Below are 72089 nucleotides of genomic sequence, written 5' to 3'. Positions count from 1 at the left end.
TCCTCATATGAGAAAGAACTAAAAAACGTTAATACAAGAATTTCTCATCTAGATAGTAGCTTAACTCAAACTCGAGTCACAAATTCTAACCTAACTGATCAATTAAGCAGGGTGGCGTCGAAGAGTGAGGAGTGGAGAATGTGGATCGAGTTAAAAGAGTCGGAATTAGTTAAAGTTAAAGACGAAAACATTTATTTGCAAAGAGACAATTTAAAATTGTTAAAACAGCGGAATGTTTTTTGTTTAATTGCTAAACGTTTGTATTCTAATATTACTCAGCTTCACTTGGATTGTGAAATAGGCCAAAAGATCCATCGCATGATTTTGCCCTTCCTAGAGTTTAAGGAGGATGAAATCGATGCCGAAGCCTACAATTGTGAGAGTGTGATATCGTCTGATGATGTCAATCTGACCTACATGTATGGACTGGACAAAATTGAGTCCTTCATTAAATCCAAGGACCACAAGGACATGCTTAAAAACCTTTTGGATGAAAATGACAGACTTAAACTGAGAACCGAAACCATGCAAAAATTTGACTCTTTAAACGCCAACGTAAGCTCAGAAAACAAAATTGATGTTGAAAATGCATCTGAGCTTAACGAGGACGAAAACATGAGTGAAATTTCTGTAGAGGACACGGTTGACTGCTCAGAATTTATTAAAAACGAACCTGAAAACCACAAGAATCTTATTTCTGAAAATTCAGTGGAGTTCGCTCGATTGTCCCATCAAAAGTCCCCGATATTAGTTGAGAAAGCAGTTGTGTATCAAAAGGTCAGGACCACTCCGAATCAAGTATACAAGGTGACAGGAGTTACCGAACATCAAATAGTTGAACTCGCAGCTATTGTAAACGAAGACAATGCTGATGGCTGCGATGAGTACTTCTGGGAAGCTCCAATAGATAATGCAAACGAAACCATTGGTTTATCTGAAAGAACTTCCTGGAAGAGCAAATGAAGATACATACCTGAACCCTTGAATAAGCCGGATAATTTCGATGAGCCAAGCACCAGTGGTACAAAAGATATTCCTCAGGAGGATGATCGTTCGGCAAAAGAACACGCTACCTCTACTCCCTCAGCTCAAAGTGGAACTTCTACCGACATTCCCTCTGCTCCTTCGGCTCAAAGTAAAACTCCTGCAGTTCAAAAGGAACCAGCCAAGGAGACACCGAAAACGAAAGCGAATGTTCATCATCAACCTAAACAGATGAGGAATAGGAAGAGAGAAAGGAACAATAGATACAGGAAGAACCTTTCTGAAAGGAAACAATTCTGGCATTCCCAGAATGCATATTTCTCACACCAAGACAAGAATCTGAAGTATGAAAACAATCCTGTAGGAAAGCTTGAAAGTCACAACAACCGAAAGCCAAGGTTCGGTTCACGAGAAAATATCAACCGAAGGCAAAGGTTCAGTTCTGAAGTCAAAAGAAAACAAGACTCTAAGGTCGGTCCCCCCAACGATCAAAAGCAAAAGGGTCACCTAGAGTCTCCAGCCAGGAAATCCCCTCAATCCAAACCCTCTCATTCTAATTCTTCTCGTTCTTCTAATTCTTCTACTTCCACCGATTCATCTCCATCTTGCTCTAAAGCTAATTCCGCTTGTTCTCAGAAATCTCATTCGTCAGTTGAACAAAAAGGAAAGTAGAAGGTCAATGAATCCAAACCAGAGTCCAAACCGAACACACCCAATCCTAACAAAATAAAAGTTTTTACCATTAAAAAGAAAGATGAAACAACTCTTATAAAACGAACATATCTAGTTGACATCTCTCTTACTGTTCCAGTTCCCATGAAAAGCTCACATGGACCCAAGAAACTTTGGGTTCCTAAATCTGCCTAATTTTTGCAGGTTATAAGTGACGAGCAGTTCGACGAAGAATGGTACATCGATAGTGGCTGCTCACGTCACATGACAGGGAGGAAAGAGGAGCTTAGGGAATACAGATCTCTTGCAAATGGTGGCAACGTCAAGTTTGGAAATAATTCTTTCGGCACCATAAAGGGATACAGGATGATAACAAATGGGGACTTTACTATAAGGAAGGTGGCTTATGTGGAAGGACTCCAACACAACCTCATTAGTGTATCTCAGCTTGTTGGAGGTACAGGTCTCAAAGTCTCATTCGATGATGAAGGTTCTGAAATCATAGAGAAAAGGACAAAGAAAGTGATTCTCAAGTCAGAGCGAAAGGGTGAAATGTTTCCCTTAAACCTTAAACCCATCAAAGGAAACCCAACTATATGCTTGTTATCAAAAGCTCAATCCGACGAAAGCTGGTTGTGGCACCGAAGACTCTCTCATCTCAATTTTAAAGATATCAACCGACTTGTCACTGGAGGTCATGTTAGGGGTCTTCCATTGCTCAAGTTCAACAGAGATCATTTGTGTGCTGCATGCGAAATGGGGAAGCAAAGTCGTCAAAGTCACCCATCTATAATCAACACAAAAGTTGTTGAACCACTCGAATTATTTCATATCGATTTGTGTGGTCCTTCATCTATCGAAAGCATCGGTGGTAGCAAGTATATTCTTGTTATCGTTGATGACTTTTCACGATTTACATGGGTATTCTTTCTAAAGCTCAAATCTGAAGCGACTCAAAAGCTGAAAGTGTTTATCAAGCAAATTGAAATACAGCTCAAGAAGGTCGTCCGCAACATCAGGAGCGACAATGGTCTCGAATTCAAGAACAGGGAGTTTGAAGAGTTTCTTGAAGAAAAGGGAATAAGTCACAATTTCTCAGCTCCCTACACACCGCAACAGAACGGAATAGTCGAAAGACGAAACCGATCTTTGTGTGAAGCTGCCCGAACTATGCTAAGTTTCGCTTCCTTACCTCTTTATTTTTGGGCTGACGCTATTTCGGCTGCTTGTTTTACACAGAACAGGTCCTATCTCAACAAGCATTTCACGCTCACTCCATATGAGATACTAAACAACAGAAAGCCCAATGTGAAATTTTTCCATGTGTTCGGCTCAAGGTGTTTCATCTTTAATTCTAAAGAACACCGCAACAAGTTTGATGTCAAAGCCGACGAGGGAATTTTTCTGGGTTACTCGCTCACATCCAAGGCGTACAGGGTCCTAAACAAGCGTTCGAGAAGGATTAAAGTACTATGTGACCTTTGACGATAGCTATGTCAAGAAGCTACAGGCCAAAGAAGACACCGCTGGGGAAATCTTTCCTCTAACTGGCCAGGTCACAGTCTCGGTCGCCAATTTATACGAGACATTTCTGGAGCTCTTTGACGAACTAGAGAAAGCTTCACTCTCCGAAGCAGGTGCAGCAGACAACAAAGTTGATCATATGAAGCAGATTGTCGAAGATGCTGCAAGAAGAATGCATGAAGTAGGATCGACCACTAATGACTCTCCTTCCAACAACGCTCATGTCGAGGGGGAGCCAAGCCCACAAGTCGAGGGGGAGCCAAGCTCACAAGTCGAGGGGGAGCCAAGCTCACAAGTCGAGGGGGAGCCAAGCTCACAAGTCGAGGGGGAGCCAAATTCTACCACTTCAACTGAAGGTCCTTCATCACCCGAAGGTGCTTCTCCAACCGATGATACCTCTCCAACCGAAGGTGCTTCAACGCCTGGAAGCTCAGCACCACAAGAGACACCTGCACCTCATGTTTCTCAAAGCTCATCAATTGAGGGGGAACATAATGATATGACGCTTGAGTACGATAGCCAATCTGAGCCAGAAGAAATGATTAATGCTGAACTAGACCCAACCTTTGATCCGAATTACCCTCCTCTTATCAAATGGACCAGAGATCATCCTATCTCTCAAGTAGTTGGTGATGTATCTGAAAAGGTTCTGACCCGATCACAATTGAAGGCAAAACAGACATCCTTATTTTCAAAGGTTGAGTTTTGTATGTTTAACTCATTCGTATCAAAAGTTGAACCGAAGACAGTTAACACTGCCCTAGATCACTCTGATTGGGTTCAAGCAATGCAGGATGAACTGAACGAATTTGAAAGGAACAAAGTCTGGCGCCTCATTCCAACTCCTCCAGATGCTTCGGTTGTGGGTCTCAAATGGGTTTTTAGGAACAAAATGGACAAGGAAGGTAATGTTATAAGGAACAAGGCTCGTCTGGTGGTAAAGGGATACTGTCAGGAGGAAGGGATAGACTATGAAGAGACTTTCGCTCCAGTAGCTAGCCTAGAATCTGTTAGAATATTTCTGGCTTATGCTGCTCACAAAAACTTTGAGGTTTTCCAAATGGACGTCAAGTGTGCATTTCTCAATGGAGAACTCAAAGAAACTGTGTATGTGGAGCAACCTCCTGGGTTCGTGAACGAAAAGCATCCAAATCATTGCTATATTCTGGATAAAGCTGTGTACGGCCTCAAACAAGCTCCGAGAGCCTGGTATGAAACGCTTACAAAATTTTTTGAAGATGTCTAAATTTAAACAAGGTTCGGTTGACCCAACCTTCTTTCGCAAAAAGGAAGGTAACCACCTTACGATAGTTCAAATTTATGTCGATGACATCATCTTTGGCTCCACGAATCCCAGCTTAACAGCTGAATTCAGAAAGCTGATGGAGACTAAGTTTGAAATGAGCTCAATGGGTCCTATTAACTTTTTCCTTGGTTTAAACATAAGACAGGGACCCGAAGGCATCTTTATTAATCAGGAAGCTTACACGAAGACTCTCCTAGCAAAGATTGGCATGATGGGAGACTCAAAAGTCAAAGTCCCAATGGCATTCGGCACCAAGCTTACCCCATCTCTAGACAAACCAGCTGTCGATATCACGCTCTATCGTCAAATGATAGGCTCACTAATGTATCTAACTGCTAGCAGACCTGATGTCATGTTTTCTGTGTGTTATTGTGCTCGATTTCAGGCAAACCCACGCGAACCTCACATGCTTGTAGTGAAGAACATCTTACGCTATCTCAAGCGAACCACCTCCTTAGGTCTATGGTATCCATCCAACTCAGGCTTCTTCGTTCAAGCCTATTCTGATGCTGACCTTGGAGGATGTGGACTCGACCGTAAAAGCACAACTGGTGGTTGTCAATTCCTTGACGGGAAGTTGGTCAGCTAGCAATCCAAGAAACAAACGTGTGTGTCGTTGTCTACTGCCGAAGCGGAATACATTGCAGCTGCATCCTGCACATCACAAGTGATTTGGATCCAAAGTCAACTTCGAGACTATGGACTCAATATGAAGAAGATCCCACTATATTGTGACTCTGAAAGTGCAATTAGGATCTGTCATAACCCAGTGCAACACTCTAAAACCAAACACATAGCACTGAGGTATCACTTCATCAAAGATCACGTGGAAGATGGAAACATCGAAGTTCACTTCGTAAGAACCACTGATCAACTGGCTGACGTCTTTACCAAAGCTCTTCCTGAAGCATTATTCAATAAAATATTGCAAGGGCTAGGTATGATGGAATCAGAGTCAGTACCTCACACTACCTCTCAACCTCAAACGTAAGAAGCGAAACCAACCGAACGTTCGGGTTCGGTTCAACTATCTGACTCGCTCATTACTTCAAAGGTAGTCTTTCTCTGTTATATATTTCTTGGACAATTTTGTTTTTCCTTGTGTTAAAAATATTTTTTCCTTGCCTGCCTAAATTCCTTGGTTTCTCAAAATTTCTTCAAAACCGAAACCTACCGAAGGTTCGGGTTCGGTTTTTCAAAATTTTCCTAAACCGAAACCAACCGAAGGTTCGGGTTCGGTTTTTCAAAGTTTTCTTGAACCGAAACCAACCGAACGTTTGGGTTCGGTTTTTCATTTGGTTTTTTAATCTCAAAAACTCCAAAAATATTTTTTAATTTCTTGTGTGTTCGTGTTCGTTTATGGGGATAAATTTGATGAATTACTTAAGTGTCCCTAGAAGCACGCTGCTGTATGTGTCTCAAGCCTCACAAGATTTTGAATAATGGCCTTCATGACCTGGTATACACAAACCTTGTCTTCCCAATAAGGCTAACTCATTTATTCTAATCATGAGCTACCTCACTCTTTTCTCACATGAGTTAAGAGTTTCTTGCTTGGTCCTTATTTTCGCAGCAGAGGTACTACGTTCTCTTACACCATCTCCATTTTTCTTCTCCACTATACTCGTTCCATCATAGTAACCCTTGAGACTCTCAGAAATGACCGCTGAGGTTTATGGTTACACAACATCTGTGTTTATGATCTTAGTCTCGTGTCACTACGAGCTGAGTGAAACCCAAAATTCAATACCTAATGAATTGACGGTGAACAATTAAGTTGCTCAAGTTTTCACTAAAGGATTGACGAATGTACCCTACTAAAATCTCAAATTCTATTTTGTGTGATTCCTATGAAATTGTTAAACACCATAACATTTCTTCCCTTGGGATCCAGTTTTTTTTTAATTTTCTTCTGAGATTTTATATTTTTCCAAGCCACCCTTATTTAGCCTAATTAAAAGAAGCCTTTCAACATTTCTTAATAAATGTTTGATCATAATTTAACAGGAATCCACTCTAAACCCCTAGGGTCTCTCTTGACCTGTGGCATTAAATGCGCGTGTGGAAATAGTAACGACTTTTCTCTCTGAAACGGCGCTTGTTGGGTGGCGTGATCCTAGGAACCTGACACTCTCTCTCCTACGTGATCATCGCACGCCTCAACTGTCATCCATCTGTCACTCAACAACCCGGTTCAAATTTCCATAAGAGATTTGAAACGATTTTTCTCTCTCCTATCACCCACTATAAATAGCCCTCTACACCACCTTTTACCTCTTTACCGCCTTCAAAATTTCCAAAGCGCAAATACTCCTAAACAGTTTCCTGTTCATCATCTTCTTCACACCTACAAAAATGGCTGATTCCTCTTCCGTTCATGCTACCTCACAGATCCTTCCCATTCGCCCACAACAATGTCTGGTCATTGATCTTAATCCACTGGCGTACGACTCCTATATGTCGCCGGTCATAAAATGTTTGAAGTATTCCCAACTTGTTCCGGCTCTCTCCAGAATTGAATCTGTGTCAATGGTGGCCATATCGTAGGTTTACGCGACTGCATACTACGACAAGGCCGTCGTCCGGGTGTTTTTCGAGATTGCAGAACACAAGACCTCAGTCTCTCGCCAACGCTTATGTCACTTGCTAGGGTTTGCTGTTGACCCTTCACGAGTTCATCTAGAGACAATTCAGATTGGTCATCTGTGTAACATGTTTTACAACATGGGATACACAGAGGTTCTCACCTCTGTCGCTAAGTTTAAGAAGTCTTGCCTGCCGCCACAGTGGAATGGCCTATTTACAGTCCTTTTCAAGGTCTTGTCGGAAAGGAGCTCAGGATCCGACGGTGCAAGTCGTCTCTTCCTAACAATAATGTACGGGGTTTACAACGGGATTAACCTGGACTATGGGTTTGTCCTATGGCAACAGCTTATTGAGAGCCTCTCCTCATCATCCTGACACTCTGAGGTGTCGTTGGCCCGGTTCTGGATCTTGATTACACGATGGGCAATGGATAAATTTGATGTTCCTACTGCTGACGGTGCATCGATGTCTTCTATCGGTATGTTCCATACCAAGAAGATCATCGTCTCCGATGCATCGAAATTTTCCTTCATTGGCTCCATCCCGGAGTCAATGTATGGCGACGTGCCATCTGACAGCAGGTTGATTCGGAAGATCAAGGAGCTTAGGCCATCTGGTCCAAGGGAACTGACACCGGATATGCTCAGGTCGATTCACGATGCAAACAAACCGGTGAGCAGGGGCAAAAAGGCAGAAAAAGGGAAGCAAACGTCCAAAGCTCCAAAGGGACCTTCTCCCAAAAAGAGGAAACAACCAAAGGCTGCACAATCCCCACAGCCGAAGAGGAGGAAGACTCAACTGAAGCGAAAGCTTGTAATTCCCTCTTCTTCGAGTGACTCTGAGGGTGAGAGTTCAGGTTCTGACGGCTCTCAAGGAGACGAATCTCCTCAACGAGGCAACACACCATGTAACATCGAAAATTTTCAAAACAAAATTTTCAATTTTTATAAAACATAATTCCATTGATATTCATTAAACAACCATTTTAATTATCCGAACAAGACAATACAAAATCCCAAGATCATGATATCAAGCTTCGAATGTGTGTGTGTACGGATCAAGCCGGCGCCTTCCCGCGGTCGTCACTAGTACCTGAAACAATAACATCAACACTGTAAGCACAAGGCTTAGTGAGTTCCCCAAAATACTACATATAACACATATTAGCCACTCGAGGCTATAACTCTATGGGTCCGTGCACCCAAACTCTGTGAACCCTTGGGTTCTAACTCTGTGAACCTTCCGGTTCTAACTCTGTAAACATGCACAGCATCAAGCACATAGAAGTAATGCAGTACAACACATAACATACATAGCATACAAATACTCTATCACATAACTCTGGTTACCTACTCAAGGTAAAGTATAGTGAGAAGACTCACCTCGCGTGTCTCGGTAAATCGTAAACCTGAAATCGCTAATCACTCGACCTGTCGAGCTGTCGTCCCCCTATAGCACAATACACCTCTAATTAACACTTTCCCCACTGGGATTGACCACACTATAACAAGTCAATCTAGGTCAACACTGGTCAACGGTCAACGGTCAACTTTGACCGGACTCGGCGAGTACCCAGGCGACTCGGCGAGTCTGGGCGTGTACACCAATTTCCTTGGAATCCTCCCTTGACACGTCGAGCATTCCCTCAACTCGACGAGTTCCACCTGGCACGAGTTGTGGGGCCACCACAACTCAACTCGCCGAGTCTCAAGAACAACTCGGCGAGTCCAGCTAGACTCAGTCCACCTGTCCATTCTGACTCCCCCTTGACTCACTGAGTCCACCTTTCCCAACTCGGCGAGGCCACTCACAGAGTGGTCGGGCAACATTCATGCTACTCGCCGAGTCTGTTCTTCGGACTCGGCGAGTCCATGCCATGCACTGACTCAATCTTGCTCTAAAGGTCAGATCCAGTTCATTAATCCATAGATCCGGTCCCTCCAAGCTCATTTAGCACATAAAGTTACAATCTTGATGCACATACAACCTTTATATGACCATATATGATGTTTATGACTCAAATACTACAACACAAGGCCAAAGACTCTATTGTCACTCATAAAGCTTGATGAGTGAGGCTCTCTGGACCTCTACGGATCCAGATCCATGGCCTCAACTCAAAGAGGGAACCAATGGGCATCAAATCATCCCATAAATGACCACCACAAGCCCTAAATTGCATCATGCTTCACTAAACAGAAAATGGTCCGAGATAATACCTCTAGAGTGATGATCTAAGCTCCAAATCCACGAAATAGCAACCTACTTTGCTTCCTCTTGCCTAGGGTCTCCTTCTTCTTGCTAGATAACACACACAAGATCAAGAATGGCTCCTTTCTCTTCACAAATAGCTCAAGAACACAAGGGTCACTCACTGAGGGTTGGATGAGCACAAATGACGGCCATAAGGCCCTCTAATAGGCCTCAAACCCGGAGATTTAGGGTTTCATTACACAGCGCAGACTCGCCGAGTCCATATCCTGGACTCGCCGAGTCCAGGCGCGCACCAATGTTCAATTCCGCGTCTCTACTCGGCGAGTCTGAGCTCCAACTTGCCGATTCCCTCTCACAATATGACAAAATTAGATTTACAAGATACCTGGTAAAATCCGGATGTTACAACTCTCCCCCACTAGAACTAGACTTCGCCCTCGAAGTCTCGCTCTAAAATAGCTCCGGATGCTGCTCCCGCATCATACCCTCCGGCTCCCAGGTCATTTCTGATCCCTTCCGATGTTGCCACTGTACCAATACCAGAGGTACCTCCTTGTTCCTCAAAATCTTGATCTTCCGATCCCTAATAGCCACTGGTCTCTCAGCATAATTCAGGCTTGCATCTACCTGAATATCCTCTAATGGAACCACTGCCGACTCGTCGGCTATACATTTCCTCAACTGCGATACATGAAAAGTGTTGTGAATCTGCCCCAACTCTGCTGGTAACTCCAGCCGATAGGCTACCCGTCCTACCCTTTCGATCACACGAAACGGACCTATAAACCGGGGCCCCAATTTGCCCCTCTTCCTGAACCGGATCACTCATTTCCAAGGAGAGACCTTCAGGAGAACAAAGTCGCCGACCTGAAATTCCAGCTCGGACCGGCGTCTATCCGCGTAACTCTTTTGTCGGCTCTGAGCGGTCAATAACCTCTGTCTGACCAGTTGTATCTGCTCTGTCGTATGATTCACGATCTCTGTACTGCCCATTACCCTTTGCCCAACCTCTCCCCAACATATGGGAGTCCGACACCTCCTACCATACAACAGCTCAAAGGGCGGCATACCGATGCTCTAATGATGGCTGTTATTGTAGGAAAACTCCACCAAAGGAAAATACGTATCCCAACTACCCCCAAAGTCCAATACACATGCCCGAAGCATGTCCTCAAGTGTCTGAATCGTCCGCTCACTCTGGCCGTCGGTCTGGGGGTGGTATGCGGTACTAAAATGCAGCTTAGTACCCAACTCCTCATGAAATTTCTTCCAGAAGCGGGAGGTGAAACGCACATCGCGGTCTGAAACGATCGAGATCGGCACCCCATGCCGAGATACAACCTCCCTCACATAAATCTCCGCCAGCTTCTCCGCCGAAGAACTCTCACTGATGGCAAGGAAGTGAGCGCTCTTCGTCAACCTATCCACAATCACCCAAATTGCATCGACTCCTCTGGCAGTCCTAGGCAATTTGGTGATGAAATCCATAGTGATCTGTTCCCACTTCCATTTGGGAACCTCCAATGGCTGCAACTTGCCATGCGGTCTCTAGTGTTCGGCCTTTACCCTTCGACAGGTCAAACACCTCTCGACAAACCATGCGACATCCCTCTTCATACAAGGCCACCAATACTCCTTCCTTAGGTCCAAATACATCTTTGTAGCCCCGGGATGGATCGAAAATTTCGATCTATGAGCCTCCTCCATCAATGTAGTACGTGTACCGCCTACAAACGGTACCCAGATCCGGCCCTGATAAGTCATAAGGCCTCGACTATCCGATACGAACTCCGAAACCAACCCAACGACCCGCTCTCTCTTCTGCATCTCCGGACGCACAGCCTCGGCCTGTGCCCCACGAATGGCGTCCAGAACTGGAGCTATCACAGTCAGTCGCAAACATACATTTCGCAGTGGAGCACTCTCCGCCCTGCGACTCAATGCGTCGGCTACCACATTAGCCTTGCCCGGGTGGTACAAAATCTCGCAATCATAATCCTTGACCACATCTAACCACCTTCTTTGCCGCATGTTTAGGTTAGGCTGATCCATCAGGTACTTCAAGCTCTTATGGTCCGTGTAAATCGTACATCGAACCCCATACAAGTAGTGCCGCCAAATCTTGAGGGCGAACACCACTGCCCCCAACTCCAGATCATGTGTGGGGTACCTCGTCTCGTGAGGCTTCAACTGCCTCGATGCATATGCTATCACATGTCCCTTCTGCATCAGTACCGCTCCCAGTCCTAAAATCGATGCATCACAGAATACCACAAAACCCTCCATCCCTTCCGGAAGAGCTAATACCGGATCTTCACACAACCTCTGGCGAAGCGTCTCAAAGGAGGTCTGCTGCTCGGGACCCCATAGAAATGTAACACCCTTCCGGGTCAATCTGGTGAGTGGAACCGCAATCTTGGAGAAATCCTTGATAAACCTCCGATAATACCCTGCCAACCCAAGGAAACTCCGGATCTCAGAAGGTGACCTTGGCACCTCCCACCTCATCACTGCGTCAACCTTGGCCGGATCGACCAATATCCCCTTCTGGTTAACGAGATGTCCCAGAAACTGGACCTCCCGCAACCAAAAATCGCACTTGGAAAACTTTGCATAAAGTTTCTCCGATCTCAAAACTCTAAGAACCTCCCTCAAATGCTCCTCATGCTGCTCTCTAGATCTCGAATATACCAGAATATCATCAATGAACACAATCACCGACCGATCCAACATCGGCCGACATACCCTGTTCATGAGGTCCATGAATACAGTCGGGGCATTGGTGAGCCCAAAAGGCATCACCACAAACTCATAATTCCCATAACGCGTCCTGAATGCTGTCTTCTGGACGTCCTCGTCCCGTACTCTCACCTGATGATAGCCCGACCTCAAATCAATCTTGGAGAACCAAGATGCTCCCTGTAACTGATCGAATAAATCGTCGATCCTCGGCAACGGGTAACGGTTCTTGACCGTCAACTTATTCAGTTCCCGATAATCAATACACATGCGATGCGAGCCATCTTTCTTCTTCACAAACAGGATGGGTGCTCCCCACGGCGAGCTACTTAGCCGAATAAACCCCTTCCCCAGCAACTCCTGAAGTTGCAAGGATAACTCTTGCATTTCTGGAGGCGCAAGGCGATACGACACCTTAGCGATAGGCACGGCTCCCGGAACCAAATCGATACCAAACTCCACTTGCCTCACGGGAGGCACACCTGGTAATTCTTCGGGAAAGACATCTGGAAACTCACGCACCACCGGAACTTCATCCACCGAACTCGGTCTCTCGGAGATCACTCACGTATCCATCACATACGCCACAAAACCCTTACAGCCCTGTTGTAAAGACTGCCTCGCCCTAGCAGCCGAATAAAAGGCTGATCCAGAACGTGTACCCTCGCCGTAAACCGAAAGAACTCCCCCACTAGGATCTCGTATAGTCACCAGCTGACGCTCGCAATCGATAACCGTGCCGAATCGGCTCAACCAGTCCATGCCCACTATAACACAGACATCACCCATCGCAATAGGAATCAGGTCGATCGGGAACTCAACTCCAAAAATCTCCAATACACATCCCCGGAGGACCTCCATGGCACAAATCACTATGTCGGCGGCTATGGAAACCCGCAGGGGCCGACTCAGTGCCCCACGACTAACACTGATATGCTGACTAAATGCCAAAGATACAAAAGATCGACTCGCACCCGAGTCAAATAACACTAAAGCAAGTACATAATTCACAAGGAAGGTACCTATGCATAGCATAATATAAGCATAATATCTCGACACCATAAATAAATAATAAAAGAAAGCATACCAGCCACAACGTCGGGTGCAGCGCGGACCTCTTCCACAGTTAGCTGAAAGGCTCTCCCCCGAGCCCTCGGTGCCTCGGCCTTCACGGGCCGACTCTCTGTAGCAGTAGCTCTGATGGCGGCGGGAGCAGACCCCTGAGATGCTCCGCGCAGCAGCGGACACTCTGCCTTCCGGTGTCCGGTCTGGTTACAGTGGAAGCACACTGTAAACCCCTTGGGGCAGTCCTTGGCCATATGCCCCTCCTTGCCACATTTGTAGCAAGACCCCGCTCGACAGACTCCATCGTGACCCTTGCCGCACTTTCCACAAGTGCGGCCCTTCTAGCTCCCGGGTCGGGGATCAGCGGGCTTGGCCTGCTTGGCTGCCGGCTGGGACTGTGCCGGCCGCCGATCCCTCCCCAGAGACTCCGCCTCCTCCCTGGCCTGAGTCTCAAGTTCAATCTCCCTCTTCTGAGCATTTGCCTGAAGCACGGCAAATGTCCGATACGAGGAGTTCGCAGCGAACTCCCGAATATCCTGTCTCAGAATGCTCAGGTAACGGCTCATACGTGCCTGCTCGGTGGACACGTGCTCAGGGCAGAACATCGCCCTCTCATGAAACATCCTCGTAATAGCTGTGACTGACTCGGTACCCTGCTTGAAGGTCAGAAACTCCTGTGTCAGACGTTCCCTCTCCACCTGAGGAACGTACTCATCTCAGAACATGGTAGTGAACCTCTCCCAGGTCACTGCCGAAAGCTCAGTCGGTGTGAAGTGTGCCGTCACAAACTTCCACCAGTCCTTCGCTCCCAAGCGAAGCTGGTTCAGCGCGAACCGAACCTTCAAATGCTCAGGGGACGAGCAAGTGAAGAAGCATCCCTCCGTATCAGATATCCACCTCATAGCTACCATCGGATCCTGCGTACCATCAAACTCTGGTGGCTTGGTGTTGCTGAACTCCCTAAACAATGTCGCATCACCTCCCTGGGGTCTTGCCGCAGCAATCGCTGCGGTAGCCGCTGCAACCGCAGCCTCAGAAAGAGCGGCATAGCGCTCGTCAAATGTCTCAATCAACGCGGTCTTAATGGACCCGAACATCTCTGGTAACTCAGCTCTGATGACCGCAGCCACCTCCTCATGAATGATCTGTCGAATCTCCTCATCGCTAGTTCCGGTATCCTCCGGCATGCGACGTGTCCTCACCATGATCAACCTCTGAAATACAACATGCGATAATTAGAATTTACTCGAACACTCTTACATTCGAAAATCCACCCCTCCTTGATTCTTGGTATCCCAAGATTCTTATTTGGACTGTGTACCGCACCAGTGCTTTCAGTAGTATGGGCCCAATACTACTGTCCGCACCGTCTCAGTACACACCCCAAATCTTCCTCTTCGGATCCCAATCCCCAAGCACTCTATTATACTTAAATCACTCTGTAACAGTTCTCACACAAAGTCCTAGCTGCTACCTAATTACTCTCAGCATCTCATAGCAGCTCACCCTTCCCTAGGCTAAGGCATCACAAAACAGGCCACTCTAGTCCTATTAGCAATACCTAGCCTACTCTAGCATGCAAATACATCACATTAATAATAATTATCACATAATATAAAGGTATTTTGGGAATTCACCGTTCGGGCGCTGGCTGATCGTACACACGTTTCTTCCTGGAAAATCTTTTACTCTTAGAAAACTTTGGTTTTATTTTGAAATATCTCTTCAATTCCTCAGTTTGAGTTCAAATACCCCCGAAGGTGTACCCGAATCCCTCAAACCAAGGCTCTGATACCAATTTGTAACACCGAAAATTTTCAAAACAAATTTTTCAATTTTTATAAAACATAATTCCATTGATATTCATTAAACAACCATTTTAATTATCCGAACAAGACAATACAAAATCCCAAGATCATGATATCAAGCTTCGAATGTGTGTGTGTACGGATCAAGCCGGCGCCTTCCCGCGGTCGTCACTAGTACCTGAAACAATAACATCAACACTGTAAGCAAAAGGCTTAGTGAGTTCCCCAAAATACTACATATAACACATATTAGCCACTCAAGGCTATAACTCTGTGGGTCCGTGCACCCAAACTCTGTGAACCCTCGGGTTCTAACTCTGTGAACCTTCCGGTTCTAACTCTGTAAACATGCACAGCATCAAGCACATAGAAGTAATGCAGTACAACACATAACATACATAGCATACAAATACTCTATCACATAACTCTGGTTACCTACTCAAGGTAAAGTATAGTGAGAAGACTCACCTCGCGTGTCTCGGTAAATTGTAAACCTGAAATCGCTAATCACTCGACCTGTCGAGCTGTCGTCCCCCTATAGCACAATACACCTCTAATTAACACTTTCCCCACTGGGATTGACCACACTATAACAAGTCAATCTAGGTCAACACTGATCAACGGTCAACGGTCAACTTTGACCGGACTCGGCGAGTACCCAGGCGACTCGGCGAGTCTGGGCGTGTACACCAATTTCCCTGGAATCCTCCCTTGACACGTCGAGCATTCCCTCAACTCGACGAGTTCCACCTGGCACGAGTTGTGGGGCCACCACAACTCAACTCGCCGAGTCTCAAGAACAACTCGGCGAGTCCAGCTAGACTCAGTCCACCTGTCCATTCTGACTCCCCCTTGACTCACTGAGTCCACCTTTCCCAACTCGGCGAGGCCACTCACAGAGTGGTCGGGCAACATTCATGCTACTCGCCGAGTCTGTTCTTCGGACTCGGCGAGTCCATGCCATGCACTAACTCAATCTTGCTCTAAAGGTCAGATCCAGTTCATTAATCCATAGATCCAGTCCCTCCAAGCTCATTTAGCACGTAAAGTTACAATCTTGGTGCACATACAACCTTTATATGACCATATATGATGTTTATGACTCAAATACTACAACACAAGGCCAAAGACTCTATTGTCACTCATAAAGCTTGATGAGTGAGGCTCTCTGGACCTCTACGGATCCAGATCCATGGCCTCAACTCAAAGAGGGAACCAATGGGCATCAAATCATCCCATAAATGACCACCACAAGCCCTAAATTGCATCATGCTTCACTAAACAGAAAATGGTCCAAGATAATACCTCTAGAGTGATGATCTAAACTCCAAATCCACGAAATAGCAACCTCCTTTGCTTCCTCTTGCCTAGGGTCTCCTTCTTCTTGCTAGATAACACACACAAGATCAAGAATGGCTCCTTTCTCTTCACAAATAGCTCAAGAACACAAGGGTCACTCACTGAGGGTTGGATGAGCACAAATGACGGCCATAAGGCCCTTTAAATAGGCCTCAAACCTGGAGATTTAGGGTTTCATTACACAGCGCAGACTCGCCGAGTCCATATTCTGGACTCGCCTAGTCCAGGCGCGCACCAATGTTCAATTACGCGTCTCTACTCGGCGAGTCTGAGCTCCAACTCGCCGAGTCCCTCTCACAATATGACAAAATTAGATTTACAAGATACCTGGTAAAATCCGGATGTTACACACCACCTCGGTCCCCTACCCCAGAGATGGAACTTCCCAATTCCCCAGTTCCTTCACCTCCACCAATCTTTACCACTACAACCGAATCACCTCACGTAACCGAACCACCACAAACCGAAACCCATGCAACCGAAACTACCCATACTCAACCACCACCCAAAACTATACCAACACCCACTCATCCTGATCCTACCAAACCCACAACACCCCCAACTTCACCCCCCCCCCCTCATCTCCTGAAAATGCCTCTGATGGTGAAAACCCTTATCTTGGTGGTGAACACATGATGTTTGATTCGGTCTACTATAGTCCGTTTCAAGTTCAGAGTGACGAGGAGGATGATGCTCCAGTGACAAAGAAGCATCTCAAAGAGCTTAACGAGAAGATTGACCTACTTCTCGTCTCCTCTTCCAACCAGCAGTCCTCTCTTTCTGAAGCTGCCCTTCAGAAAATTATTGATGCCTTCTCCAGGGCTCAACATGATTCGGTGGCCTCAAGAACTGCTGCGATTGATGCCTCCACTAGAGCCTGTGAGGCGGCGACCGCAAAAGTTGATAAACTATTCTCTGATGCTTCTGACCTGCTGAAGTCCTTGCAGGAAAGCGCCCATGCCACCAAGACATCTTTGGAACCAATTGTTCAGCAATTGGCCAACTTTGTCTCATTGGAGTTGACTTCGTTCGCTACTCTTCGCCAAAACCTAAGCGACGACAACTCGGCACTTCGTGCCTCCATCGATGCTCGCCTCGCCAAGCTACAAGAGGATCTTGCAACCGAGCATTCGTTAATGGACGATCTGGCGAGCAAAACAACCGCCCTCGAGGTCAAGAGCACACAACTCTCCAACTCCCAACAACAACTAGAAGATCTTCGATCCGAAAGGGAGGTGATCAAAACGTGTGTTTCGGATGTCCACGCCGCAATATCCAACATCCTGGAAGCACACGATCCCATTCTAAACTTTTCGGTGAGGCGTTCCCTCACTGAAAAACTCTCTCCGGCCATCAATCTTCTCAACAAAGTCGAAGGGCTACCGAGTTTCGTGTCCATTCCGAAACAAGGGGGAGATGAGAAGACAAGATCCAAACCACCTCCTTCCTCCAAAGCTACTCACACGACCGAACCATCTCCGACTGGTCAAGCTTTAGGCTCGGGTGTGAAGAACAAAGGCAAAAACTTAGCTGGGGAAGAAGATGAAGAAGGAGACAAGGAGACCATTGCTGACATTTTAAAAAGAAAGAACAGTCGCAAGGTTGATGATGATGCCAGTCGTGTGGCGCAAGAGGCTGAAGAAGCTGAACGCAAACAAAAGGAAGCCCACGATCTCCTTGAGAGTCGGAAGACTCTCTTCCCTGCCTGGACCAGGGAATGTTTGATTAAAGAGGCCATAGAAACTCCTATCATTTTATGGCTCGAGCCGGTTATCTCGTTCGACTGCAATAACACTGTCGATTCGCAGTTCGATATGCCGCTGACTCGAAAGGCGTTCATCTTCCACATCTTCTTAAACATCTTTGAAGTCCCTCACCCGAATGCTGAGCTTGACAGGGAGCTCATTGACTTCTATCTGGCGGCTGCTCGTCCTCAATACCTCACTTGGAGCGCCCAGAAGATTGTAAACGTTCGGGTGCTGAAACCTTATACCGAAGGTCGTTTCATAAACGTTCGGTTCAAGTTGATTCAGGGATATGCAAGGACTGCTCATATTATCTCCCTGGAAGATCTACCGAATCTAAATCCTCATGATTGGATTGTCCTGTATAATATCCTTTTGACTAATGAAGCCGAATATGGTCCCATTCTAGACCATGTCAAAAGGATGTTAGCCTGCTACATCATGGAGGTTGCCCTAATGGATCAGGAGGTCGCCACAGTCTTCAAGAAGAAACCAAAGATTGCTCCTGTGGGATCGGCCAATGATCTCAACCAAATGCAATTGGGCAAGATCGACCCGAGATGCAACTCGGTTATGTTCACTAGAGCGGAAGGACAGAAATGTCTCTTCGCTTTAGCTGACAAGCACCTTTACACCACAAATTGTTTGGAGCATGTGTTATTCACTATCAAACGGTGTAAAGAGCACACGGCTGATGACATCAAGTACTTCGAAGATATGATTAATTGGTACATTCAGTTTAGACAGACCATTCTCTCCATCACCAAATGTCTGTTTAGCACCGTGAAGAAGAAGGTACCTGCTTCAGCTGCTGGCCCAAGTAACTAGTGAAAGTCTCGCTCCAAATTGACGCAAAGGGGGAGATTGTTGGGCTGAAGATTATTTTGAAGATTGCGTCTTTTGGGCTCGATAGCATAAGTTATTTTGTATTCCAGTTTGGGCCTGTCCAACCGAGAACCTTTTATGTTTTGTATATAAGTTTACGCTTGCATGCATATTAGGTTAACGTTTTCAGAGATCTACGAAATAGCGATTCATCTAGACGATAACAGGTTTCTTTAATCGTTCTTGTAACCTTCCAATCCTCTACAGTTGATGTTCCTAATAGAGCTCTTCAGAGGATTTTGTTTAATCATTCGACACGTTTGATTTCATCTTGACTTGTTCTTATTATTGCGTTCATACTGTTTTATGTTTATATACTTGTTCAAGATCTAATCGATCTTTGCAGATTAAAGGTTAGTTTAATCTCAACAGGAGTTTAGTCCCCTTTATATATGGGTGGGAGTTGGAGCTCAGTGGAATTTTACCCGATACTGCCGTTAAACAGGGCTTTTGGTCGCACCCAATTTAGTGGTCGTGATAATAAACTAATATTTTCCAAGTAATTGGAAATATGTGTTATGTATTTTTATTTCCTTTTATCACGACTTAACGGCATATAAACATACACAATTGAAATGTTTATTAAATTTGACGACTTCTCCTTAACGGAACTTTTGAATAGTGGAATATTCCGTTAACGGTAACGGAGAAATGTAACGGGGCAACTTGGATTGTCACAGACATTGCCAAAAAAAATGTGACTTTTAGAAAAATTAGGATGGAGACCAGCCACACCAGCAAACTCTTCAAGGCTCTCCTTAATCACCCTCACCGAAGCAGAATTGCCATGACAAAAGATCATCAAATCATCGGCAAAACAGAGATGAGTGAGCTTGAGCTTCTTACATTTCCAATGGAACTTGAATAACGGCTCACTTGCTATTCTTCTTTGAAGAATCAAATTAAAAGCTTCCATGACCAGAGTAAAAAGATAGGGGGATAAAGGACATCCATGTCTAAGACCTCTCTTCCCTTCAAAATATCCATGAAAAGACCCATTTATGCTGATCATATACGATGGGGAAGTCACACATTGCATGATCCACTTTATCATAGCAGGATGGAATCCAAAAAGAAAAAGAATATCTTGGAGAAATGACCAGCTTACTGTGTCATAAGCTTTTTGGATATCCACCTTGAGAGCACATCTAGAAAAACCCCGATCCCTGTGATAACCCCGGACAAGTTCTTGAGAGAGAAGAATATTATCAGTGATCGATCTACCAGGAATAAAAGCAGACTGATTTTCAGCAACAATAGACCCCAAATGATTTCTTATTCTAGCAACAATCACCTTGCTAATGCATTTATATATAACCGAACAACAAGAAATAGGTCTAAAATCACTAACTTTTCCAGGGGAATCAACTTTAGGGACTAAAGCGATGACAGTTGCATTCACTTCTTTGAGGATTTTCCCACTAGCAAAAAATTCTTTAACAACATGACAAAAATCCTCCCCTAATATCAACCACATAGATTTAAAAAATTTAGCCGAGTAGCCATCAGGTCCAGGAGATTTATCATCATCAATATCAAAAAGAGCGGATTTAATCTCTTCATTAGTCCCTACTTTGATCATCTCAACAGCATCCACAAGGTCTAATTTTTTAAAGAATAAAGAATTAGGCTGATTAATTTCAGCACAGGGAAAATCAGATCCAAGAAAGACTTTAAAGTAGTCCACAAATTCTTTATAAACATCATCTCCATCCAACCATTCACCTTGACGATTCATGATAGATTCAATTCTATTTTTATGTGATCTCCCTTTAACAATTCTGTGAAAAAACTTAGAATTGCTATCACCTTCTTTGAGCCAGTGAATTTTAGCTTTTTGTTTAAAGAAATTTTCCTCCTTTTCACACGCTTTTTTAAATTCTCCAAGAAAGATGGCTTCTAATTCACGAAGCTGAATGTTATATGGATCCGCATCAAGATCCATTTGGATCGCTTCCAACTCATTACGAAAATGATTGACATTATCCGAGAAATGCCCCTGAGCTTTTAACAGATTACGAATTGGTTTTTTGAGGATTTTGAGTTATTGAACTAAACGGAACATTTTGATTCCCTGAACCTCAACTTTCCAGTGCTTTTCCACCAAATCCTTCAACTCCGGCTTCAAGGTAAGAACATTAGGGAATTTGAAAGGAAGAACTTTAAATTTGATCTTCATCGGAATTTTGATAACAATTGGGATGTGATCAGAAATTCCATAAGGGAGAAAGGAAGCATAAATAGAAGGAAACACATCAAGTAACTTGCAGTTGCCCATCACACGGTCAAGTTTTTTCAACATACCATTGTTACCCAACGGTTTTTGATTCCAAGTGAAGTTTAGCCCATTGCTATTAATATCTTGGATTTCAATAGAATTGATGCAATCAAGGAAATCCACCATGCCTCTAGTATATCTTGAAGATCTAGTAGTACTCTCATTGAGATTAAGAGTACATTAAAGTCACCCCCTACCAGCCAGGGATCATCCCTAACCAAACCTTTATGATGAATTAAGGAAGCCCAAAGAGCTCTTCTATCCATATACTTGTTAGCAGCATAGACAATAGAACAAAAGACATACTCATTATTATGGGCAAACGTGACTTTATAATGAAAAACTTGATCATTGTGATCAATCAAGTTAACATTAAAAATATTAGGGTTCCACCCAATAATAATACGAGAAGTACAACCTGTTGCTTTATTAGCAATCCACTTCCATGACCCAAAGATCTTATCACAATTCACTTCAAGTTTATTAAAATTAACTTGAGGTTCAAGGATAGCAAGTAAACTCAAATTATTAGACTCCATCAACTTTTTTATTTCTTTTTGTTTAGGGGAAAAATTTAAACCCCTAACATTCCAAATCCCAAAGCTAATCGTCATTGAGAGAAGTTTCCATGTTGGTATCTGTCAAAGGGATACCTCCTATAACCTCCATTTGATCCACAGAATCCAAATAAGCTAAATCAGCTTCATCAACTCCCTTTCTAGAAAAAATAAAAGGGGTCTCATCTTCCAAATCATTAAGGACTTCAAATTTATTTTTAGATAACAGATTCCTAGAACCATTACCCATCAAAGGTTGAGGTTTAGAATCAAAATTCGAGCTTACTTTGAAATCCTGACCAGAATTCGGAACATATTTTTGCCCAGCCACATTCATTCTTCCTCTAACTTCAGGCTTAACTACTTCCTCTTTATTCCCATTTCCAGAAAAAGATCCCACCATTTCCTTTTTACCCATAGAAACCGCATTACTATTCTCCTTTTTCAAAAAATAATTATTTTTACTCGATTGCCCCTGCTCAAAATTTCTGCCATAAGAATTTCCATTCACATTTTGATTTTTCCCATTATACCCCTGTGTACCTTTTCCTTTATTCCATTGACTTCCTCCAACCGAGAAACCAATCTTAGCATTTTTATTCCCTTTTTTCCCTTAAATACCAACATTATTTCCATTCCCTGCCTTTCCTCCTCCATGATTTATCCCTTTTTTTCCCTTGATTCAAATTTTGATTATTATTTCTCATTTCCTCCTTCAGCTTTTCTCCCATGTTATTACCTCTATTTCTTTTGACAATAGTTTGGAATCCTTCATTATCCCCCTCCACAGTTTTTGTACTAGCAATAAGGACTTCCATAAGATCAACTTTTTTCTCCTCTCCAACCTTAGAGTTATCAATAGAATTAATTTCCTTAGCTAAAAGAATTCCACGTGTAGCATCTTTATGACCATAGACCTTGCAATAAGAACATTTAGAAGGGTTCCAAGCATATTCAATTTTGCATTTGGATGAAATTCTCTCACCAGTTACAAGATCCGAAGAGTATACTTCTATTTCTTTGAGCCAATCTTTAGCAGCCGACATTTCAATTAATATTCTCATAAAAGTTGGCCGTCCCCAATGCTCTTGACACATCTTGGCTGTATGAGCATCAACATCAAGAGGTTTTCCAATCTCCCAAGAAATATGACTAAGCCCAGTCCCATTCCAATATTCCAAAGGAACGTTATAAATTTTCACCCACACAGGGACCTTGTCATGTTGATCTTTGACTGAGCTTATTCCAGTTGTCCATCTTCTCACAATAAGAGCACTATCAAAAATCATCCAAACTCCCCCTTCAAGAACATTTAGCATACCTTGTTCTGAGCTAAATCTGAAAAAGTAAATCCCTTCTTCATTTACCATAACCTCTTCCAGTCCATGTTTTTGCTACATATTATGCGCAAACTTATTAACATTAAAGAAGTTAACATGTTTATCAATAAAATACCTATAAAGAGTAGTCTTGAAAGGACTACATCCCTTAAGGATATCACACAAAGGCATTTCCACAACTCCATCTGGAAGATCAGCACTTTTCTTTACTTTCGAAATAAGATTGGCTGTATTAAGCTTCTTTCCACTCACTTTTTCAGCATAAGAGATTGGTTCTTTCACTTCCAAATCCACAGGAATAGATTTAGGGAGGGAAGGGTTGACCTTATTCTTCAAATCCCCTGCCTTCATTTGCTCCAACATAGCTTCAGATATGAATAAACCTCCATTACTATTTCGAGTATTTTCTTTTTTATCCTCTATTCCATCAATCACCATTTGGACATTACTACCCTCCATATCAGGATCAACATATTTGAATTTAAATTCCCCTTCATTAACAATATCAAGATGGCTAAACTTACTAGGGAAATGATATAAGATTTCATTACAAACTTTTTTCTTTTTTCTCCCTAAACCCTAAACCCTAAACTCAAGTGAGTAAACTTATCTATACATGTTGATGTAGTTTAATTTATGTTCTGTTTAATACTCTACTTGAATATTACAACTTCTATACATGTTGGTGTAGTTTAATGATTTCTTTAATTTATGTTATGTTTAATACTCTACTTGAGTAAACTTATCTGTATATGTTCTATACTTTTACTTTGAGCTTTATGATATCTTTAACTTAAAAATAAATGATTACTTTGTTCTTTTTCTAAACACAAGTCTTGGTAAGACTTGTTAGACCTGATGATCATATGTATCCCGATTATGTGGATGTGCGTGGTGTGGAATTTGGTTTGGGGATAGGATATAACTCAAAACCCAAAGTAGCTCCTCCTACTGGCTCAGCTGTTAAGTCGCTTAGGATAGGAGTGATGCCTCAGTTCAAAAGCAGCTTTGTTGCTGCTTCAGCTTCATCCAATAATTATGGAAATCAGGGGAGCAAGAAAATGGTATTGTCTGGCTTTGTTTCTGGTGGAATCAACTTCAATAGGATGAATATATTATGAAGACAAGTCGTTTGATGGAATCAACTTCATATGAGTAAGTTCAAATATTTCTTCTTATTCAATATAGATAAACTATAAATTTAAATCCTGCCGTTGATGATATTGAAGACATAAAGAGACAAAAAAGGCATAATAAGAAAGGAGAATTTACATTTTATGTTTACTTGATGAACATAACATACTTCATAATATAACATACTTCATAATAAACAGACAATAAAAGGTATAATAATAAATACTTCATTGATAATATAACATACTTCATAATAAGAAAGGAGAATTTGCATTTTATGTTTATTTGATGAAGGTGATGGATGTAAACTTGATTCTGGAACTCTCAGTCTACCAATGTTAGAGTTTAATTGGGTAATTGAAGGTGATTTTGGTTCTTGAAACGAGACTCAAGATATCTTATTTTGCCATGGCTAGAAGCTTTGGAAGAAACGAGACTCAAGCAAAAGTAAACACCTAGGGAGTTGTTGGCACATAGTAAGCTAGATGATGCAATTGTATATAAATGAGTTCATTTTTTATAACATTTACTCACTTTTGGAATAATTATTTGTATTTGACATATTAGTGAAATAAATTATCTTTGTTATTTATTGTATTTTATTTTGTATTATGAGATTTTTAATGTATTATTTAATTTGAAAATTAGTAAATCTATAAATAATATTTTTTTTAACATTTAAAATTACGATACGTAAACATGTGTGTCATCTTCATTTATGACATGGCCTTTCTTGACAGGGGTTTTCTTGATACGCATTGCGTGTTATTAACACGTGCGTCGTAAGGTTACGACATGCAAATGCGTGTCGTCTTCCTTTATGACAGGGTCTTCCTTGATACGCATTGCGTGTCGTACACGCGCGTTGTAATTGCGCGTCGTAAATGCGCGTCGTCTCTCTTTATGACAGGGCCTTCCTTGACGCGCATTTGCGCGTCGTCTGAGCCTTTTACTGTTGGAATAGTGTCTAAGGCTGCAACTATATTAGGCAAGTATTTGATCCGGTTGTGCATGGTCCTTTTGGGTTGCCTTCACCATAGCAACTTGTTGGATGATTTGTTAAGAGAGAGTAAATATTATAAGGAATAATATATGGTTATTTGATTAATATAAGTCATAGATTAATTGGGATTAATTTGGTGACTTAAAGAGATTAATTAAATAAAGGGGTATAAACTGTCAATTGTTTGATAGTTAAACTTTAGACTATAAATCCATTGGGATATGCTTTGGACGAATTCTATGAGATATAGGATAGCTAAAATCGTCCAAAGGCTTATCTATGGAATGGATTTGGATAGCCTTAAGAGAAGATTATCCAATTAGGGTTTAGTTTGTAACCCTTAAGGAGTCTACAAGTATAAATAGACCCTAGGGGTGAGGGAATTCTACACACCATCTAAAGTAGAGATACTCTGGCCGAATTCCTCCCCTCTCCTCTCTCCTAAAACATCTTCCTTGCTATTGGTGTTTGTAAGCCATTAGAGGAGTGACATTTGTGACTCTAGATGCTCCAAGACAACAAGATCAACAAGGAACTCAAAGGTATGATTCTAGATCTGTTTCAATGTTGTTATTTAACCTAATTAGCCATTAGAAGTCTTGGATTCAAAGCATGTTTAATTAGAAAGCCTAGATCCAAGCATTAGGGTTTTGCATGCGCACATAGGAAAGTTCTTATGGCTAAAACCCATCAGTGGTATCAAAGCCTAGCTTGGTTTTCTTTAAATTGTTGCTTGATTAACTGAAACAAACCTGCAAAATTCGATTTTGGGTTTATGAGTCATGTACTCAGCGAGTTCCAAAGTGGACTCGACGAGTAGGCCTGTACTCGGCGAGTACGGGGTCTGGATTAGGCAAAACCGGGATTTTTTTTCATGTTTATCTTATGGAAACTTACCTTAATCATATTAGATCAACCCTAATCCGTTTTTTTGATATATATGACTATAATCTTGATCTGATTAAAGATATTTATCATCTAATAAAATATTTAGTTTCCTTATGTGATAAATGATTAATTATTTTGATAATTATCTTAAAAGAAATCTTGGATAAATCAAATAAAGATAATTAGGATATTAATTGTTAATTGGAATTATTTTTTATTTGATCCTTCATGTTTTAAATGTTTAAAACCTACCCTAAAGTTTTGAAATTTATATTTGTGATTAAAAGTTTTAATTTAGACAACTTAAATTTCAAACCCTAGATTTTAAAAGGTTTTAAAATACAACCCTATACTAATATGATATTACTAGAATAATATATATATGTATAACTAAATGCTAGTCTTACCGTTAGTAGGCCTCATTCACGAAGCCGATCTATAAGGTGGGTATAAGGTTGCGGCCTATAAAATGGCGCTTAATGGGTGTACACTCACACCCACCGCTTTCTTGATTGGTGGAGGGTCGTTAGCCGAATGGGTAGGATAGGGCAACCTCATCTTCTCATTAAAAGTATAATAAGAAATACAAAGTAACTACACGTTTTAAAAATTTCCCAATCCTAGTTACTTTAGGAAAAGTGAATTGATGCAATCCCATGAAATTACACTTTGCACCTTGCTAAGAAGTTAGTGGAGCGTGTGTGGTTTACCGGCACACTAATTGGTTCTAAGCGAAGGTGGCAAAGGGTGATTCATTGTTTATCATAGTTCGATGGAGCGTGTGTGGTTTACCGGCACATCGAATAGGTGATTGTTACAATGAAGGCACCATGTGAATTTGCATGGTAATTCACACCCGCTTTGTGATCCTCGGCATCCCAGTCACAAACGAGAGGGGCATATCGAGATTTAAACATGCCATTGAATAGTTTCAATGAATCTCATCTAAACCTAGGAATTCTCAAAAAACACTTAGGACTAATAGTTTAAGTTTTGTGATGGAGAATTAGTGAATCGTCATTCACTTACCTTCAATTTATTTGCATGTTAGATTACGACATCCCTTTTCTAGTATGTAAATGTTATTGTTGGATCCTAGCCCTAATTTTCTTATTGGGTGATAATTAGGGATTATTATTCTAATCTATCTTTGTCCTTTTCTAATTGAAGATGTCGAACGCAAACAACGCTGCTGCTAGTTCTTTCACGTTGATGAGCCTTTGCCAAAAGGTCACCTTCGATGGAACGAACTTTAGCGAATGGATAAGATACATTCGCACCATTGCTCGCTATGAGGATAAAGAGTATGTCCTCGATGAGAAGCTTGAGAAAATCAACCCCGAAGTTGCTACTCCCGAAGAAATCACCGCCTTTGAAACTCATGAGTGAGATGCAACGAAGGTACATTGCATCATGATCGCCACCATGAACTCCAAATTCCAAAAGTCCTACGAGGACATGTATCCATACGAGATGCATCAAGACTTGTTGGAGAGATACCACCAAAACGCGAGACAAGAGCGTTATGAGATTTTCACTAACATGATCTACGCTAAGATGGGTCATGGAGAATCTATTACCGTGCACCTGCAAAAGATGCAAAGGTATGTCGACCGCCTTCGCAAGTTAAATGTTGACTTTGGTGAAGACTTGGCGATCGATATGGTGCTTCACCCTTTGCCTCCGATGTACAACCAATTTAGGATGACCTACCACATGAACAAAGAAGAGGTCACCCTAAGCAAAATCCAAGGTCTCTTGAGGGTCGCTGAGAGCAACTTCAAGGACAAGTCTGTTGCACCAACTCCCAATCCGTCCGCTGCTCCTGTCTTGGCTATTGGTCAAGGGAAGGGAAAGAAGAGGAAAGCTTCATCGAATAACTATCGCAAGGTGAAAGCCCGAGATGGTGCCTCTTCTAGTGGGACCAAAGTTGATCCCGCTAAGCCCTGCTCTAACCCAAAGGAGGCAGAGTGCCACCACTGCCACAAGATAGGACATTGGAAGAGAAGCTGCCCGGATCACCTGCAAGCAATCAAAGAAGGAAAGATCAAGCCATCTTTTGCAGGTATATACACAATCAAATCTAACGATTCTAATCATGCTATTTCTTGGGTTCTTGATACCGGTTGTGGTTATCACATTTGTTCTAATGTGCAGGGACTAAGAAGAAGTAGGGATGTAGAGCAAGGAAGGATCAATCTAATCATGGGGAACAGAAGATCGTCGCCTGTGACCAAGATTGGAGTGTATTCTTTAGTGCTTAGGAATAGTTTGGTTTTAGATTTGAACAATTGTTGCTATCGCCAGAAATGGCTAGAAACATCATTTCATTTCATGGTTTATATAGACAAGGATTTAGATTTTCTTTTAATAATGAGAATGGTTCTATTTTGGTTCATCTAAATGGTGTCTTTTACTTTGAAGCTATACCATGTAATGGAATATATGAAACTGTTATGATTGTTGATAACTTAGGAAATGATGTTTTGAATATTGATTCTTCCACTAGTATGGATAAATCATCCTTGTGGCATTGCCGTCTTGGACATGTCAACAAGAAACGCATAGCCCAACTCCAAAAGGATGGAGTGTTGGAGTCATTCGACCTTAGGGAAGATGACACATGCGAGTCTTGTTTACTTGGAAAGATGACTAAGTCACCCTTCACGAGTACTTGTGAAAGGGGTGAGGGGCTATTGGACCTAATACATACCGATGTATGTGGACCCTTTAGATCAACCACGAAGGATGGGAACCGCTTCTATATTACTTTTACTGATGACTATAGTAGATATGGGTATATCTACTTAATCAAGCAAAAGTCTGACACCTTTGAAAAGTTCAAAGAGTTCAAGAATGAAGTGGAGAATCAATTGGGCAGGAAAATCAAGATGCTTCGATCCGATCGAGGAGGAGAGTACCTAAGTCTTGAATTCCACGATTATCTCAAGGAATGTGGAATAGTTTCGCAATTGACGCCTCCTAGGACACCGCAGTTGAATGGTGTGGCAGAAAGGCGTAATCGGACCTTATTGGATATGGTTCGCTCTATGATGAGTCGTGCTTCACTACCTATCTTCTTTTGGGGGTATGCCTTAGAGACTGCCGCCCATATCCTTAACCGAGTCCCTACTAAGAAGGTTGCCATAACACCTCACGAGATGTGGACGGGGAAAGCTCCCTCGTTGGCACATATCAAGGTTTGGGGTTGCGAGGCTTTCGTAAGACGAGATACTCACGACAAGCTTGAACCTCGAAGTGAGCGATGTATTTTCATCGGCTACCCGCAAACATCCTTTGGATATCTCTTCTATAGACCGAAAGACGATGTTGTCTTTGTTGCGAGGAGAGGAGTTTTCCGAGAGCGAGAACTCATAAGCCAAGGAGACAGTGGGAGGCAAATCGAACTTGAAGAGATTCAAGAGTCGATAGATGAAGGAACCTCTACTGCTGGCATTCAACCCGAGGAGGAAATTCCGGTTGAACCGATTGACGAATCCTTACCTCTTAGACGTTCCGATAGATTTAGAGTTCAACCCCAGTTTTATGGTTTTTATATTACTACCGAAGGGGACACGTATATTAGTGATGGTACACTAGTAAATCTTGATGAACCTAGTAGCTATAAGGAAGCCATGGCAGGCCCGGAGTCTGCAAAATGGAAAGAGGCAATGGATATCGAGATCCAATCCATGTATGATAACCAAGTTTGGAATTTGGTTGATTATGTGCCCGAACGTAAGACCGTTGGGTGCAAATGGATCTTCAAAAAGAAGACCGACGTGGATGGGAACGTACACACATATAAGGCGCGATTGGTCGCGAAGGGCTTTACTCAAACTCCCAGAGTTGACTATGATGAGACCTTCTCACCAGTTGCGAAGATTAAATCTATTAGATTGATGCTAGCAATTGCCACATTTCATGATTATGAGATTTGGCAAATGGATGTCAAGACCGCTTTCCTTAACGAAAAGTTGGCTGAGGATGTTTACATGGCTCAACTAGAGGGGTTTGTGGATCCGAAGCATCCGAATAAAGTGTGTAAGCTTGAGAAGTCCATTTATGGACATAAGCAAGCGTCTCGCAGATGGAATCTTTGCTTCGATGAGAAAGTCAAAGAGTTTGGATTTGTACGAAGCGAAGACGAATCTTACGTATATGTCAAAGCCAGTGGGAGTATAGTAAGCTTTCTCGTTCTATATGTCGATGACATATTACTCATAGGGAACGACATCCCGACTCTGCAGGAGGTTAAGTCCTGGCTCGGGAAGTGTTTCGCTATGAAGGACTTCGGAGAGGCTTCTTACATTTTGGGAATAAGGATAGTAAGAGAAAGAAGTAAGAGACTAATTGGACTTAGTCAGAACACTTACTTAGAGAAAGTACTAAAACGTTTTAGTATGGAAAACTCAAAGAAGGGAGAACTACCGATACAAGGAAATGCCAAGTTGAGTAAGACTCAAAGTCCGAGTATCGAAGCTGAGATAGTAGAAATGAGCCGAGTACCATACGCTTCCGCAGTTGGCTCAATCATGTACGCTATGACTTGTACTCGCCCTGATGTAGCCTTCGCTTTGAGCATGGTTAGCAGATATCAAGGGAACCCTGGCAAAGCACATTGGATTGCGGTGAAGAACATCCTTAAGTACCTTCGGAGGACGAAAGAATGGTTCTTAGTCCTTGGAGGGAGTGATGACTTGAAGGTGCGAGGGTATAGTGACGCCAGCTTTCAGACCGACAGGGACAACTATCGTTCGCAGTCGGGCTGGGTCTTTACCCTAAATGGAGGAGAAGTGACATGGAAAAGTTCCAAGCAGGAAACCGTAGCTGATTCAACGTGCGAATCAGAGTACATCGCAGCGAGCGAAGCGTCGAAGGAGGCAATATGGCTAAAGAACTTCATTGGTGATCTTGGAGTTGTGCCGGCCATAAAGGAGCCCATGGAGATTTTCTGTGATAACGAAGGTGCGGTTGCCTTGACCAAGGAACCGAGGGATCATGGTAGATCTCGACATATCGACAGAAAATATCACTTCATTAGACATCGTGTAGAAGAAGGACAACTCGTAGTGAAAAGGATATCATTAGAAGATAACCCAGCAGATCCGCTTACGAAGGGACTGAGTAGGGTTAAGCACTTGCAGCATGCTAGGAGTATTGGGCTGAAGGATGATATTAGTATAGATTAGATAGTATTAGAAACGTATAATAGATAAATGTAATTAACATTTGATGATTAAATAAAGGAGTTTTATTTATGAGTAAAGTTACTGTCACATGTTAATTGGTTAACTATTGTTTCACTTTGCATGTTTTGACTTCCAGAATAATTGAGTTTATTAGGAATAATCGAATTATTCAAATGGTCCACAATCGTTCATATGTTGGGAGTAGGTATGAATGAAGATTATCATTAATTGGTGTGTAGAATGTCTAAATGGTGTTAGACATAGCAAGGGTTGCTGTAACGTTCATGAGTGCTTATGAACTGGTTTTGAGCATTGGAATAAACCCGCGCTTGCTGGAATCACCTTATGGAATACGATATAAAAGGTGATCGCAAGACGATAATATCATATATTCTTAAAACCTAGATATATGGTTTATTATTTGTTAATTGATTGTACATTGATAATGCGAAAACGCATCAGTAACTCGTTGTTATAAAACGCATTGCTGTGTATAGTTGGTTAATGAATAAGTAAATGCATATAAGTCGAAGTTTATCTGTAACTTTTATCTAAGAAGGTGAAAGCGATATCTCGGCCGCTCGATGATTTGATTTGACTTATGTGCCGGGCCCGGTCAGAATTGAATTGATGTCTTTGATGGAGTTCTATGTCAAATAAATCGGAGATCGAGAAATCAAATGCTTGACTAACCATTCCATAGGATTGTCAGCATGATATCTAACAGAGGACTGTACGATCCCTTATCTAAAGGACAAGATTGATTAGATCAGAGTTGACAGCGTCTTTGAGAGCTACGATTGCAAACCGAATTGTACTTGTATAGTTACTAGACTTATCCAAGTGGGAGACTGTTGGAATAGTGTCTAAGGCTGCAACTATATTAGGCAAGTATTTGATCCGGTTGTGCATGGTCCTTTTGGGTTGCCTTCACCATAGCAACTTGTTGGATGATTTGTTAAGAGAGAGTAAATATTATAAGGAATAATATATGGTTATTTGATTAATATAAGTCATAGATTAATTGGAATTAATTTGGTGATTTAAAGAGATTAATTAAATAAAGGGGTATAAACTGTCAATTGTTTGATAGTTAAACTTTAGACTATAAATCCATTGGGATATGCTTTGGACGAATTCTATGAGATATAGGATAGCTAAAATCATCCAAAGGCTTATCTATGGAATGGATTTGGATAGCCTTAAGAGAAGATTATCCAATTAGGGTTTAGGTTGTAACCCTTAAGGAGTCTACAAGTATAAATAGACCCTAGGGGTGAGGGAATTCTACACACCATCTAAAGTAGAGATACTCTGTCCGAATTCCTCCCCTCTCATCTCTCCTAAAACATCTTCCTTGCTATTGGTGTTTGTAAGCCATTAAAGGAGTGACATTTGTGACTCTAGAAGCTCCAAGACAACAAGATCAACAAGGAACTCAAAGGTATGATTCTAGATCTGTTTCAATGTTGTTATTTAACCTAATTAGCCATTAGAAGTCTTGGATTCAAAGCATGTTTAATTAGAAATCCTAGATCCAAGCATTAGGGTTTTGCATGCGCACATAGGAAAGTTCTTATGGCTAAAACCCATCATTTACGACGCGCAATGAGCGTCGTAAAAGGCTGTTTTTCTAGTAGTGCTGGCACACTACATTTTTCAAAAGCTAAGTATATCAAGAAAGTTTTAGAAATTTCGGTATGGTGGATACTAAAGCTAGAAGTACACCTTTAGGTAGTCAGCTGATACTCTTAAAGAATCAATCCCCCAAAATAGTAGCTTGATATATGTTTTGGTATTCACCAGACTAGATATTACTCATATAGTGGGATTTGTGAGTAGGTTCATGTCAAATCAAGTAAGATATCATTGGGAGGGAGTAAAGTGGTTGGTATGCTACTTGAAAAGAACAACTGAGGTTACCCCTACGATTCTAAAGAAAAGGGGTGCTCTTAGAAGGGTTTGTCAATGCAAATTTGGGCGGATGTGTGGATTCGGTTAAAAGCATAACGAGTTATGTATTCATAATCAAAGATACACCAATCAGTTAGATGTCTAGGTTACAGAAGAGTGTTGCTCTCTAAACTACATAAGCAGAGTATATGGTTATTAAAGAAGCAACCAAAGAGCTGATATGGTTGAAGATTTTCCTATTAGAACTTGGAATGCAACATGATGATTGTGTACTAGATTGTGACAACTAGGATGCAGTTTAGTTCGAATAGAATTAGGTGTTTCATAGTAGAACGAAAAAAATTCGAATGAGGTATGATGTATGTAAAATGCACTAGTTTTAATCCTACTAATTTAAACACAAAATAAACACACAAAAGGCAGTGTACCTTGTTGGATTAGGTGTCGAAGTCCATAACTATAATTGGTATCTACTTGACCTGATAGTAGCATCGTCTATTTCGGGTTGCCTTCACCAAAGCAATTTGATAGGATGGATATTTGAGAAAGAGGTTATTTTTGATTTATTAATATATTATAAGAATAATATATTAATTGAGAAATCATATTATTTAATTGGTATTGATCAAGAATTAATTTGGAATTAATTTAGTGATCAAAAGAGAGTAAGAGACTAATTAAATTTGCATGGAATGATTATGCAAATTAATGATACATATGGTTTGGGCTAATGATCCATGATTGATTTGTGTTGGACTAACCTTATGTGAAAGTACATGAAGTGTTAGCCCAAATGAGCTGTTGGATCATAAGCCTAAGTGTAAGAATTAGGTTTTATAAGTGACTCTTAGAATTCTACACTATATATGTAACCCTTTCAACCCTAAAATCGGGATTAGTGATTCTAAGAAGAGCCTAGCCGTTTTTGGTGCTCCATAACCTCTCTCTCATTGTCATCTAATTGTTCTTGGTGTTTGTGACTTGTTTGAGGCATCACACTTGGGGTGCTAAGCTCTTGAAAGCCCAAGTTCTACAAGCTACAATAAAGAGATAATCATATCACTAGTTTTTATGTTTCAAATATCAATGTTGTATGATAGTTAGGCTATATACTTTGGATAAAATGAAATGCATGCATAAATAGAAAAAACATAGATCAAAAGCTTTAGGGTTGTATGTGCACCATTGGAGTGTTATAGTACTCAAAACCCAACAGTGGTATCAGAGCTATGCATATTTCCTGTTATATAGATGCATTAGTTAATTATTCAAAGTTGAAAAAACTGCAATTATGCATTCTGTCTGCTGGACTCGACGAGTCCCATGAGTGGACGTGATGAGTTGAATTGCATGATGATGAACTCGACATGTCCATTATCTAACTCGACGAGTTGGATCATCTGTTTGCAGAATTTTTGGATTTTTTTTTGCCTATTTTGGATTAGGATCATTACCATAAACTGTTTTGGCTCATAAAATTTGATTTTACTGATATGGTAATGCTTATCCTCATCCAATAACATGATGATTGTCAAATTTTAAGATAATTTGATTTTGAAAAAAAAAACTAATTATTTGTAGAATTTGAAATTATTTTGCCATATGAATTGAATTAGGTCTAATTTGTAAAAGATAAAATTATAGGATTATTTTATTAGTTTAAAATATTATCTAAATGGATTTGAAGAGCTTCATAAATTTCCCTCCAGTTATGGAACTTATAAAGTCTCATTTATGACACATTAAGCTCTAAAATCCAAGAGTCTTGAAGAGTTATAAAACTTGCCATCAAGTTTTGGAAACCAAAAGATTTTGGAGAGTTTCAAATCTTGCTCTCAAGTTTTGAAATTTGAACTTTGATTAAAAGTTGTAATTGTGAAATATTAAATTCTAAACCCTAGTAATTTGAAAAGGTTCAAAAGTGCACCTCCTGGTTTTTGTAACTTGAAATTTAATTAAATAACTTCAATTTTGAAATCTTAAATTTAGAACCTTGATATTTTGAACAGTTCATATTACACCATTATGGATTTTATTAAATTAATTAAGTACTTAATTAAAAGAGAGAAGTAATAAATCCATAATAATATGGTTTAAACTTAATTAAATTAATAGTCTAATTTATTAATAGATTAAACCACATAGTATTTTAAATGTATAAAATACACCCTTATATTATATAAAATTAAAAGTCTAATATATATTATATATATATATATATATATATATATATATATATATATATATATATATATATATATATAAGTTAAAAAGTCAATATTACTGTAGTAGGCCTCATTCACTCTTACCCACCGCACTCTTCACTAGTGGATGGTCGTTAGCCGAACAGGTAAGATAGGACATCCGCAATACAAGTATAATGAATATTTTAAAGTAACCAAACTTTTATAAATTCCCAATCTTAGTTGCTTTAGGAAAAATGTGAATTGATGCTAACCCATGAAATTGCACATTGCACCTTATTTGGTCGTTAGTGGAGCATGTGTGGTTAATCGACACACTAATCTGGGACTAATGTAGGATGGAAATAGGTAGCTCATAGATTATCATAGATCAATGGAGCGTTTGTGGTTAACCGACACATTAATTAGGTAATAGATGTCTTCGAGAGTACCAAGCTAATTTACATGGTTATTCACACATTGTTTGTGCTCCTTGGTGTCCCAATCACAAACGTGAAGGGGATAATCAAGATTAAACATGCCATTGAAAAGTTCAATGAATCTCAAAAGATCTAGGAATTTCATTTAAAACCTAATTGGTTTAAAATTAATTTTTCATGGTGGAATTGATAAATTGTCATTTACCTACCTTCAAATAATTTGCAATTAGATTACGACATCCCTCTTCTAAATTGTGAGTTATTATGTTGGGTCCTAGCCTTAATATTTCATTTGGTTGTTATATTAAGGATTAAATCAACTCACTTTAATTTCTTCCCTTGTAGATGTCTAATTCAGACCACTATGGTGTTCCCGAATCTTTTGGAAAAAGTTTTTCCTATGAAGATGATGCTCCACATTTGGATTGTGGACATGGAAATCATAATTCACTTCCTCCACCTCCTCTAGCAATTCTCCCTAACCTACATGTTCAAAGACTTGAAAATTTCAAGGTCACTCAAGCCCTATTGGCAAGCAAACATGAAGATGGAAAGTATGTATGTGCTCATGTCTTGGAGATGATGTGGCATATTGACAGGCTGGGAATGTTGAGAGTCGAAGTCCCAAGGAAGCTGGCTGTTGACTTGGTTCTTCAGTCGTTTCCTGGATAATATATAGAGTTCATTAAGGATTACTATATGACAGACCACGATGTGAATTTTATTGATCTAACCTATTTGCTTATTGTTGCTGAATCAGCAATGATTTGGCGCACTGGTAAAGCAAATTTGATTGGAATATCTACTTCCCAAACTTCCATGGACATTGACCAGATGGTAAAGAGAAAGGATAAATCTGAGATATTCCTATGTACCATTCTGAAAGAGTCTGTTTGTTTCTACTACCAAGAGAAGGGGCATTGGTTGCGAAGCTGCCATATTTACCTGAAAGATCGCAAGGATACTAAAGTCAAAATGTATGGCTCTACTTCAGGTATATTCTTAATACATGATGTGATGAGATTGCATTTTGATGTTTTGTAGGATCAAATAAAAGAAAGGAAGCTTAAAGGAAGAGTAAGCTGAGTCTGATCGTGAAGAGATGGATTTCGATCGCATGGTTCGATGATTAGATTTTTGATCTGCTGCTTAGGAGTTATGATAGATTTCTTAGGAATAGTTAGTAACATAGTTTTCATTTGTATTTGCATGGTAAGGACAAGTTTTCCGCACTTTTATAAATAAAGAAAAATTTTGATTTTTTATTTTATTTTAAGTTTCCTTGCAATGACATTTCTGAAAAATTGTTGCTTATATGTTTCTATTAATAGACATGTTGAAAATGGTTTGATTCTTAGCTATATCAATTATGGCAGTGTCATAATTTTCTAAGTAAGGAAAGATTCTCATCGCCCAAATTTCAATTGGATAGAAACCTAAAATCATATGATTTGAATCATGTGATGTAAGAAATTCTTGGTACTTGGGTAAATTAGGACTAATTCCTTATTTACATAATATGTAAGTCAGGTGAAAGATGAAAGGATCTAGTACACATTGATGTGAACTGGTCAGATCCACCACAAAGAATGATAAAGGCTATTCGTCATAATTTACTGAAAGCTCAGTAAATATGATTATGCTTACAAGATTAAGTATAATTCAGATACTTTGAAAAGATTTAATGTATAGCAGAACGAATAAGAAGAATCAAATTAGGCAGAAAGATAAAAGGATTCTCCAATCTGAAAGGAAAGGAGAATACTTTAGTATCGTGTTTTATGATAATCCTGATGATTATGGAACCATGTTACAATTAATTCTCTAAGGTCACCTTAGTGAACTTGCATGGCTAAGGAAAGGAATCAGTAACTGTTGAAATGGTTAAAAATCAAGAAGATGAATCATACTACGTTCCAAAATCAAGTCTTAGAGTCATACTTAAAGATTGTACATTGAGTGACATATCTTAAGTAGGTTTATAATGCCTCATCAAATGTGGAGTAGAAATGCTTCTTATTCTTGCATATTTGAAATTAGTAGTTGTGATGTTTGGATAAAACAAAGATCAACTTAGACCAATTACATGTAGTGTTGTCTTGATAAGATCTCACACTCTTGAATATTTTCTTGTCAAGAAATGTTTCTTGACAAGAGAACCTTATATGTCAAGAGGTCAGTGGGCGTCTTAAAGATCTTTAAAAGTTTCAAGAACTAATCAAGAATAAACCTATTGTTTATCACTAGCACATGACTGAGGTTAATAACCTATCATGTTGACATATTCTTGTTTCTATGCCTATTTTAGTTAGTTTGATTATGCATGTGAGTCCTATGAGTTCTCATTTGAATGCATAAGTCAAAGTACCATGATCAATGGAAAGTACATTGATTTGTATAGGTGAGCGGCTCAAATAACTTGGAAGCAATGGTAGGACCCTTGTACTACCAGATGGCAAGAAATTAAGATTAAACAAGTTCAGTCCATATGAGTTTGAAATTTTCATAAACCTTGTCATATGATAGTAGTTAGGAATGAAAAGTTTATATGGATAGGAACACATACACCATAAAATCTAAGTGGCAAAAGGTTTCTCTCCAATTCATGAAAATGATTGTGAGGAAACGCATTCACTAAGTAGATTTTAAAGGATTAGAGTTAGCAGTTGTGTTAATTATGTTCTCAAATTCAATTATGATTACGACATCCATGTTCATAGTTCGATTTCTGAGAAACGGAAAATAGTTTGAACATTTGGGACTTATTGTTTTAAGCTCTGAAAAGTTCAAACACACACTTGTGCTATTTAATTTGAAATGTGTATGAGCTTGAAAAGTCTGGAAAAGACTTATCGAAGCACCGAGTATCAGAAATCTGAATTTTGGTAAGAAAGTCAATAAGTATTGATTTCTAGAAGTCCAGTTGATTTCTGGGTACGTGTCAAGGCTAGTGGGAGCATAAGGATTGTGCTAAAGTAAGCAGAATTGTTATGCTAGAAAGAGTATAATTGTTAAGCTAGTGGGAGCGCAACTATTATACTAAGTATTGCAAGGTTGTAATACTATTTATAGGAAACAAAAGTTACAAATTGAAAATTTGTAAGTTTGGATATTGTTTCGCTATAGAATGTTATAGGGAGAAGATACTAATACTTCATTTCGAATCTAAAAGCTTAGATTGAAAATTTCACTTAGTCATGGAAATATACGAATGTTATGTTGAAATGATTCAACATAAGGATATTCTATATATGGAAATATTTAAGCAAGAGACTGACAATTTTTTCATGTCTTTAAGTGAGACATTATGAATCGTGTCCCTTGTGCTTCAGATATAGGATCGATTGCATATGCTGTAATATTAATCTGTTTCAATTTTCCAAATTTCTAGGGCATCAAGAGGGAAAAAGGACTAGAACGAGATATGACTAAAATGGTTAAGGAATTGTCAAGGGCAATCTAAGGTTTACCAAAGATTGGTTGCTTATGGATAGTTGGAAGTATAATATAAATTTTGAAAAGTCCATATTGACATGTTCTGAGAAGAGGCAACTCTTGTCCAGAAGTGATTGTCAAAATAGGAATATGGAAATGTTTCCATAAGTGGAAGTTATTCATAAAATCTATGTAAGATTAGAAAACTTAATGCAAGAAGGATGTTCAAAGGAATGTACTTTTAATATGAGACTTCGTTTCCATGGAATTGCTCTCCATTAGAATACGTTGTAATATCTTTTGCCAAGTCTCTGTGACTTTTGTGCATAGTCATTACAAAAGGGTCATTGCATATAAGTTTAGAATCTAATAGATTATAGTAAATGGCAAGAATTTGGTATTCTTACATTTACGATGAAGATTTGGAATTGTGAAATGAGTATCACTGGAAATGTTTACAATTGATCCATTTCACAAAGAAAGGACCATAGATAAACATAGTGTGAATGCTTGGAGCATAGAATAACTATTGTTTTAATTCAAGTATTAAGTTTATTAATCGAAACACTATACAATGAACAATGTGTAATCAATATGATGATTAAATAATAAGTGTTTTATTTATATTCAAAAGTTTTGAAACCATATTGGATTCGATTATTCTTGTGTTTCACTTTGCATGTTTTACTTCCCGAATAACTAGGTTATTTAAACATCCACAGTCAATCATACTTTGGAAGTAAATAATGAGCTAAGACTGTCATGAATCCGACTGTAGATTGTCTAAGTGTTTATACATGGCGCAAGTTTGTTGCAGTGTTCATGAGTACTCCTGAAATAAGATTTGAGTATTGGATTAAACCCACGCTCATTTGAATCACTTCATTTATTTTATCACGAGTGGTCATGAGATGATAATATCTTATATTCTTGAAACCAAGACATATGAGTTGTAGCCTACAAGGCGGTTGCACATTGATGATGCGTAAATGCACCGGTAACTTGGTGTTATAAAACGTATTGTTGTGTGTGATTTGATGAGTAAGTAGAGCAAGCATATGATTCGAAGTTTATGTGAGCCTTTTACCCAATATAGGATAAAAGAGATATTTGTGGGCCCCTCGATGATTTAGTGATGACATCCTAAGCGCTTGGCCAAGTCTGGACTGATTTGATTTGTTCAATTAGTCAGTCATCATAAATCGAAAATTGGGAAACAACACATGAATAGAGTGAATGATTATAATCCATGTCTCAGTTCATATGATATCTTGTAGAATGGAGGAATATATGATCCCTTATCTAATGGACGCATCAGAGTTCGACAACGGCTTTTGAGAGCAACGGTTGATGGTCGGTTTTAAAGTCGTACTTGCAGTTATAGTTATTAGACTTATCCAAGTGGGAGACTGTTTGATTAGGTGTCTAAGTCAATAACTATAATTGGTATGTACTTGACCTGATAGTACCATGGTCCATTTCGGGTTGCCCTCGCCGAAGTAATTTGATAGGATGGATATTTGAGAAAGAGGTTATTTGTGATTTATTAATATAGTATAAGAATAATATATTAATTGAGAAATCATATTATTTAATTGGTATTGATCAGGAATTAATTTGGATTAATTTACTGATCAAAAGAAACTAATTAAATTTGTAGGGATTGATTATGTAAATCAGTGATACATATGGTTTGGGCTAATGATCCATGATTGATTTATGTTGGATTAAGCTTATGTGAAAGTCCATGAAGTGTTAGTCCAAATTAGTTGTTTGATCATAAGCCTAGGTGTAAGAATTAGGGTTTATAAGTGACTCTTAGTATTCTACACCATATATGTAACCCTTTTAACCCTAAAATCAGGATTAGTGATTCTAAGAAGAGCCTAGCCGTTTTTGGGCTCCATAACCTTTCTCTCATTGTCATCTAATTTTTCTTGGTGTTTGTGACTTGTTTGAGGCATCACACTTGGGGTGCTAAGCTATTTAAGGCCCAAGTTCTAGAATCTACAACAAAGAGGTAATCATCTAACTAGTTTTTATGTTTCAAATATCAATGTTGTATGCTAGTTAGGCTTTATGCTTTGGATAAAATGAAATTGCATGTATAAATAGAGAAAACTTAGATCCAATACTTTAGGGTTGTATGTGCACCATAGGAGTGTTATAGTACTCAAAACCCAACATACCTATCGATTAACAATATAGTTCAAGCAAGTAGGGTATCAAACACAGAGAACGGTAATAATTAAAGTTAACTACTAGAATTACCAAATTAAAAGCAAGTAATAAAAGATGGTTTTCTCTAGTTTTGCAAGACTAGAAACCTGAACAAACAAATAACACTTAAAAAAAAGTAACAATTAAGGAAAATAGAATGTAACTAGATTTTATGGTAAAAGAGACTTCTATTCAGATTTGACTCATTTATTCCTATAGTTGATTTCATAGCAAGTGTAATGGATTAATATATCATTGGCTACCGATTTCTAATGTGATTAGATTCGTGTTCACTGTTACTAATCATTAGCAAACAGGTTAATTCAAACAGTGGCCAATTGGTTAAATTAATAAGCTTCCTAGTATTCAATTCGGGTCAAGTAAGACTTGTAATATTAGCTAACTAAATTTATCAATTCAATTAACTAATGTATGGTTGTTCATCACACATGCTTACACATCAATTTACTTATTTTCTAGTTAATTCTAGGTTCATATTCACTAATACTAGGCATGCAATATTCTTTTCATAAAACTATATGATTCAAGCAATTAAAATGATATTCATGCAACTCAATAAGTTGATTATTATCAACACATAACAGACTTTAACAAGCCTAATAAGACAGTTCACCAAATCAAATTAATCCAAGCCATAATCACACCATATTCATAAATTCATCTACTCTAAACAGAAGTTATAAGCTTTTAGCTCATATCCACAACTATTAACAACCTAAAAACGAAATCCAATGATGTAAACATAGTTTATGCAAAAGATTATGAAAAAGAATTGTGTTTATTGCCTTTGATCTCTTATAACTTGATGTCCAAGTCAAATTCTCGAAAATCAGAGCTTCAAGAATTCTTCTGATCGCCAATGAGTCGCCAAAAGTCTCCAAAAGTCGTCAACCAGTGTTTAGGTTTTGGGAATGACCGATACATATACATATACATATATATATATATATATATATATATATATATATATATATATATATATATATATATATATATATATAAGAATTTTCATAATTACGCACCGACCCTACTCGACGAGTACTTCACTTAAAACACGTGTACGACAAGGCATCTCAAAATCATGAATGTTCCATCCTAGTCGTCGAGTTGATGACCAACTCGTCGAGTTTCTCTTCTTTTAAGATTTATTTCTTCAAACATTAATTCCCAAGCTTCCAATGGCTAGTTCTTCTTACTTTTTCACTTGAACATGTCTTTAAGGCCGAAAACATAATTTAAACATAATTAAGTACCTTTTGTTCATAAATTAAGACAAAATAGCCAAAAGTAATAACATATCAAATATGCACATATCAAGGTACCGTTTCATTCGAGAGTTAGTTAATGATGTAACTTTGATTCTGAAGAAAATCCTTGGAACGAAGAATCCAACAAATATGTTCTCCAAGGTGGTTACCATTGAGAAGGTGAAGCTTTGTATGACTTTAACTAGTTTCTAGAAGTTTGAGGGAATGGGCATGGCAGAAAATGAGAGAGAGAGAGAGAGAGAGAGAGAGAGAGAGAGAGAGATTAAGGAATGTTTCAAGATCTGAATGGTAGTGAAAGACTAAGTTATTCAAGCCTTCAAGTAGGAGATTGTTAGTTGTGCATGTGTGAAGGCATAAAAGTCAAAATGGCAGTAACATTAATTGTTAGGTGGAGTAGTTGAAGACTCTTGTCTTTGATTACTCCTATTGTTACGGAAAATGCACATATACATTTACATATGTATGTTCTTTTCAATATTGGTAAATAGACACATGCCTCTATATACAGAGCAAAGTGTGAGCAACACATAGCAACAAACAAGATACACCATATAGAAAAGAAAATCCAGTGTGAGGTAGTTTCTTAAGTGAGTGATCAAATTACAAGTGCGGACTAATCTTGTATGATTGTAATTTTCTTGGTAATAGTAAAATCTTCTCACTTTTGTTCGCGAGTGGATGTAAGTCTTGTAAGTTTGTAAGTTAGATTAAACCTATCGACATTAAATACTGTGTTCCAATTTTACAGTTTTTCAGTAGTTTTATTCAGCGAGTTTTACCAAAATCATTTATCATGTTGTATGAAGTTGTTTAAATTGTTTTGTTGATTCCCAACATAAAGAAAAATAGTTGCATCATCTTCTTCAACCTCTTCCAACATTACAATTCCATCAATTATGTATTTATGTTTGACTTATGATGATGTTTTGTTTTGAATCAACATTGCATTTCCATCGGTTAACATTTTTTTTGTTGATTATGCACGAGGAAGTCAGGTTAGTTACCGGAAGATTAGTTTCACATAGCTGAAGAAAATGGATGGAGGTGAAGATGAAGATGATGTTAAGAAACCATTCAACAAAATATGGCAGCAGCAAGTAGAGTAATGACAATAAATCATTTTTTTTTTCTTAAAATCTCCTTATAACTTAGACCCATGTATGTCCACTACGTGTTCTTAATAATTCGGCCAACAACATTCAAGTATGATAGTCATTTACATGTCTAGCAAATATTATATACATGTCACAACAAAACAAAACAAAACGCATCAATTTCAAGATACTAATTCGCTAGACCTAGGCTTGAGATGGATCGATTCTGATTTCAGGCACCCTATCTTCTTCTTCTTCTTCTTCTTCTTCTTCTTCTTCTGCATCGGAAGAAGAGACAATATCCTCAAGACTCAATGGTAAGCTACTTGAAAAACTCAACATGGGTTTCACTTTAGGCACCTTGATTTCATCAGCCTCGTTGTTAAGTATCTGAAACACTCTCCTCATGGAAGGCCTCTTTTCACTATCTGGATTTGCACAGCTTAACCCCACGACCAAAAGCCTCCTAACCTCCTCCACATCAAACTCTTTATTGAGGCGTTTATCCACTGCATCACAGATTGCCCCTTTTGAGTGCAATTCCCACACCCAATCAACCAGATTGATCATTTTGTGACCCTCGGATTCCCTCTCAATTGGCCTCCTCCCACAACACACTTCTAACACCACCACACCATAGCTGAAAACATCAGTTTTATCAGTGGCTTTTCCATACTGAAGGTATTCAGGGGCCAAATACCCCATTGTTCCAGCTGTTAGTGTTGAAACAGGGCTTTTGTCATGGTCCATCAGTCTGGCTAGCCCGAAATCACCTAATCTTGCATTGAAATTTGCATCCAGCATCACATTACTAGATTTAATGTCTCTATGAATCACTTGTTGCTCACATTCTTGATGAAGGTAAGTCAAAACAGAGGCCAACCCAATTGCGATATTGTATCTGTGGTTCCATTTTAAGAAACTCCAGTGCTCTGTGTCTTGATACAGTACCTTGTCAATGCTCCCATAAGGCATAAACTCGTAAACAAGTAACAATTCGCCCTTTTCAACACACCATCCTTGAAGTGGGACAAGATTCTTGTGCCTTAAACATGCGATAATTGATAGCTCTGCTAGGAACTCTGTCTTCCCTTCATGAGAATGCTTTGATCTTTTCACAGCTGCTGCATTACCTGAGGATGCCAGGAATGCCTTGTAAACAGACCCAAAAGCACCATGCCCAATGATCCGACTTGAATGGAACCCATTTGTGGCTATTTTAAGCTCTCTGTAACTGAACTGTTTGGGCCCTGTTAGAAGCTCTGCTTGAATGTTCATGTCTGTTTTTGTTCCCCTCCATTTCTTGAAAGAAAGGTATCCGAAAACCACAAGAGCTGCGCAGAAAAATACAGGACCTAAAATCCCGAGCGCCAATCCCATCTTCTTGTGATGCTTATTATTATTGGTAGCATCGTTGGGAACGTCGATGGCAGGATTCTTTGAGACTGTATTATCTGTCACATTGTGAGGATTAGTGATTCTAGGGTTAAGGTGTCGGATACCAAATGATGTGAAGCTCCAACTCTCAATGAAATGCGTTTCTGTGCTCCCCTCTGTTGATGCTGAAAACCCCAGATACATCACTTCTTGAAGATACTCTGAGAGATCTGTATCAATATCTAAAAGCGGGTTGACTGGTTTGTAAGCCGATTCGCTCAAAAACACCTTCAGATTCTTTCCATCATTCCAGTAATCAATCCAGGCCGTAATCATACTCCCACTCTTTAAATCAATCCCAATAGATGCACAATCGGCTGTTTTGATCGAATTTAAACTGTCGATATCCAACCCCACATGATTCTCGTTCGGGTCATTGAAGTGCAAATCAAGTCTGGTATCAAATTCGATTGCGATAAACTTGTTTTTGGTTAACTGTGAGGAATTAACAAGACCCAAGTACCCTCCTGGAGATCCGAGAGTCTGGCTATCGGGTGAAAGAAAGAAAGATATTCCATCACCAAAGGAAGACACCCGGTTGACATTGTTGATTGTAAAAGAGAATCTCGTGGAGAAAGAAGCTGTGGAATTGGTACTCCGGTCGAAGAATGGGATTGGGCTATTGTAGATAACGGTGCCGGAGGAGGAGGAAGGGACGCCGGTTTCACGTGTGAGACCCACGACGCCGTTACGGAGGTAGGAATCACCAAGGAGAGTGAGGTTCCGAAGAGATAGAGAAGAAAAGTGGAAGGTGATGTCTTGAGACGACACCACTGATCTGTATAATATGAATTTGAAGAAAAGGATCATCAAGAAAACAAGGTGCTTTCTTGGATTCATGATGATGAACATAAAAAATCAAAATAAATTGATTCGTTTTGAGTAATTGAGCAAGTGAAGATATGATGAAATGGGAATCGAGTGAATTTACTGATAAATCTGGGGGTTTTGGGGGAGGTGGTGGTGGTGGTGGTGGAGGGAATCTATGGAGGTGGGTGGTGGGGGTGGGGAAATGGGGTTCAAACGGTTAGAAACAGAGGTCGGTTCGTTTTATTTTATTAGTATTGGACTTTATCTTGAGTGTACCGGGTCAACAATATTATGTACAACGGTTATGTTATGTACGTGTAGAATAAATAAAGTATTTTTTGCAACGTGATATTCTTTTTGGATATTCACGAAAAAACCAATGAAATATTCTAAAATTTATATCTAACCTATACTTTTTAAATTCTTCATAATGACCGTTTGGTTTGAAAAAATCAATTTACATTTCGTACAATTATAATTTTAAAATTTTCTTTGTACAACTAATTTAAACCATTATTAATATATATATATTAATTTTATGTTCCTTTACGAACAGTATCTGATCAAGGTACTGTTCATTGGGTCAGTTAGTATACCTTGGTTAGATTACCGATCCACCACCTCAAATGTTTACGTCTTCTAACACCGCCTCAAATGTTTACGTCTTCTAATTTTCGTCTCTTACACCTTATCTCTTCCCTTTCGTCTCCACCAATCATCGCTCCCTACGCAAATGTTTTTTTTTTTTTCGCTCATGATTTGTCTTCATCGTCTTCAGCCTATACCGCCACCAGCAACCCACTCCCGACGCATATTCCACCGCTTTTCTTCTTCTCAGTGGAATCAAAGCCTAGCCAAATCAGGAAGCCTGCGTCTACACAAGGATGGTAACAAGGGTTTTGTGTCTACACGAGCACGAATCAATACTGTTTGAGCAATCGACAATGGTGGAGGAGGTGGAGGGGATCCGAAAGGTAAGAGAAAAGGGTTCCCGGTGAAACCATCCTCAAACCTTCAAAACTCATTCTCCGATCATCTCACAATCATCGCCACCACCCAAGATGTCGTCTTTACACCACCTCCGTCTTTCAAAGCCATAATCGTCGGTGGTGGCTCCGTATATCCCTTTTGCGCCCCTGCCATCCAATAGCCTCCTGCACGGCCAGAGGCTTGCTCCACCGTTTGGGGTTAATCCACCGACGCAACACCCATTATGATTCCGTGCCAACATTCAAATCACATTTGGAATCGGAATCGAAAGGGGAAAACCCGTCACAGCCTCCGCTCGTTTCCTCCGATTATTCGATTCCACCACCTTCATTGCTCCTTTGAACTAAACCATACACCTCCTATTTCACTCTTTCGCTTCCTTCAATCAATGGAAGCAGGTCGTAAGGCAGGCACCTTCTTGCCACCACCATCAGATATCGAGCATGGAAGGTAGCAAAAGGCAATCGACTAAGGTATGCAGCCAATTTATGTTTCTTATTTCATCATGCATCGTCGGTTTTCCCATTTCATTCACATATGCCATTGACTCTTCTCACATCTACAGGTTACAAGTGGAACTATGGGGAACTGTGAAGAAACAGAGGACTATAACGCTGCCAATATCCCTCTCTGAATATTTTCAAATATACATGTTACACCAAATGAACAAAAAAGTATGGCTATATCAGATGAGTCCTATCAGAATAAGGGATGTACCATCTTCTTCATCCGTCATGACTTGATTTCACATATTTTCCATATTTATGTTTTTTCCCTTTAATTGATGCCTTTACTTATGTCGATCCTGTTTACAAATATGTTGCAGTTTGATATGAAATTAGTTATGACTTAAGTTTAGTTAATCTGATACTTTTTTTCTTGGATCATGACAGGAGGATTTCTTAATGAAGCTGCAAAACATATTACACATTGCATATGATAGTTGAATTCTAGAACATCAGGTACACTTGAATTTCAACTACCGAAGATTTAGTCTAAAAAATGAAGTGATGATCTCATTTCTTTCTGTTAAATTGTTGACATAGGAAGCATTGAGGGAATTATGGAAACCTGCATTTCAGGGGCGGTGGGTTCACTATGGTACAATATATATTGTATATTTAGGCTGACAAATCATCAATCTTTCTGCTCAATTTGGGGTAGACATTTACGGTCACAATTTTTTTTACTTTATAAATCTGCAAATCATTTGAAATTTAAGCATATGGTTTTTGGTCGAGTTGATCTCTGGTTAGTGTTTAACACCTATTCCTGCTCTTTATTACGAATTTTACACCTAATTACAAGAAATATTACTAACTGAGTTGAAGTTTGTAAACCAGTGCAAATATAGCAATATTGGTGCTAGATTGATTCCATTAACAAATCATAAGATGAATTTGATGACTTGGATAAAGAATTTGATCTCCCTTATAGAGTTCCCGAGGTAATGCTTTCTTCACACCTCAATATTGGAATAAATGTTTCCGGTTTTTCCCCTCTATCAGATGCATATGGAGTCAACCCAGATATCCTATGTCTCACTTATGGTCAACAAGTAATGTATTATTATATACTGATATCAGTCATACCACAAGATCAATAACTTTCTTTGAAGATTAATGGAGATTTGAGACTTATGATTGTGAATTTGTTGAATTAGGATAATGGGATTTCGAGTGATTGAATTTTTTGAATTAGGATAATGGGATTTTGAGTGACTCACATTCTCTAATCACCCCACTATTTATGAACCAAGCAAAATGGATTCATCCAGTGCCTTTTTCTGATACTGCTTCATCTATCTATTGTAAGTTTTTAGTTCTTGATTTGAATTTTAAATATGTGGTGGAAGATTTTTTGCTTAATACTGATTGTTGTTGCTGTTGGTGATTGATGGTGGTGCAGTGCGGCCTACGCTAATGGATTCAACGCAATACCATTTAACTATATTAAACGCAATACCATTTAACTATAACAAAAAAATCGACATTGAAGGCTTCCAACCCTCGCAAAGCGGGGGACACTTCTCTAGTTTTCTTTATGAATTCAACTTTACTGCCAAACACTCACCCAACTTCATATTTTATGCTATCAAATTAATTTATATGAGGCATCCAAATATTCTCTAAAAAGGAAGACAGTTTCAAAATAGGAATTTGGCAAGTGGCATTGCGAAAATGAATAGTGATATTGTTATGATCTTAATACATTCACAGATGCACAAATGTCAGATCATTATCCAGACTATTCTCGTTATATCCAATTAAGACGACGATTATTTTTCGAAGTTATGAATGGAGTTCAAAAAGACAAAGTGAGGGACTTGGAAAAACATCGGATTAGTACACGTTTCATAGTAGAGATGAAAGAAAATGATATGAGTTGTTTGTATTAAGAAAAAGTGTTGAAAAGTGGATTGTTGGCGTTGATAAGGGGATTGATGAAATAAAGAAAGAGCATGACCGGCTTCCAAAAGTTAAAATTAGGCAGGATTTTTTTGATTGGGAACAACCGTTGTACAAGAATGGTCTCTATGAGCTAAAACGATCGGTTTTCCCTTAAAGACATTTTTAAAATTTATAAATTCTTTTCTATTATTTGTATTACTATTTGATATACAAAAATAATATAGACCCCACTACTTATATGTGTTATCCCTATCCACTTTGAACATTCTTTTCCATCACCCTTCCCCATGTCGGTGACTCATTCAAACGACTCTATAAGTAAGCCTCCATTTCCAATCTACGACTTGAAAACCAATCTAAACATCTCAGAATCAGTTTTAGACAATTTTGAAATGAACTGATTCCAATTTTAGCATCTCATAATCAATTCAACTATTGAAAAATCTTTCATTTCATTCATCTCTAGTATGTAAACAAGAACTTTTTTGAATTTTGATTAATACCTACAAGTAAGCAAACAATTTGTAATGTCCCAAAAATCACAACTAAAGTTTTCATTTTACATTAAATAAAAATATTGGTTTCAGGAAAACCAAGCCAATAAAATCGTAAGTATCAAAATACAATAATCCCAAAATCAGAGTATCATAAAATGCATAATCATGAAAGTTGTTGAGGAGAGTGTGTAGTCAACCCTTCGCCTTTCCGCGATCATCTAAAATACATGAAACACATTTAAATCCACAATTGTAAGCACAAAGTTTAATGAGTTCTCCAAAATATCACACATCAAATCATAATAAACAGTTATGTGTTATCAGCAACCTTGGGACAATCAGCAGTCCTAAGGACTATCAATAGTCCTTTGGGCTCACAGCATCCCTATGGGTTATCAGCAACCCTGTAGACTATCAGCAGTCTTGAAGTTATCATTAACTCAACAACACATATTACAACAATCAACAAATAAGACTCGGCTAGCTTAGTCTAACATATACCCTACCATGTCATAGGTATATATAGTGAGAATACTCAACTCGCAAACAACAAGCTAACATAATAGCTCTCTAATTTTGGAGATCGACACTACAAGACACCTAAACACGGTACACACATACCCTATCAGTCTACACTCTAAAACTCTTAAATTGACTAAAGTAAAAAATGATCAAAAGTCAACGGTCAAAGTCACCACAGTTGATCGCCATGTCGTGGACACCCATTGGATATGTCATGGAGACGTTAGGACAAAAAGTCGTGAAGCTATCCGTCACCATGTTGTGATGATCAATCTGTCACGTCATAGGGACTGCTCTGGACAACTTAATTCTTTAAGCTCTTAATCCTTCAAGCCATGCACTCAAACTTTCCAAAAGGCTTTCTCCATCCCAAAGCATCATAAAAATCATTGCTTTTTATACATGCATGCCTTGAGCACAAGTTAGGTCACAATAAAGAAAATGAGATCAAGTCTCATGCATGGAACTCATAATCCAATAACTTTCTAGATCTCAGATAAGGGGCCACAAACTCGTAATGCCCATAACGAGTATGGAAAACCTTATTTTGAATGTCATCATCTCTAACCTCATCTGATGGTAGCCTGACCTCAAATCGATCTTCGGGAACCAAGACGCTCCCTGCAACTTATCAAAAAGGTCATCAATCCTCTGTAGTAGGTAATGGTTTTTCACCGTTAACTTGTTCACTTGGTAATCAATGCACATCTATTGTGAACCATCCTTATTCCTAACAAAATGGATCGGTGCTCCCCATGGCGAGCTAAACTCCACCTGCCTCATAGGAGGCCCACAAGGTAGTTCATCTGGAAAAACATCTGGAAATTCCATCACCATAGGAACATGGGAAACTTACTTCCTCCACTCGAGTGTCAACCACATAAGAAAGAAAACTTGAGCATCCATGCTGAAGATACTGCCTACCCTTGGATGCCGAAAAGAAGGCGGAACCAACTCTAGTGTACTCCCAAAACATGGTCAGTTCTCCCCCACTTGGGGTACGAACTACCACTAACTAATGCTCACAGTCGATGGACGCTCCAAACCAGCTTAACCAATCAATACTCATGATCATGCACACATCTCTCATTGGAATATGAATAAGATCTAATATAAATCTCACACAAAAAATCTCTAGCATACAATCACGGTAAACATCTGAGGCTGAAACCGTTCGGTCATCGACAATGGTGACCTCTAGGGGTCGATCCAATGATCCAAGAGGAACACGAAAATCCCTGTTAAATGAAGATGACACAAAAGATCGACTTGTACCCGAGTTAAACAACACTGATGCAGGTAATTGTTGGTTTTTTTTTTCTTTTCAAAAATTAGTTTCAAAAACAAGATTTAGCAATGAAAGAGTTGAGTATTTTTGAAAAACTATAAACTAGTTATAACCAACCATGGATCTTCTTGCAAATTTTGGAAAGAAAACAAGCATCAAAGAAGAATAATAACATAACAACTTGTAGTCTTTAAATCCTCAAGGGGAGGATTGGAAGTTGATGGAGATTGTGGAATGAAACTCTTCTTATTAGAGACACCAACAATAGTTCAACTTGGTATGATGTTAGTCATGATCTTGTAATAAAGAAATTACTCTTAAGCTTTAAGTCATAACCCAAGCTATGAAATAAAGAGAGCAAGTATACAAATCTTCTTCTTGCTTTTTCTTAACTCGTGAAGAACATACATAAATAGAGACACACACACAGAGAGGGTTTTAACTTTGGCTAGAAAGAACCAGCAACTAAAAAAACTAGCTCATGTCTCTACTCTATTATACATAGGACAAAAGCTTTTGATTAGTTTATTAAACCTATACTACTTTTATGACAAAACCAACAAAACATGGGGTGACATAAAATAGACAAGGGAACAAGAAACCACTAACCCAACACCCTCATAGGGTTCAGGTTTGAGGTGAAAAAGAAAGAAAAAATTTGCAAACTTTTTCCAAGTACTTAAAATGCATATCTAGTTTTATATATTAACCAAGCCTTTTTAGTTAATATAAAAAATACGAATTATATATGCATAAATCATTCCATATGATTTATTTAATACTAATTATTTTCCTAAAATAATTATTTTATAGTTATTTACAAGAAATATCAACATTTATTAAGAATCAAATTCTTATAAATAACATATATATATATATATATATATATATATATATATATATATATATATATATTAATATAATTATTTTAATGAGAATTAAATTCTTATATAAATAATATATTGTGTTAGGGTGCAAAGTTCTCCTTGGATGTGATGTAGGCTTACCATCTTAGATTGTGTAATGGGTTGAGCTTTTCCTATAAATAGGAAGTGAGTAGCTCCCATTTATGTAAGAACTCATTTGAGAGATTAGTCTAGTGAGAGAATTATTACATGACCCACTTTGTAATATCTTGCTAGATTAATGAGAGCTTAAACCAACCTTATTTACACTGTGTGTTCTTGATATGATTTGATTCACATTGATCATTACAATTCTGCATTTGTCATCATAATCGGGCACTACAATTGGTATCAGAGCAGAGCAGGTGCTTGAATTTTTCAAGAAATTGATCCATGATGATGATTTTTGATTGGGTGAATCATTAGTCAAACTTTATGTTGTAAGTTTTCTTTCTTTGAGAGTATTTTTGGTTCTAGAAATCAAATTAGTTCTTTGATCTTGATTAAAATTCGATATTCCCCTTTCTAGAATTCATGTGATTTTTGATTTCTGTCTCTAGAATTCATGTCGAAATTACTTCTCTCTTTAGAATTTTGATCAATGTTGCTTTCTCTATCTAGAAGTTCATTCAAATTCACTTTCTTCTGTAGAGATTTCATTCAAATTCACTTTCTCTCTCTAAAAATATTTTAGTTCTTGTGATCTTATCATTTTTGGATTTGAAATGGAAGAAGCAATTTGTGAAAAATGGTTTGTACTGGAAGGAGGTCATACATATTCATATAATTTTGAAGAATTTCTCTTTTCTTCGGTTACCAGGTATCTTAGAAACTATTCACTCATTTCTTGTGGTGAAAACGATAAATGTGGAAAGATGACTGGTTATCCTCTTAATCATGAAAATCATAAAATTTTGCTTAATCATTTTGTTACAACTTATCATGAGAGAAGAAGGAATAAGAAATAAAATGAAATCATTAGAGGAATTCATTGTAATGTTTTTACATATGGTTTCAATGAACTTGCAGTTTACCCGGATGTTCTTGAAGATCATAAACATGTTCTTGAGGAAGTTCATCATATTCATGATGTTCTTGAAGCTCAATACAAGGGAATTTAATGTGATTCTCATGATGTTGTGAAAGTTTTTTGTTAAATTGGAGTTCAAACTGATGATTGTTTGTGTTCTTGAGATTCATTTGAAGGAATAGTGCCATATAGAAACCCATCAATCCAAGTTGTTCAAATGTATCAAACTCCAAAGGAAATGATTCAAAATTGCAAAGTTGAAGTTGTGAAGAATGATGTTGTTTTTGGATTAAAAAAATTATAGATCCAAAAAGTGGAAAAAGAAGAAGAAGAATAAAAGTAAAACCAACAAAATTTGGGTTTCTAAGCGAAATTCTTCAAATGTTCTTTTGATGCCGAAATCTATGAAGAAAATTTGGATTCCTAAGCAACAATCATCAAATGTTGCAAGGGTTTTGAATTTCAAAGCCAAAATTTTTGAAGATTCTCAAATTCAACATGATGATGAAGTTAGATCTTGGAAAAATGAGAAGAGGCTTCATGGGTGGTACAACGTGCAATTTGGAAATTTCTTAGTTCCAAACAAAGAACCTAGAAATTATATCATTTTAAAGGATTTGACATTGGATCCTCCGTGCTCAATCCGTGTATTGAAAATAGAGAATGAATTTTCAAGGAAGATTCTCAAATTCTCAAATGGATTCTAAAAAGATCGTGTTGATTTCGATACCTCGTTTATTGAAGAAAGTTATTGTTCATCGATCTATCCAAATATAAGCCCAATCATCGAATCGTCAATGTTCATATATTCAATAACTTGAGCCCAAATTTAATTTGGACACTATTCATCAATTGAGCCCAAATTGAAATCGATTTCTTCACCTTGTTTTCTCTTGCATCATTACGAAAATCAATTCTTACAATCAAAAGAAAAATCAAGGTTTAAGGCAAATTCAAAAGTGTCGACTGTGAGTGATTTGGTTACAGTGGAACATCATGACCTTGGAATCGAAATTTTTTGGTTTGTATGTTGATTTTGATTGGAAATATGAACTAGAACGAAAGTTTGTTTGTGATGTTGCGCTTGATAATCGAAGTTGATTCAATTGAAGAGTCAAAATTGAATTCTTAATTGTAATTCGGTGACGAGAATTCGAAATTGTTTCTTGAATGCTTGAATGGAAATCAGATGATGCGTGTTTTATTTTTTGGGTTATTACTATGTAGCTTGGTATTATAATAAAAGGTTTAAAATTCAGTCAATCTGAGAATACATCTTAGTTTTATTTGAAATCAAGTATCTGATTGAATTGATTTTGGAATCATAAGTGATATGGGTTTGATATCGCGTCTTCGTGATTGCAGTAGAACTCTTGATATGTTTGGAATTGAATGGAAATTAGTTGATTGGGAAATCAGAAAACTAAAATTTGATTTTGGAATATCGAGTGGTTGAATGGTTTAGAGAAAAAATTAAATCAAAAGTCAAGCTTTATAGTTGACATTTGAATTGGAATCGAAAGTTGTTTTCTTACAGTCGAAAGTGATTTTGTTGGATGATGAATTTGAAAGTGACATTGATTCGATTTGATTGCTAGAATTTTGAGTGTTGAAAACGAGGTCTCTATTTGATTCGAATGCAATTGATTTGGAGATTATTGGAGTCAAAAGTTCAAATGGCATGGAATTGAAAGTCAATTTTTGGATCAAAAGTATGGTTTTGATAGTTTTGATTTCTACTGATTACCTGAGGATTGACAATCAGTTATCAGGTCGAAAGCATATTTTAAAAAGAATGTTTAAGAATCGAAAGTTATTTCGATTTCAATTACTGAGTCGAAAGCCAAATCGATAGGGATTGAAAGTTAATTCGAGTCGAGAGTTCTACTTTCGACTGATACTACTCGTTCTTTCGTATCAGAAACGATTGGGGAAGAAAATTTTGAAAGTTTCACATGTGGTCCTTATAGTTTCAACATTTTAACAGTTTATACCCAGTTTCAAAGCAGGGGTATATTTCTGTGAAGTGGGGAGATATTTTGTTATTGGTCCCTGAAGTTTATGCGAAAATGCACTTTATACCCACTTTTGCATTTGGGTTAAAGTTTCGCATCTGGAATGAATTTGAAGCTGAATTTTTGCAATTGGTCCTTGAAGTACTTGCAAAGATGGCTGTTTATACCCAATTTTCTAAATTCTTTCAACTCTCGCCCAAAAGTCGAAATCTTCACAACTTTTGAAAAAAATTTCTCATATTTTCGTGATTGTTTTTTGTGAAAGATTTTTCGTGATTTGTGAATAATGTGTGTTCATTTTCAAGTCCAGGAAGTCAAAGATTTGAAGACAATGGCATATTTTTTGGATTTTCTCGAAATGAAGTGTTTCACTTTTTTCACACATCAAGGGGGAGTTTTGTATGGTTTATTCCTCGAGCGTTTCTCATACTCTTTTGGCGTTTTATAATCACTTGTTAATTATAAAAAAGGGGAGAAATTTGAAAAGGGTACTTGAAGCTTATTGGATATTCTTTTTCAAAGCGGATATGAAGACCGGTGTTACTTCGAGGGGGAGTTGGTCTTAATCGCTTGGAGCTCGTTTGGTTATTGAAGCCGGGAAAACCAATCCTAACTTCGAGGGGAAGAATGTTAGGGTGCAAAGTTCTCCCTTGATGTGATGTAAACTTACCCTCTTAGAATGTGTAACGAGTTAAGCTTTTCCTATAAATAGGAAGTGAGTGGCTCCCATTTATGTAAGAACCCATTTGAGAGAGAGTAGTCTAGTGAGAGAATTAATACATGACCACTTTGTAACATCTTGCTAGATTAATGAGAGCTTAATTAGACTTTATTTACATTGTGTGTTCTTGATATGATTTGATTCACATTTATCATTATTATTCCATATTTGTCATCATAATCGGGTCACTACATATTATCATCAATTTTTTGTTAGTGTGAACCTTTTATGATCATGTATTAATTATCAATATCACTTTAATATGATTCTTGAGCATACTAGATCTTTCAATATCCCACTTACGCAAGAGTCAACATATTAGACTGATGTAGACAATAGCGAACGTCTAGCAATATTTCACTATCCTCAACAACATATAACTTTGTGTCATTTTATCAGTGCCTAATTCATTAGAAGCTTAAAGCTACAATTGGTTTATAAGGTAAGTTATCAATTATCCCTTTTGTCACAGACACTGATATGTGCAGAATTAGTTACATATTTCATGCATTTTCTTAATACTTTTTGCTACATTCATACTCATTTTAGAATAAAAGGTACTTAATATGTTTAAATTCTTTTTTGTAGCAGTAAACACATGCTCGAGATTAAAAGAAAGCAAAATGCAAAGCCGGAAGCAGGAAAAACTGGAACTGATCAACCGAAGACAAAATTGCTTAAGGAGTCTGAAGCCCGTTACATGGAGGCTTTGGCCATGCTGTAGGGAGAAAAAAAATTCGCGACTAATCTGTCAGGCTTGAGGAACACGAATGAATAATGCCCACCACATCATGGAGGCTTTGGCAACGACGTGGGGATCAGATTTAAGAAAATTATAAATATACGTCCAATCCTTTAACCCTACCCTAGGCTTCAGGTTATTTTCGACTTCTGGAGGCTAGAAACATGCTGGAAGATGGAGGGAGATCATATTTCAATTGATGTTTAGTTTTTGAAGATATTTAAGGCAATAATACTTCTAAACCCTGTTTACTTTGTTCTTCATTATGATTTTGTAACACTACCAAAAACACAACAAATTTAAACTTTTCAAAAACAAACTTGAATTAAAAAAATGTTTACAGATCAATGTTTTCCAAAATATTTATCCAAGATCAGAGTATCCCAAAATCATAAAAATCGATAACAAGGAGATGTGTACGGTCACGCCTTCGTCTTCCCCTCGATCACCTGAAGTACCTGAAACAATAAACTGAAACTATAAGCCAAAGCTTAGTGAGTTCCCCTAAAGTACCAACACAAGCAGATAACATATACAATCAAACATCTCATGTCCAATCAACCATTGGGTTGGAATACCCCAGGCCCAGTCAATCATAGGGTCCAGTCATTATCGGGATGGAATACCCTTGATTGGAATGCCAATATATACATCACCCGGGTCCAGTCAACCATCGGGTTGGAATACCCCATGCCCAGTCAACTATAGGGTTTAGTCATCCTCGGGATGGAATATCCTAGGTTAGAATGCCAATCTCGGGTCCAGTCATCCTTTGGATGGAATACCCTTGGTCTGTTGGCTCACACATAAAGCACTAAAGCCTCAACCACCAACCAAATATGTCCACATATAAACATATAATTAGTCAGCAGATAATCAGGTAGATATACACTAAGCAAAGCATCATACTATCACATATCAGGATATCTAATCCAATAGCCTGACCTTGGTGCCTTAGACATATTAGCACAGTGAGGAAACTCACCTCACAGATTGAAGGGTAGATAATGAGGTCCAAACTCTGAGTCATAGCTCTAATAAACACCTATCCAATAGAAGGATAAATTCTAAATTGCCATGCAAAATACTCTTGAGTCAAAATTGTTCAAAGTCAAGGTCAAACTAGTCAAAGGTCCATAATTCAACAGAGTCAACCCAACCGAATCAACCCAACCAAGTGAACTTAGCAATCGTACACGGGGCGTACTCTAGAGGTATGTTATTCGTACTCTTCCTCTTGATCAAAACAGGGTTATTGACCGCGTACGTTAGGCGTACACCCAGGTACGCACAACGTAACCCCCAAACTCCATTTTTCCTCTATCAATTGCTTAAGACAATGTCTTAACAGGTCCAAAAGCATATCCAAGGTCCAAAAGTTGTTTGGAGTCATAAAACCATAGTTATCAAAAATTTCATTTTTAATTATTAAATAAAACCATAGTTATCAAATCATTCTGTCAAAACAAGTCAAAGTATTCAAACATCACAATCAGAGTATCATAACAAAAACATCATCGTAACATCCCAGGCTAAACGTCATGGTGTGTGCAATGCAGTCATCCAGAGCTCTTCCCCTTGCTACCAGAAGAACCTGAAACCATAATAGAAAACCATAAGCACGAAGCTTAGTGAGTCTCCCTAAACTACCATATACCATACATATAATCACATATAGTTGGCCCTGCCCTTCATCGGGCCTCACCTGACATTAGATCAAATCCGGCATCGCTCCTCACCCGGTATTGGGTAGTGTACGACACTTTTATGGTATAAAGCTTGAACCTTGCCTCATCCACTCCATTGGTGCCTTCGACCCATTGAAACATGAGGATACTCACCTCAAATTTTAGATGATAGCTGAAACGTCTCTGCTCTGGAACCAACTTTACTCAACCCCTAAACCAAAACAACCTCCTAGATACCATTTCATATCCATAACCCCTTAAGGTTCATCTTTGGTCTAAGTCATAGTCAAAGTAAAAGTTAACATCAAAGTAAACGTCAAAGTCAAACGCTCCAAGTTGACTCTACTCTTCGAGTTATCCATCAACTCGCTGAGTTCCCATAAACCTAAAAATCATGATATTTCGAATCAACTCGTCGAGTTTCCCTTATGAACTCGTCGAGTTCCTCCTTTTTCAACAGAATCGGGACAAGCCCAAACCAACTCGCCGAGTCCCCTTATGGACTCATCGAGTCCTCAGTCTGCCAATCTCTCATAATGCATTAACCCACTAATCTTCAGATAAAGGTCATATATATCTGGATCTTTAAGGTCGAAAGGTCATGTAAAGTTCCCAACTTTAATTACATGCAAGGGTAGAGGAAGCTTAAAAGGCGAAAATGATGGTTTAAAGGTTGCATGGGACTTCTATAGCCATAAACTTAGCACCTTTACGCCATGAAAGTCCTTCAAGACTCTAGATCTGAAGTGCTTTCCATTTATGATGTCCAACTCTCAAGAACCATATCATTTGGACCAAAACAAGCAAAGAACTTGATATGCGCATAATTAGTTAATTATTTAGCATACATTTTTATTCATTTTTAACTAATTATGTGTATAATGTGGACAAAAGGTACTTAATAATGTTTAAATTTTGTTTTCAGTCCAAAAGACATGCTTGGGAGTAAAAGGGAACAAGGGGAAGCAATTTGAGACCAAAGAATGAAGAATGAGGGACAAAAGCTTTCCTACTCGGTGAGTACAAGAGAATATTCCAGAAGATAAGTCAAGACTCCTGATTTGAGACGGATAACTAGCACCTACTCGGCAAGTTGGGTCTGCTACTCGCCGAGTACTTCCTATTTTGAGATAATTATAAATACCAAACCATTATCCGATTGGAAAAGACTTTTAGTGATTATGAGAGCTGAACCTGCAAAAAAGAACCCTTGGAGGAGCTAAGGAACCCTAATCTTTAATCCTTGGAAGAATCAAGGCAATTAGGTTAATCATTCAACTTAGCTTTAGGAATTAAGTATGTTTAGCTTAGTTAGATCTACTTATGAGTTTGTTTTTATCATGACTATGAACTAAATTCATTTTGTTTCTGTTGGGGAAGACTAACTTACTCCTACGGTTTATAATATACTTTTTGATTGATTATTATTTGGTGATTTTATTAAATTAAGTTTGTTAAAGAACCTTATGCATTAATGACAACTATTTTCTGTTAAGTGGAAGGTAATTAAGCTGCATAAACATATCTTGATTATTAACCTCATATGTTATGTGAACACTTGATCATATGCTTAAGAGTAATGAATATGAAATTAAGATTAATTAGAGAATAGGTAAATTAATGTGTGAGCTTGTTTGAGAAACCAACAAACAAGAGGTTAATTGAAACACCAACTTGATTAACCAATTACAAATCTTATTTAATCCAAATAATTGAACTAGGGAATTAGTTAGTTTAAACAATTGGCCACTACTTGAATTGATTAATTGTCTAAGGGTTAGGAGTAATGAACATGAACCTAACCACTATAGTTGGTAACCAATAATAATTAATTTATCATTAAAATAAGCATAGGAGTGAATTAGTTGAACCTAAACAGAAACCCTTTAATAAATTTGGTGAATTTGTCATTTGATTTAATTGTTTAGTTAGTTAATTGTTTTAATTGCTATGTTTAAGTTTCTAGTCTTGTAAAAATAGAGAAAATCCCTTTTACTTTTATTACTTGCTTAGTTAAAATTAGTTATTTGATTAATTTTCGTTCCCTGAGTTCGACACCCTACTTATCCAACTATACCACTAAAAGACAGGTTCACTGCCTTTGTGTGCTTAATTTATTAATAAAAAGTAGGATTAAAACTAGTTAGTTTCACACACATCAGAACTCCAGGATGAAAATCCAGATAGCCATAAGGCAAGGTTCAAGCTTTATACCAGAAAAGTGTCGTGGATGAGGCAAGGATTCTAGATCTAGTAGATCCTTCGTGTGTCTCCAAGCTTCTTTTTCATCCAATGGCTTCAAACACACACCAAGAACACTCAAAATGCCTCACAAACACTCAAATGGCTTTAGGGTTTCAAGATTTAGGGTTAGGATAGTGGAGGCTGGAATTGAGGCCAAACCCTAGAACTTAAGTTGTTTAAAGAGGGTACAAACCCCGAAAATTAGGGTTTCATTTCTGCCAGCCTACTCATCGAGTTGATTCATCCCAACTTGACGAGTAGGTTTCTCAAAATAAGCGATCCATATCATCTTTACTCGACGAGTCTAAGGCTTCCAACCCATCGAGTTGCTCTATAAAAATGAGTACATTGTAATTTAAATACATACCGGGAACCAGGCGCCATATGGTGGGAGAATCAAGTAATATGTTTCAAACCGACAACTTTGAAACCTTTGAAAAGACTCCTAACAAAAAGGGAATTAGGTACAAGCCTCAAATATAAGCCAAAGGGATTTCTGAAAACTATATCAAAAGCAAGCAAGAAGAGATGGAAGATATCACGCAGATGACTATGGAGGTATACAAGAAACAAGTGTGTAATGACCAAGGGCTAGACCTTGCTCCACTAGAAATACCAGCTGAAACCAACTTTGAGCTCAAGGTACACATTATAGGAATGCTCAAGGAGTTATCGTTTTCCAGAAAAGATCATGAAGACACGTTTAGGCACATCGATGAAGTCAAGGACATTGCAGATTACTTCAATGTTCCAAATGTCTTGCAAGAAGAAGTGTTACTATGAATGCTTCCAGTAACCTTCACATGAGATGCAAAGATCAAAACGAAGATATCAAGTTTCCAACAAAATGATGGTGAGTCTTTGTTTGAATATTGGTAGAGGAACAAAGGCATGCTAACGAATTGTCCCGAACACTATCTCAATGTGCAACAAGATGTGTCTATCTTTTTTTGACGGGGTGAATGCTACAACGACAACTCCTTTATTCTCAAGGGCCAATGAAAAAGAAAGAACTAACTCATATAAAGGAGTTTATTAAAGAATGACGTGACATCCCAGAATTTAGAGCAAAAATTATAGCCGCCCAATTCACCGTGAATCACGTGATAATCTGACTTATTGAGTTTTAGTTCATCTGAAGTAAAATAAAGAAATTTATTTCAGTTATTATATGATTTCAAATGATACCTTATTTCCAAATGTGTAAACTGTCAACCGAATCAAACCGCTTAAACGGCAAGGCAAATTAATGCTTTTAAAAAACTGGAATTTATATTAAGAAGTTTTGAGCAAAACAAACATTAAAATATTATAATACATGTTCCCCTGTATTCGAAAATATAAAGAATGTCCAAAATGGAGTTCGTGTGCAAAAGATACGACAGTTTCAAGAAAATAGACAATAAAACACTATTTTTCTTTAATTGCGTAAAACTGAATCGATCCGTTGAGGTACTTACGTATTGTTGACGGGATTTATGTGAAAGTTTTTGGACACAGGCTATAGTCTATTATTTAAATTCACACTCGAATTACTTTTACCAAAAACATTTACAAAAGTCACGAAAACGAACACCGCGAGCCGTCTAGCCGCAGATCCGGGCTAGTCAATTTAGAGGCAATAGGGGTCGAAAATGACTTTTCGACAAAAGATTATTTAGAATAAATAATCTTAACCAAGTTGTAAAATATGTCACAAGGTTTCCGTACATATTAAGAACGCCGAAATCCGAGTTATAACGAAGAAGTTATGGTCTGTCGAAGTTTTACGGCAAAACCGGCACGACACCGGGAAGCGTAAATAGTGAATTTACGATGGAGGACTTTTTAGCCTTAGTGATCTAAATGAAATTCGTAGAATATGTTAAACTAAGAGCATCGATAAAAAGAACGCCCAAATCTGACTTCATATGAGGAAGTTATGATTTTTCTAAGATTCGGCTTAGTAGTGTACAGCCCGAAACTCGAATTTTAGTTCGAGCAGTTTTTGGCTTACGCGACCTAAATGAGAGTTGAAGATCTCATTAATAGGAACTCAACGGTAAAAAACAGATGAAAACGGAGTCCGTATGAAGGAGTTATGAATTCTTCGCGGTCATTTAACAGTCTAAACGCCTCCTACTGTTAAATTTGAGATTGGTCAAGAATTAGCCGATGGAGTCTAAACGAAAGTTGTAGATATTGATTTTACCTATGTGTGGATATAAAGAACGTCGAAAACGGAGCTCGTATGCGAAAGTTATGATTTTTCTAAGTTTGAAGGCTGATACGCGATAGGGGGTGACGTGGCACCACCAGAATTGGACACGTGGCACCACCAGAAGGCCACCACATGGACCAACTCGATGATTCATGACTTAGACTCGACAAGTCCATCATATTTCTCCCCTATAAATAGAGGTGCCGGGTTCCATTCATTCTCACACCTTCAAACCCTTCTTTCTCTCTCTAAACTCTCTCTCTAAGCCTCCCTAACCCCCTAAAAGCCTAGGTAAACCCCCTAGCACCCGAAGGAAGCCCCAAGGCTCCCGGAGTCCCGAGAAAAAGGGTCTTTCGGCTCGGGAAACGTTGCTCCAGTGAAGCCCGGTTTTGCGATAAACCCGCTGTAAGTGAGCTATGCCTACGCTAGTTTTAATATAGCTTCTAATTAATTATAGTAACATTATTAGGACCTTAAAATAATTGTTTGGGCTATTATTATGAGTTATATTGAGTGTTATTTAACGCCTATATAATAATAATAATAGCTATACTATTAATTAGTCGCGGTTATCGTTAGACTAAACCCTAGTGGTGTTGATACTAGGTTTTATCGAAGGAAATTGTGTTGAGAGTATCGAAGCGTTGTCCGAGTGTTGAGTCACCACCTATCAGGTGAGTGCATAGTCCCTTTCATCTTACACATAGATATGAAGTATTTTAATATAAATTACGTGCTATGTGTGCATATTGTTTGAATACTTGTTGTCTATGCTGGATGAATGATTTATACATGTTTTAAATGATTTAAACTGTATATTTATTTTATATCTACAAATATGTTGGGATAAAACATGGGTAGATGAAATAGTGGGTGAGTGATGAAATAAAATAATGAGAGATAGGTGATGATAGGAAGGTGATGATAGATAGGTGATTATGAATCGGTGATGTAGGATACTACAACCTTGTCCGACAATATGGAGATGTAGTCATCTACCAGAGTATAGATGGTGACCACGGACTATTATAGACAACTCCGTGGAAACACCAACAGGCTAGTAACCTGTAGGTGATGAATTACGAGTTCAGGCAATGTTGTAACTACATGTTCATGCGATGATAGTCTAACCCTTATTATGAAGTACGAGTCCAGGCGATGTTGTGGCTACGTATTCATGCGATGATAGACTAACCCTTATCATGATTTACAAGTCCAGGCGATGTTTTGGCTGTGTAATCATGCGATGATACCCTAACTCTTGCTAGACACATATTGAGGGAGTAATCCCCAAAATAGTATTGTCTATGCAATGTAGGCGATGATCCTTAGGTAAAGTTCGTAGGAACAATCATATAAGGAAATACGATGTAAGGAGATGAGAAGTAAATATGATATAGGAGATGACCCTTGAGATAATATCTTTAGGGAAGACTAAAAGAAGATAATGGAGATGGGTAATTGGGTTGAGTGTTTGATTGTTTAAACATAATAACTATATTATTGTGGGTTGAAAACCCTATGTACTCACCAGGTTTCCCAACCTGACCCACTCAGTTTATTTACATCACAGGTGGCGATATGAAGTGACATTACACTGAGAGATTTAAAGAGATGTAGATCACTAGTGTAAATAATTGTAAGTTCTGTTTATGCTTATGTTTCTGTATTAACGATGACATCCCAAACGTTTTAAGATGAATAAAAAATACGTTTCTTCGAAAATGTTTTAATAACGTATTTATCGTGTTTTTCTGGGAACAAATTACGCAACCTTTTTATAAAATGAAGTACTCTGATTTTTATAAAGCATAAACAAAATCGGTCTTTTCTGGCCGTGATTTTGGGGATGTCACACTACACTACCAGTATGAGAGAGAACGCTAGGAACTTCAGAATAGCGATCAAGCCAGTGATTCTTGCCATAGAAGTACACTATGTTCTAAGTACTGAAAAGCTCTACCTTCCCGAGAGCTTAGGACCGTCCGAGATCCTTTACAGAGATTGGTCGAACCCTCGTTAGACCATTACTACTTTCGGATATTTCACAAGTTTCACACCCGATCGATCCACTTCTTAGACTTGATATACGATTACCCTACGTCACTCTTCGTACCCCACTTATCTTGATAGAAACCATTGAGAACCTTAACCTCGTAGATACACCGGTCGTAACCCACTAACTACACAAGATGGATTCCACATCCCGTACGTGAAGGTCTGTTGGAAGGACAAACACAGACCAGAGTTCACTTGGGAATGCGAGGACAAACAGAATAGGAAATACCCTCTTTCTTCTATCAACTATACCTACTTCCTTGCCTAGACCTGAATTTCGGGACGAAATTCCCTCTAATGGGTGGATGATGTGACAACCCAAGTTTGTTCCGTTACATTTCCCCGTTACCGTTAACGGAATATCCCATTTTATAAAAGTTCTGTTAATTTAAGGTCATCAAATAAATAAATGTCTTATTTATTTATATATATTATGTCATTATAGTCATAATAAAGTAAATAAAAACACTTAAGTTGCATTTCCATTTAATTGGAAAAAGTCAGTTTTTATTATTACGACCACTAAATCGGGTGCGACCAAAAGCCCCGTATAACGACAGTATCGGGTAGAATTCCACTGAGCCCCGACTCCAACCCCTATATAAGGGTGAGTGGAGTCCATTGGAGACTTTTTACACTCTCCCCACTCTCTCTCTCCACAACTTAATTTCGAGCCAAAAATCATCCGTTTTGAGCCCCAAACGAGTACGCCACCTATCCTAACTCGTTGTATAACTTATCTAGCGTACAAATTCGAGTTTAAAACATAAAATAGGGACAAAATCATGAGTTTACGGCCCAAGAAAACTCTTGCGCCGTGAAAACCACTTAATGGGGTTTCTAAGCCCCAAACCCCTCCAAATTGTTCCTAAGGCTTAGATATGACTTATAGGCTTATAGAATCGGAATTAGAACACCTTTTACAAGCATTTTGGGGAGTAAACATGAGTTTACTGCCCAAGAACACTCTTGGGCCGTAAACTCCTCTTCATGGGGAGTAAACTCATATTTGTGTGTTAAAAATGCCCTTAAACACACCAATGGCCTTGGATTAAATTCTAGAAACGACCAACAACAAGCTAGGGACCTTAAATGCAATTAAAACAACTACATAACGAGTTCACGGCTGTAAACCCCTCATGGAAGGGTACCTAGTTTGTAAACTCCTATAAAGGGGTTAATTGGTGCCCTAAACTCCCCATTTGACTTGGAAAAATGCTTAGGAATTTACCCTCTACCACTTAAGCCCTTAAAACACCAAAAGAATGAGTGTATAGGAGCTTATGGCCATAAGCTCTCTTGCTTAGGCCATAAGATCCTCAAAGGGTCCATTTGATGCGTTAAACCCATTCACACATTGGATATTTGAGTCTAGCAAAATTCCATAATTGATATGAGGCCTTTAAGCATCCTAGAACACCCTCACCATGAGTTTACGGCTGTAAACTCATGGGAGTAGTCCCAGGGCCGTAAACACCATAAGGTGAGTTTACTCTTGGAGAGTAAACTCCATTCCTAAGCCATTCACGCCCTTAAATGTCACCCGGGGCACCCCGAACACTTAACTAAAGTGTTTTCCGCTCCTTAGAGCGTGTATACTTGTTTAATTAGTATTAAATGCACTAATTGTATGTGAACATATGTTATCATATGTTAAATAGGTCTCTAATTGTGTCCAAGTCTTTACTTGACACCGAGCACCCAACCGACACCTTCGTCGGATCCACTTACACCAGGTGAGTTCATACCCCTGAATGAACCTTTTAAATGTTTTTACATGTTTTATAGGGGGAATACAAGTTAAACATGCCAGTTATCATATCAACCACATGTGATTGATAACCCGCATGCACAAGGATTTACCACACTGTAAACTGTTTTACCAAGTAGGATACTATAAATGGTTTTCTAAAAAGGCTTTCACTTGTTTAAACTCTTACTTATACTGTTTTATCAAAAGACAATTTAAACTGGTTTATGAAAAGTTTCCAAGGAATTTCTAAAGGTTTTTCAAACTTATTTTACCAAAGGACACCAAGTCGGGATTTTCTCAAGAAAAAAGGTTTTCTTCCATGTTTTGATACTCCTTCTAGTTTAAACTCCTACTTGATAACGTTTTCACTTCGTGATGCGTTTATACCTGTTATTGCCTCTATTTCGCTTATACTTGTAGTCGCTTATACCTGATAGACGCTCTTACTTCACTTGTCGTCGCTTCTACTTCGTGATACACTTATATTTGGTACGCTTATACTTCACGATTGGGTTATTCCACACTGTACACTTATGCTTCACGATTCGGTTATTCCACACGATTCGGTTTTACATCACGATCTGGTTATACTTCACGATATCTTTCCACTTGTTACACACTCAAGCGTAGTTAGATGTATGCCTGTGCTTGTATAGATGCATATAAATAATGATTGAAGGACTTAGGAAGGCTTCTCCGCCCTATTTCCTTTTCTTCGTTGAGATGTGGTCTGGTGGGATCGGATGTCCATCCGAAGGTCGTTTGATTCATTAGCTATATATCATGTATATGAGCATACACATATAAGGTTTACTCTAGTCAGTTCAGTTATGAGTCTCTACCTTTAGTTCACTACCCACTATTTGGAAGTCACTACCCACTATTTGGAAGTCACTACCCACTATTTGGGATGCATCTTCGGGACACGGCCTTCTCTGTCGCCTGTAGGGAGAGCGGACATTGTGTGTATAGATCTATACGGGATTGACACCCCCGCACCTTGACTGCTAGCAACAGTCCATGTCCTACCAAGCCAACCGGCGACAAATGTCATGTTTTATAGACGCTTGTAGGGCGTCTGGTACTCTAGTCAGTATGGTTACGAGTATCCTGGGTTACCTTATAATTCATGGCCTTAAGGTAATGGTATTTCACCAGCAATTTACACTGTATGCTGGAAACTCATTCTCAGAGTCACACTGTTTTTGACCTTGCAAGTTGTATCTTTCATTTGATACTTTCTGCGGTCTGTATTCTCTGTTTTAGACCTTACCAGCGGTATCTTTCATTTGGTACCATTTGGGATCTGTATCTCCTTTTGGTTAGACTGAGCCGGTGGTGTTGCTCGTTCGATACTTTCCTGGAGTCTATGATTCCTTTTCCTTAGTCAGCAGTCCTCACTGCTGAGGCATATGTTAGTTCCCTGATTTCTCTTTCTTTCTTTAATAATCAGATTCTGTATTTTGATAATGATAGCAATTAAGGGAAAACTACTTTTTACCACCTCACTCCGTCCACTCTTGGTAGAAGACTGCTTTTATTAAAGAAAATATAGGATTTTCTGAAAAGGACACTAATGAAATGGATACTCTAAAACTATCACTTTTATTAAAGTTATTTGATTAAAATGACACTAAATACTTATGAACTCACCAGCATTTGGAAAAATGTTGATACTCGCTTTTCAAATAACTTGTATTCTCAGGTCAGCATTAGACAGGTACTTCCCCGGAGCTGTTGATGAAGATAGCTTAGTACCATGCCGTACTTATTATATTTGCTTGTATTACTTTGATACAGTGTAATGTAAACCATGTAAAACTATTACTATTAATGCAATGTGTTGTTGTACTTTGATTATTATAATGCATGTGTTGTGATACTTGACATGACGTCATCCACCCCAGAACGCTTCCGCCGTTCCGGTTTTGGGGTGTGACACATAGGGTTTCACAAAAGCATGGGAAGAAAATCCCTTTGTATGGCGTCTATTTATACTTGTGGTTGATAGGGTTTTAAATGGAAACCCTAATATGACTGCTTAGGCCTTAAGCAATCCATGGAACCCTTCCAGAAGGTCCTTTGGACGAATTCCTTATGGGCTTCCAGTAGAATTCGTCCATCCCATATATAAGTATTTCACAACCCAAATTACAATTATTAAATAATTGCAATATCAGTCCCCAATTGTTTAATTAGTATCTTTTGATCACCAAATTAATTTTTGATCAATACTAATTAAATAATATGATTTCCAAATAATATATTAATCTTGCAATATATTAATAAAACCATTTTGAGTACCAATTTATTATTCACATAATAAATTCTACTCTCTCTCCTCTTGTCATCCTATCAAGTTGCATGAGTAAAGGCAACCCAAAAGGACCAAACTTATAATCGGGTCAAGTACATACCAATAATAGTTATGGGCTTAGACACCTAATCCAATAGTCTCCCACTTGGATAAGTCTAATAACTATTATTGCAAGTACAACTTCAGATGCTGATTAGCAATTGTAGCTTTCAAAAGCCGCTTTCTGTAACATCCGGATTCCCAGGTATCTCATTTTAATTATTTATATCAAATATTAGGGAGGGACTCGGCGAGTAGGTGCTCAGACTCGCCGAGTGGGATGGCGCATGTGTTGGTCTGATTTAATGGAGGACTCGGCGAGTCCATATGTGGACTCGGCGAGTCCACGCTGTTTAATGAAAACCTAATTTCTCGGGTTTGGGACCTATTTAAGGACCCTTATAGCCACCATTTGCGGCTACCAGACCATTGAGAGAAACCCTTATAGTTCTTGAGTGTTTGTGAGAGAGAAGAAGCTATTATTGGACCTTTGTGGGTTTGTTTTGCTAGAAGAAATTGATTCCAGCTTAGAGGAGGCCAAGGAGGTTGCTTATTTGTGCATTGCAAGCAAAGGACATCATCCTTGAGGTAGCATATCAATCCTTTTTTCTATTTTATTAAAGAATTCAAGGATCTAGGATTTTCTATACCCTTTATTGGGTTGATTTGTTAGGAATATGGTACCTTATCATGTTTAGACATCACATTTGGATCCATAGTGGTCCAGAGAACCTATTCCATCTTGCTTTATAAGGAGTTGTGGAAGAAATGGACTTAGGATGTTGTATTTGGGGCTAAATCATCAATTAGTGTCACTTGAACGTTGCATGAGCATCAAGTTCGAACCTTTACGTGATTATTGAGCTTGGGAAGATTAGATCTATGGATTAGAGGAACAGCTCTGACCTCAGAAGGTCATTTGAGTGTGAGCATTGAACGAACTCGTCGAGTCCATGAGTGGACTCGACGAGTCCATGAGTGGACTCAACGAGTCCATGGAACGAACTCTGGAGGTATGTTATTAATAGCAGTGATTAGAATATCTTAGTAGCAGTAAAATCCATACCTCCATAATTCAAATCACTGCTACTAGTTCAACAGTAAAATCCATAATTCAACAGAGTCAACCCAACAGAATCAACCCAACCAAGTGAACTTAACAATCGTACACGGGGCGTACTCTGGAGGTATGTTATTCGTACTCTTCCTCTTGATCAAAACAGGGTTATTGACTGCGTACGTTAGGCATACGACCAGGTACGCACAACGTAACCCCTAAACTCCATTTTTCCTCTATTAAGTGCTTAATACAATGTTTTAACAGGTCCAAAAGCATATCCAAGGTCCAAAAGTTGTTTGGAGTCATAAACTTTTCAACTTTATGACCTTGTATGCTCAATAAGTGCTTAATCCATGAAAACCCAACATCTTAATTCCTTGAGACACTCTACAACATGCATGGGATAGAATCAACCATTGGGACTCCATTTTTATGGCTCAAATACTCTACTAACATATGGAAATGTGACTTAATAAATAAAGAACATGCTATGCTCAAGACCTAACATTTTGGGACCAAAAAGCATCCTTAAAACATCCAAAACTAGATCTAACTGATAGAGGGATAAAGTTGCAAGCTTTATACTTTAAGAAGGTTGCAAATGATGTAGAAATCCGAGATCCAAGTGCTTCACTCCTCCAATATGAGCTTGACTTCCTATCTTCTTATTCTTCTTCTTCTTCTTCTTCTTCTTCTTCTTCTTCTTCTTCTAAGGCATAAAAAAAACACACATTCTAATCATGAAATGGCTATGAAAGGATTGTAGGCAGATGAGGTGAAGGAAATGAGGCCGTAAGAGTGCTTAAGTACGAGCCAAACCCTAGAAATTAGGGTTTCCACATTTAGCAAGTATGCCCCGCATACACCGATGTACGCCTAGCGTGCTAGGGTGTGCCCTAGTACGCTTAGTGTACACACGTACGCAAGACGTAATCCCCCAAGGCGAATTACGAAAATGCCACTAGGGCGCTTTTTGCATACATTTCTTGAACTTAGGGACCAAAGTGCAATATAAATGAATTATAGGGTTAAAATTAGAAGTACCTCATCATCGCGATGTTACAAATTTCCATCGTGAACTTCAAATTTAAGTGTTTATTTCTAGTAATCATGGGCAATAAACCCTAACTTCTGTTTAGAGTAGAGGATCATTATAACTATGTGTTGATTTATTGGATTTTGGATTGTTGCTAGATGCTTATTTGTTATGATAGCTTGTTAAAGACCCTTTTGTGTTTTCGATAACTACTTTTTCTATTTATTGGTGAGTTTTTTTGAATTAGATTATCATTTTCATTTGGTAAACTTGAATCTTATGAATTTGTGACCATCAAGGTTGTAATACTAGTGTTTTAATCATAAACCTAGGTTTAAATAGAATTGTGGAAGCTAATATGTGATGATCATTAATTTGTTTAACCGATGTTATTATAAATTAATGTCAATCTTTATTTCAAGTCTAGCATAACTCAAAATTAATACTAGTATTCTTATTTATTTGGTGACCT

General features: G+C 38.6%; 1 protein-coding gene and 1 long non-coding RNA gene across 2 annotated transcripts; one reads left to right on the top strand and one right to left on the bottom strand.

The window, feature by feature from the left end:
* Positions 1-43919: 43919 nt before the first annotated feature.
* LOC145005729 (Concanavalin A-like lectin protein kinase family protein) lies at positions 43920-46355 on the bottom strand. The gene has a single exon (XM_078964840.1). The coding sequence runs from the start codon at positions 46141-46143 to the stop codon at positions 44059-44061; it is 2085 nt and encodes a 694-aa protein (XP_078820966.1). The 5' UTR covers positions 46144-46355; the 3' UTR covers positions 43920-44058.
* A 390-nt stretch (positions 46356-46745) lies between these two features.
* LOC145004840 (uncharacterized) lies at positions 46746-49748 on the top strand. Its single transcript, XR_013662458.1, has 4 exons — positions 46746-47564; positions 47657-48053; positions 48138-48901; positions 49000-49748. It is a non-coding gene; the product is annotated as an uncharacterized LOC145004840 (long non-coding RNA).
* The last annotated feature ends 22341 nt before the right edge of the window (positions 49749-72089 follow it).

This window comes from Lactuca saligna, chromosome 7, assembly GCF_052625555.1.
Source record: "Lactuca saligna cultivar CGN05327 chromosome 7, ASM5262555v1, whole genome shotgun sequence".
Classification (NCBI taxonomy): domain Eukaryota; kingdom Viridiplantae; phylum Streptophyta; class Magnoliopsida; order Asterales; family Asteraceae; genus Lactuca; species Lactuca saligna.
The sequence above is the reverse complement of the archived record's forward strand: the minus strand, read 5'-3'. Positions and strand labels throughout refer to the sequence as shown.

What these genes read in the sequence shown, in the direction of transcription:
- LOC145005729 (XM_078964840.1), bottom strand. Translation starts at nt 46,143, where the DNA reads ATGTTCATCATCATGAATCCAAGAAAGCACCTTGTTTTCTTGATGATC.